The sequence below is a fragment of the Mesoplodon mirus genome, assembly GCF_964341445.2.
Source record: "Mesoplodon mirus genome assembly, chromosome: X".
NCBI lineage: Eukaryota > Metazoa > Chordata > Mammalia > Artiodactyla > Ziphiidae > Mesoplodon > Mesoplodon mirus.
The window spans coordinates 54,197,375-54,265,779 of NC_138981.1; the positions used below are offsets into that span (position 1 = coordinate 54,197,375).

Genomic DNA, 68,405 nt, shown 5'->3' on the forward strand with positions numbered 1-68,405 from the left:
AGAAGAGATATAATTCCTGCCCTCATGAAAATTATGATCAGTTAAATGGGTAGATAGATATTAATTAAACTATTAATTAAATATTTACAAATAATTATAAGTGCTATAAGAGAAAAGTACCTTGACTAAAAGGACTGAGGAATCCAGGCTGGTGGGCCATTAGGTAGGTTGCAATAGAGAAAGGATGAGTAGCAATGCTCCCATTCAAAGAGCCAGAACCAATAGGAAAGGGTCTCTCATCTCCTGAAGACAATCACCCTCTAAGGCTGTTTCTCATTAGCTCTAGGATCACAACCTGCTTGAAAAGTATTGCTTTATGAAATAAATTTAGCTATAAAGGCACTGGGTGAATAGATAATCAAGCACTTCAATATTAATCTTTGGCCAAATATGAGGAAGAGACTATCCTCTGTATCCCCAGGACAAGTCCACTGCCGGAATCCTTCTAGGAAAGCCAGGAGAAATATGTGATGGGTAAACCAAATGTTTTCTGCAGAAACTAGGGAAACTGTGACTTGTGGAAATCCAGTAGGACTGTGTACTCCATTATAGCATTATCAACACCAGCAAGAGCAATGATATTAGCAACATCAAAACTCAGAGCAATAGCAAGAATATCAAGATGCTTAAAAACAGGAGCAACAATATCAACACGAGCAAGAACATCAATCACAACAACAGGCAGTATAAGGACAGAGGATGATAAGAGCACCTCAGACTTTTTTGTACTTACTCTTTCAAGAAGACAGTAACAGCATGTTCAAGGATGCTTGCCACTTCTGTCATGCTATGCAGTGGGAAACCACCTTCAACCTCAAGAAACATGGGATGGAAGATAAAGTGTGGCCCCAGAGTGTGATCCATCAAACTCCTATGATCCACTGGAGAGACACCATCCACTGTGAGGAAAACCACAATCCTGAGCAAGAGTTGCTCCTAAGAGTTGTATGAGGAAGTCCAAAAAATTTGGAGAAGTAGTCCATTTCATCTGGTCTCTACTCCCACATTTCCAGCCTTTCCATGCTTGACTGAGAAACCCATCTAGGCTTGGGACCTAAGAAAGTCTTCCTAACACAGAAAACAGTTTGGGTTGTGGTAGGCAGCATTGGCCTAAATAGTTTCTATTTATGATGCTTTATAACAAAATAGAATGGTCTTTACTTTAATTGACAAAACTTAAGAAGCAGAAAGATATAAGACTTCAAATTCTCCAGGACTCCTGGCTCTCTGGCTGATGAAAGCTTCACGATATGGCTTGAGGCTAGGCTGTGATAAGGGCTGGGCTGTAGTGAGCTTGGAAGTTAGGGCTGCTCCAGGGGGAGGTTTGAACCCATAGCCACTCTAGGGAAATGTGGGGCCTTGGCTGTCCCAGTTTGTCAATGTTCCTCTCAGAGTGTGGTGACCATAAGGGAAAACATTCTGTAGTCTGAATTTTGGCGATCACATTTCACAATTGATGCATACTGAGCTCACTGTCCACCGAAATCCCAAAGCGGTATTACACATGCTTCCTCTAAGCCACATCTCATCAGTGGCCCTTCTCCTTGGATAGTGTCAGCAGTGCATCAACACATCCTTTTGTTTTTTTCTCCTCTTTCTCTAGCCTCCAAGGAGACTATCCCCCTCAGCCTCCTGTCTGTTGTGACAACACAACAGTAACTTCAGCCAAATTACAACATAATTGAATAGGTTACTGTTTTCTATATACTAAATTCCATTCCTGCTATGTCTTCCTAAACACTGGTCTTGGGACACAACCTGGTCCTTTTGTCGAGACTTGGGACACATTCGAGTTCTATCACACCAGTAATACGTGTCCAAATCCCTTTTTCAGGCTCAACTCTTTCTGCAAAAGCTCATATGTTTCTTGTTGATTATGTGTGATTCATTTTCCAAACAATCAAATTTGGTCTAATTTGACCTCTACAGGAGCAAGTAGAAGAGATGGGATTGGTTTGAGGATGTGATCCTTTTAGGATTTGGCACACCTTCACAATAACTATCCAAAGTTCAACTCCTCCAGAATTTATAATAATCAGTTCTTACAGATCATTTCTTTTTCTTTTTAAAGTCTAAACAAGTCTGGTTTTATTATAAAGAGGCTTTACTATTTATTTATTTATTTATTTATGGTTGTGTTGTGTCTTTGTTGCTGTGCACAGGCTTTCTCTAGTTGTGGCCAGCGGGGACTACTCTTCGTTGCAGTTTTCAGGCTTCTCATTGTGGTAGCTTCTCTTGTTGTGGAGCACGGGTTCTAGGTGCATGGGCTTCAGTAGTTGTGGCACATGGGCACAGTAGTTGTGGTTTCATGGGCTTTAGAGTGCAGGCTCAGTAGTTGTGGTGCACAGGCTTAGTTGCTCAGGCGGATTCTTAACCACTGCACCACCAGGGAAGTCCCTGCATATCATTTCATTTAGTCTCCTTAAGAGTCCAGTGAGATACACATTGTCACCTCTTTATTGATGAGGAAGCCAAGGTTTAGAGAGACTAAGGGTTGTGTTTAAGAGTTACACAACTAGGGCTTCCCTGGTGGCGCAGTGGTTGAGTGTCCCCCTGCCGATGCAGGGGACAAGGGTTCGTGCCCCGGTCCAGGAAGATCCCACATGCTGCGGAGTGGCTGGGCCCGTGAGCCATGGCCGCTGAGCCTGAGCCTGCGCGTCCGGAGCCTGTGCTCCGCAACGGGAGAGGCCACAGCAGTGAGAGGCCCGCGTACCGCAAAAAAAAAAAAAAAAAAAAAAGAGTTACACAACTAGTTATGAGCAGAGCTGAACACAGAAACTCTCTTGAATAATAATGCAGGGCTTTTCTGCCTTTCCATTTGGCTTTACCTAAAAGTTGGTGGGACCTCCCACCTATGCTACTCCTGCCATGGCTATCCTTTTTCTGACTGTTTCTGGAGACCTCACAGTGGGACAAAATATGCCTGTGACAAAATCATGTGATGCCTTGTCCAGACCTGAAGTAGAAGAGAAAGGAAACTGGCTTCATTGCTTAGGTGCTGCTGCCAATGAGGTGGCCTGGTCATAGTGCTTAAAGAGGAGGAGAGAGATTTTACCAGACTACTAAGAATGTCTCCCTTTGCCAGGGACTCATAATGCCCTGAGAGAGACATCAGTGGACAGTGGACTAAAAAAAATTTGTCTCTGCCTGTATTAGTTTTTCAGGGTTGCCATAATAAACAATTCAGGCTGGGTGGCTTAAAAAACAAACAAAAAATATTTCCTTACAATTCTGGAGGTTAGAACTTTAAGGTGTCAGTAGGTTTGGCTTCTCCTGAGGCCTCTCTCTTGTCTTGGAGGTGGCCACCTTCTCACTGTGTCCTCACATGGTCTTTCCTCCATGTGGACACATTCTTGGTGTCTCATTTTGTGTCCAAATTTCCTCTTCTTATAAGGATACCAGGTAGATTGGATTAGGGCCCATCCCAATGGCCACATTTTAACTTAATTACCTCATTAAAAGCCCTATATCCAAATACAATCAAATTCTGAGGTACTGGGCGTTCAACATATGAATTTTAGAGGACACAACTCAGCCCATAATAGTGCTCCTCAGAGCTTGGACTGAATCTAGTCTTCCTTTTAGTTTTAAGTACATAAGGAATAGCTGCATAAAGAGACACATAAAAAGATAGTTTTGAGAAGAAGGATGTATGGTGAGAGGGGTCAAGATATTGATTACCATCTAGACCCCCAGGTTCCAATTCCTTCACCCCTAGGACTAGAATTTCAGGGTTTCTTGGTAACCCCTTATTGTCTTCTTGCTACCAGAATCTTATATTTTTGCTGAACTGTCTCTTTTCTCCTTTTTGTCTAATATTTGATCCTTTGAGAAAGTTTGGCTTTCTGGAAACAAGTATACAAAATAAAATTTTGATCTATATTTATAGATCTTTGATCCAAAAATGGACATTCTATCTTTAGGCAGTGATAATCATAAATATGGTAGACATAGATTTAAGATTTCCCAGCATAACTTCAGGTCTAAAAGTTTGGTCTTATTGCTCCCATAATTACATGCACATTTGTTAGACTGTTTGTTCGCATCTGGGTTCAGAAAATATACTTCAGGGAGTTACTAAAGAAATTTTAGTATTCCCTTCAATAACTTTCCATTGTTTGGGGGACAAATTCTAAACTCAGCATGACATTCTATGTTCTCAGTGATTTGGACCTGCACATCTATCCAGTTTCATCTCTTGCCACTCCTCAACATAAATTTTGTGATCAAACCACACAGAATTTTAGTCACCCAAAATTACCTGCTTCATCTACATTTCTGCACATGTGTTTTAGGATACTCTTCTAGAATGCCTATGATATTCTTCTTCCCACCCTTACACGTAAACTGCCTGCTATCATCTTATTTATCCTTCAAGTCTCATTTAAAATCTTCTCTGTGAAACTGCTCCTGCCCTCCCCTGGAAGTTAATCACTCCTGTTTTGCCACTGTAGTTTATACATACTATATTACTTATTATATATACTATAATATAGCTTATACATATTGTATTACATATTATACTTGAATATATCATAGTGATAAGCACTTTGTCCTAATTGAACCATTCTGTTTATTTGCCTATCTTCCCCACTAAACAGGGACCTGACTCAGAGTAAGTACTCATATGTTTGTAAATTAATGAATAAAAAAATATGAAGAGGACATTGCCAAGGATGTGTGTCTTCCCCTTCCTACCCTCCAACATGATCAACATAATTTCTGTGATTAATGAAATGGGAGTGAGGTAGAGCTAAGAATAGCTAAACCTAGGCTTCTAACCTGTTTACCAGTTATGGGATCTGATCTGATCTAAGCTGAATTACCAATGCTGGGCCCTAAGAAGACCAATCCAAGTTGTCAAATTAACCTAAACTCCAAAAGGTATAAGTAGTGCAGGGGCAGGCAGGATGGCCTGATAGACATGTTCCCAGACAGGCCAAGTGTCATGTTGAGGGGTTCAGAAAACCTGGTTTCTCCCACCTCCATCACCTGAGGTCCCCATCCCAGGGTCCCTGAGACTCTGAGAGACCAGAATATTACCACAGAAGTGGGGAAATACCAGCTTGGAAATTGCCACACATAGGCTTTGGGGAGGTAGTATGGGGGTAGGATGGAGGAAGAATGGTACAGAGGGACTGATGCAAAAGCCAACTGTCGTTCTTGAGCAACTGAGGAGGTATGGGCTAGAAGTCCAGACTGTTGTTGCTGGGACTTCCCTTTCACAATGACTCTGCAGTGAGTAACCGCTGGGGAGGCGGTTACAGAGGCCACCTCAGGCCAAGCATGGGCTAGGGGTGGTGGCAGATAAGCCACCCACTCATGAGTTCCCACCCCATCCTACTTTCCTTCTTCACATCTGTTATTACATCAGATCTGACAACAGCCCTGTAGTGTAGGCAGGGCAAAGATTATGACCTTTGTTTTACATTTGAGGATGTTGAGGCCCAGAGCAGTGGTCCGTAAGGCAGCCTCTTTCCCTACTAAACTGCTCAACTGTACTCAACTAATAGTTCCTCCATGTCCAGGGCTTGAGCTCTGCTCTTGCTGGAGCCTCATGTCCATCCAACTTAATAGCTGTTTGGCCTTTCCACGACTTCAACTTCTCCATTTCAGCCTAAGCATAACACTGACCCCAGTAATGTCAACTTCTCTCATCCTGACTTATGTTGGGTCAGAGGCAGCAGTCATTTACTCACTAAATATTATTTAATGTCTCCTACTATGTGCCAGATAACTAAGCACTAGCTAATATATCAGTGAATAAAACACAGTTTCTGTTTTTCTCACAGAGTTCACAGTCACAAAATGCAGTGTCCAGAACCAGGGAGGTGACCAGCAATAAACATGTAAATTGACCCAAAATTAAATTATTCCAAATGGTAGGAAACATTATACTGTGAAGAAAATCAGTAGGGTTTTTACTGTGTGAGAGAAAAGGGATAAGGAGAGCTACTCTTGGGTTGGAAGGTGGGCCATCCCATGAAAAGGATATTTTAAGACCTGAAGGATGAGAAGGATTCAGCCATGGGTTGAAGAGAATTTCAAAGGTCAGGAGGTATAAAAGAGCCAGAGATGTACATAGTCCACCTGACTAGGGTTAATGGCCATCTGGAGGAAGTGTAGTATGCAGGAACAGCACTGGATGCAACCTGAGGAATCCCTTTGCTGTTAGAGCCATTCCTGCTAAAAGTTCTTTAAATGGTGCAGAAAGGAACTGGCATTTACTAAGTGTCTACTATGTGCCAGGCATAAATTAATCCCTTTCCCACATGGATTTTTAAGTTTTGTTCAGTCTCAGTATTCTCATCTATATAACAAGAAAGTGGGGATATTTGTTCCCTAAGGGCTCTTATAGCTTGGAGACATTAACTAGTCCATGACCACATCTTTGTGTTAGAAAGTTGAAGCCTGAAGAGATGAAGCACTTTTGCCTCAGGTTGTCTGATGGATAAGTACATCACTCTTCAACTCTAGGCCTGATCAACTAGGGTAGGACTGAGATAGTCTCATCTGAACTAAAAACTAAATGGGCACACCAGACTCTTGGCACTGCTCAGGAAGAAGTGTACAGGGGGAATCCATCTTAGATGCAGAGGGAGGAAGTCATCTGTGAGCCCATTGACAGTATGGTTTTGCCTTTGGATGTCAGCAAAGCTTTTCTTAGCAGCAGATATATCCAGGAAGAGCAGAAACTGCAACACAGTGTTTTGGGTAGATAAGCTTTATCCTGGTTGGGGAAGAGGCCTTGGAAGAGGGTTAGATATAAAGTCCAAAATCTTTGTGCTTTCATGGGAGGAGATCTGATGAAAGTTTCAAATCAATTTTCATTTGTTTTCTATAGCCCTCTTTTCTTCTACTTCTCCTCTGCCTCCTTCTCCTCCTCCCCTCCCCCTCCCCCTATTCTCTCTGCAACTCAAAGTGCTACAGCCAGTTATAACCTCAGGCTCAGGTTTACCTTAGCACTGGTCCTAATATCTATCCCAGCTCCCAGCTTGAGCGAGAGAATAGAAGAATATAAAGGAGAGAAGGAGAGGAAAATGGGAGAAAGAAGAAGGAAGAGAAGATGAGAGAGGAATGAGTAGAAATAAAAAGGAAAGTAGAGGAGAGGAGTGCAGGGGAAAGAAGGAGAGGATAACTTCTCTTTGAATAGCATTCTCACCAATCCTGCCTCACCATGAAAGCAACTTCAACGAGGCCTAAGGCTTTTCCCATGAATAGTATTTCACCTTGATAATAATGCAACACTTTGGTTACCAAACTTCTCATATCAATAACCTCAACAGAAATAAAATGCATCTGTAAATCCCCTGAATCTTCCAGAGTCCCTTGAGCTCACTTCAATTTCTATCAGGGAAGAGAGGAGAGCTCTTTGTGCATAGGAGTAGGGGCAAAGTGAGACCCTCTTCCTCCTTTCCCTCTACCCAAAGCAAAAGTTCCTCTGAGATTTTGCTCAGTAAAATCAGCATGTACTAGATTAGCCATGTGGAGAAGTCCTTAAGGGGTTAGAAGCTCTCACTAATCAAAGTAGGAAATAACAGAGCCTCACAGAAATCAAAAATCTAATTAAGGTGGAATCTCAAGAGATCTGATAGGGTATTAAAGAAGTTCTAGGAGGCTCATCAACAAGATTAGCTCATCTGCAGAAATAACACAGAAGGGTGGGTGGGGATTCTGTATGAACACTGGAAAAAAAACAGGACCTAGAGCTGAAAGTGCTCATTGTATCCATGGTAGTGTCTCAGGGACAGAGAAAATAAATAGGTTACCCTGACCCTCCTTTTCACCCCATTTTAGTTGAGGAGGTTTGGGGAAAGGAAGAATTCATTAAGTTCATCTAATGTCCTTTGTCCTGTCTGTGTTTTCATCAAGCAATTTTGTGATTAATTTGGCTTCCAGAATGATTTTTTTCTGAGCAAGAGAGAAATTGTTGTTCAGCTAACAATTCCCCAGCTGTTTGGGGATTATATTTGTTCTGGAATTAAAAATACAAAAAACAAACAAAAAACCCTTTGTTATTACATCCATTTCCTGTGATTTTGTCTTGTATGAGTCAGTTCATTGACTATGGTCAGGTCAACTCTAGGTATCTTCTCAGAAATGGAGTTTGGAGGTCATGTAAAACTGAACCCTGTGCCTCAAGATGAGACATCTCTGAGAAGTGTATGGTCAGACCACTCAAGATGGCTGTTCTCTTGCTTTCTGTACATCCCCGACTCGACCAGTGCCTGTTTTACCTACACCCTACTAACATGACTGACTTTCCTACATACTTGCTCCAGGCCCCAGCTAGTGACTGTTCTTATCAAAGGGGCTGTGTGGGGCGTTCCCCTCTGCTAGTTTCCCTGGTAACTGGTGAGTCAACCTGACGTCAATTCCCACTATAACTGGCAATCTCCCTTTACCCCTGGGAGCGAGGCCTGCTGCCACATCCTACCCACCTTCTGCCCCACACGGTGTGGTGCTGCTCCAGCACCTTGCTTCAGACATGTAAGATCCCCCATCCATTAAACCACTGATGTCTCTGTCACTGACTGTGGGCCCTTTCTTCGGTCTTGAAGCTGGGCAAGCACAGGGGCTTGTAGGCCCATGGAGTGCAGTCCAAGAAGTAAGCCCATATCCTTAGAAGGCACTTCTATTTCATTCTGTAATGTAAAGGAGCCAATTTATTTATTTTTCAGATGGGGACAGTGAAGTGAAAGAGGGTAAGAAACTTGCCCAAGTGGGTGAATGGCAAAGCCAGGATCTAGGCCTAGGTCATAACCTTGTTCTACCTAGGCTCTTGTCCTATACCATTCTATGTCTGCATTTTGTAAACTCTCTTAGCCTCTAAATAAGGATCAGGAGTTCTGTGAACTCTCAGAAAAGTAATCAGTAAATCAATTGAACCTAGTTACTTTTCTAGTAACTGCCCAAAGGACAGAAGTCTATTTATAACTTTGCTCCATTTGACTTTAGATGAAAGATTTCCTCCCACTACTCCCCCCCACCCCCCATGCCTGGGTTTTCCCTTTTCCCTCAGATTTTAATTTCCTTCTCTTCCTTACTTAAGGTGACAGGAATATAAACCTGATTGAAACTGTGTTCATTCCTTTTCAAATTTTCTATCAGTATGTCCATGGGAAGAAAGTAGAAGTTTAGAAGAAAACCCAGTTGCTGTGCCATCCTATTTTCACCTCCAGCCAGAATCTGATTCTAGGTCTTTCACTAAGAGCCTACTCTGTGCTAAGTATGGAGCCTAAGAAAAGAGATAACCCTGTCATCTGAAGAGATTTGGACTGGGACAAGACTGGATTTGGAGACTGAACATTTATGGAAAGGATCTTTCAATAAGCATTTTAATCAGATTTAGCAAGAGTTTACAGAAAGTCTGCTTCATGCTGGAACTTACTCTAAAGGCTCTGGGAATCCCAAAACAAGTTAAGTTAAGGTCCCTGCCTGATAGATCTCTCCTTCTAGCGATGTAAACAGATAACCCAAATGCAATGTTTTCAGGCCATAATTGAGGTATATACATAGTACAGGAGACTTCGTCTAGGGGAGCCAAGAGTGGTTTCCCAGAGATGATAATTGAGCTGGGCCTGAAGAACAAACACAAGGTCACCTGTCAGGATAGATGTGAGGGGGCCAGGAAACCTTCCAGATCCACAGAGAGGCATATGGAAAGGTCAGAGCTATACTACTAGCGTATAAGGGGTGTTGTAGTTGGAACATAGGATGTGTGGATAAGGGTGAAGACATAGGTTGTAGACAGGTTGTGAAGGGTCCTGACTAATTGTCTGAGGAATTTTCAACTTTTAGCTTCAGGCAATGGGGAACAACTGATCCTTTTTAAGCAGTGAAGTAACACCATTAGAACAGTGTTGCTGAAAGACCATCCTGGCAATAAATACCAAACTTTAAGAGAAAGAAATCATCAACTGAAAATAAGCATCATATTCATATATATATATAGATGAATTATATATATTCATCATTTCATCTTAATCATTAAGAATAAGATTATCCTCCCCCTTAATACAGGCGCTCTGGGGGTTGACCTCATTACCATTCATTCATTCAGCTATCATTTCTTAAATGCTTAGATTGTGCCCCAAACTGAGGATACAGAAATTAACCAAGAGACCCTTGTCCTTGAGGGAACTCCAGGCTATAATGAGAGGAAGGCAGGGGCATAAAATATCATGATACAAGGAAGTGTTATAATCAGAGTATTAATAAAAATATATAATGGTGGTCAAAGATAACTGATCTCTCTATCTTGGATTCCCTTCATGGAGATATAGATTCCCTTCAGGATGATAAGAAGGTTTGAGGTATAGGGTCAGGGAAATGAGGACTTAGACATTCAGGGGGATATGCTCAATATTCAGTTGAATCTAATAATGTAGAGGTGAGGGAGATAGAGGGTGAGCAAGCTGCAGACACATGCACATACACACAGAGAAAGATACAGAACTCAGGGAAACACTAATGTGATAAGGAGCAGGAAAAGAAAGAGAAATTCATGAAGAAAACAAAGGAAAGTGGTCAGGAAGATAAGCAAATCAGAGGAATGTAAGCAAGCAAATTCAACTATTCTTACTGAACACTACTCTAGATCAGGTGCTGTGTTAGGCACTAGGAAAACAAATGAAGAAGACAGTCCCTGCCATAAGCTATGATCTTCTGGCAGAAAGTTGATCTTTACATCTCATCTGAACCATGCTTGTGTGACACTGATGACAAAATTCATTCTGAAGAGAGAGGATAACTTCTAAACCACAGGGCTTCGAAAAAGAAGGAATGGCTGACAGAGTCATCTGTTGCAGAGACATTGAGGGAGATGAGAGCTAGTAAAGAGGCTTTTGGCTTTGTTGAGAAGGAGTTCATGGTAATTTTGTGACACCAGGTAACAGGGTCAGTGCAGAAAGGGGGATAGAAAACAAATAGAAAGCTAAGTTATGGTGAATTAAGAGGATAAACAACGAGTCAACATTTAGAAACTACTTTTTTTTTTTTTTTTTGTGGTATGTGGGCCTCTCACTGTTGTGGCCTCTCCCATTGCGGAGCACAGGCTCCGGACGCGCAGGCTCAGCAGCCATGGTTCACGGGCCTAGCTGCTCCGCAGCATGTGGGATCCTCCCGGACCAGGGCACGAACCCGTGTCCCCTGCATCGGCAGGCGGACTCTCACCCACTGCGCCACCAGGGAAGCCCCTAGAAACTAATTTTGTAAGAATTTTGAGTGAACTGAAGAATGATGGAGTGGACATTGGAAAGAGATTTTTTTTTTTTAAGTTGGTTGTGATCAACATATGAAGGACCAAACAGGATGACATCTGAGAAAAGGCCATTGGGTTGGATGAAGTTTCTGTGAGCAGAGCCAGTGGAGTAATGGAAGCAGGTGAAGTGAGAGTGGCCTTAATCTGAGTTCTGAAACACCTTTGTTTGGCTTAGGAGTAAAAGAGGAGGTTCAAAAGGGGCACAAGAGGCTGGAGACTTGCAACTCAGGGATGAATGTTTGGAGGAGAAGTAGGATAAGGGGAGAGGAAGTTGGCTTAAACCACAACAGGCATGGTTCAGATGAGATGAGAGGATCAACTTCCTGCCAGAGGAAAATAGCTCATGGCAAGAGAAGTGAGAGAAACTCTATGTTTGCAATCTCCCCAAATTTACAAACAATTCTCCCCCCTCTTTGCAATAAAAATTGGTACTGTCCACCCTGGAGGTAGTGGAAGTTACTAAAATGACACTTCCAAGTGGCATGTGGTATAGAAGAAAGTGGGAAAGTTGGTTTGAACTTCAAGCACTCAGCTGCTAACTGAGTGACTTGAAATGAATCATTTGAGCACTCTGAACTTCATTTTTATCATTTGTGGAAAGGGAAGCACAACTGCTACCTCCTGGAATAGTTGTGAAGGTTACATGAGAGGATGTGCATAAAGCATCCAGCACAGTGTCTGGGACATAGTAGCCATTAGCCAACTGTTGGCACCCTTTCCCTACTTCCTGTATCCCTAGTCCTATCAACACAGTGTACTGGGGTCTCCAGATGCCAACCTCCTTTCTTCTCCCTGTTTACACTTAATAGATAATGAGAATATGGGAAAACCTGTGGATGCTGGGAATCCATGCCACAATGTCCAAGAGCTGACCATCTCCTGGATAGGGTCAAGTTGTCCAGAGGGGCCCACAAAGTACCCCTCATCCTACCTCCTTTATCAAGCATTGAGACAAGCCAAGCTGCTTTCCAGGATGTCTGATAGCATCAGTGAGTCAGAGAAGTGGGCCTAATATGTAGTTAGGGATACTCTCAGGCTCCAAAACAGGTCTTTGTTTGTCAGAGACAGATGGCATTTTCTTCACACTACTAAAGGAGCAGCAGATCCCCCTATGAGTCTCAGGTTCAGGCTCAGGTTCAGCCTCAAAGGGTCCTGGAGTAAAAGCCATGCATGAAGTTCCAAACAGCTCCAGAGAAATCCCCAGCCACATGAAAAAAGTCATCCCTCACATTCATATTATCATTTTATAATTTAGAAAACTTTTCTCACACATGTTAGGTTAGGATTTATATGTATATGTTTGTGTTTAACATAATATAAATATAGTTTATAATAAAATTATAAATACTATATATAATAATAAAGAATATATAATATATAAACATGATATAATTAATATTAATATTATATATATATTAAAGAACCAAGGCCCAGAGAACTTTGCTTAGTCTGGATCATCATTCAGATGTCAGTTTTAGGCCGTTTGGAAGAAAGACTTACCTAAACTCTTATACAAGATTAGATTTACTATTATTTTCTCTCATAACACCCTATATTTATCTTACATAACCTTGTATTTTTACTGTGAGATTGTTTGGTGAGTGCCTTTTTCTCATTAGAGCATGAGTTCTGGGAGGGTAGGGCTCTGGTCAGTTACATTATCTTTGGTATCTCTATCACCCAGACCATTTGAAAAATTCTTAAATGGGAGAAGGGGGTTCATAAAGACCATATAGTCCACCACATTTATAAAGAAGAGCAAAGAAGGAAATTTCCCAAGTTCATACTACAAGCCATGGCATAGCTGGGCCTGGAACTCAGTCTCCTGCCACTGTGTCTAGGGCTTTCTTTAATGAATCTCCAATCTCGATTAATTCTGGGTCCTAGGTCATTAGGCACCAGGGTCAAGGGATGGTCAAAGCTTTCAATATTTACATGTCACCTCATTTTCAGGTCTGTACAACAGGAATAATTATTTTTCATTAACAAATATTTATTGAACACCTACTATAAGCAAGGCATTAGGAATATAGTTGTGAATAAGATAAAATCACTGCCCTCATGGAGCTTGGTAGAAGACACAGACAATAAACAAAAATATAAAATGCTAGAAGCAAAGTCAAAAGACAAATGATAAACTAGTGAAAATATTTGCAATTCTTATTACATACAAAGGGAGAAATCTCTCTAATATATAAAGAAGTCCCAAACACAAGGAAAATAAATTAACAGCTTTATAGAAAACTGGATATAACAAACATGGTTCTTGACCTCATGGAACTTGTAATCTAGCGGGAGAACCCCCTTTTCTCCAAGGCTAGGGAGTGGCTGGACTGCATGGTTTTAGGACACCAAAGGAGATGGTGAGTCCTTGAGTAGCCCCTCTCATTTCTTAGGTACACAGCTAATAAAAGTCCAAATCTCAGCTCTGTCACTTACTAAATATGTAACTTTGAGGGAAATTGCCTTCTTTTTTGAGCTTCAGTGTCCTTATTTTGTGAACTGGGAATAATTCTAATCCTACAGGTTTGTTGAGAGGACTAAGTGATATAATAATGTGAGAGTATGTGGTACATAATAAACACTCAACAAAACTTTTTTCCTTCCATTTCCCACATCTCATTCTGCCTGGAACTGAGAATAGAAGAGAGTTCCTCTTCTTCTGTGAATATTTAGCTTTTTTTTTTTTTTTTTTTTTTTGCTTCCTACCATGTAATGTCTGGGGTTGAGAGGAGTTCTCAGTTATACCACTTTCCTGAAATCCCATGAGGTACCTATTTATTAGCTCAATTTTGAGATGGATAAATGGATAGTCAGAAATATTAGTAATTTACCCAAGGCCCCACAGCTGGAAAGTGGCAAACTGAAATTCAAGTCCAGGTCTTTGAACTTCAAGCTCAATGCTCTTGTCACTATAGCACAAGGCCTTGGGTGGCAATCTGCAATGCCTGCCACCAGTCAAGTGCCCACTTTTAACATCTTTGATATTTTTATTTCCCACTTAATCAAACTGTAACACTTTTTATGAGTAAGAGACATTAGACCATCTACATCATAGCATCTGCTTTGGGGTTAGAAAAGTTCAGGTTATACATTGGAGATTCTGAACTAAATATTGCCATACACATTGTGATGGTTGATACTCTTTAGATGAGCCTGTGGAAGCTAACATATGAAAATAAGAGACAGGAGCATTAAGGAAAATTGTCTGTGGTGATGAACCCTAGAGAGAAGTATGTAAAAATTGACTACCTCCTAAATCAGTGCTAAACTAAGTTCTAGCACCCTTGTTCTAGAAGACGTTTAGCTGTGGTGTAAGCACAAAGGCTTGGCCTAAATTCTCTTTTTGTCCCCACAAATGCTCCATTCTTGCCCTTTGTTTAGTCAGAGGAAACTTTAAGTAAATGAAAATGGTCTGTGTGTCAAGTCAGTGAAACCAGGGGCACCATCCCAGTCTGAATTAGAGGCTATATATTTTAAAGAAATGCAATTTTGTTCCTTCCAAATATATGCAATGGGCTATCACAAGTTTTTCCTCCTTCCTTCCTTCCCTGTCCACAGTTGTTGCCTAGGGGTTTTTACCTTTAGGTGGACCATTGTGGAAAATAGATGAGTGGTTGGCTAGTTATTTCTTCCATTATTTCTGTCATAGATGGAAGCTTCTGAAGGACTCTGATTGGGACTAAGGTATAAGAAGTGAGGAGCACAACCAGTTTACTTTTCTAAGTCTTTAAACAACTCTCTGGAACTCCTATCTTATCTTATCTACCTTTTTTTTTTTTTGGTCACACCGAATGCCTTGCAGGATCTTAGTTCCCTGACCAAGGATCGAACCTGCGCCCTCAGCAGTGAAAGCGCAGAGTCCTAACCACTGGACCACCAGGGAATTCCTATTAATTCATTTATTTTTTTCTTTCCAAGAAGCTAAGCAAGGGTCAGCTCAGCTCAGCCCCTCTAATAGTCATAAATTGGAAATTAATTGAGTTTTTTTCTGAATAAGACTGCCCTTGTAGACTGAGATGATAACTGACTTGAATTTACTATTTCTTAACCAGAGCCATATTATGTATTTTTGTAGATTGCTTCAAAATTCCTACCTTTCATAAATTGTTGCATAGCATTTGGGCAAGTGACATGACCTCCCTGAACCTCAGCTCCTCTTATGTCAAATGGGGATAATTTTAGTATCTCCCTTGTAAGGTTGTTATGAGGATATTACTAAACTAATACATGCAAAGGGCTTGAGACAGTGCCTGGCACTTAGTAAATTCTCTTGGTAGGTCCAAGGTCTTTGCCTGGTTTCTCCCAGAACACATTTGGTGAGTTGGATAGGCTTTGGGGTGGCTATTGTTCTAGTGCATCTATAGGTATTCAAAATATACTTAAGCTTATATTTACCCTGTTACATCAGTGGTCCCTCCATTCACACAAGTTCACCATGTTCTTTCCTACCTCTGCACTTTTACTTGTGTTCTTCTTTCTGTCTGGAATGCTCTTCTCTGACTATTGATCTTATTATCTTTCAAGGCTCTTTTGAAATGCTGCCTCTTCTGTGAAGTCTCTAGTCCATCCAGTTGGAATTAACTTTTTTTCCCATGGCCTAAACTCCAGAACTCCTTGTCTTGAAGATGGAAGAGTATTGCACCACCTGTACATTCTCTGGTTTCTCATGTCTCATTGGATAAGTTTCAAACCCTCAACATGGTATACAAGGGCTTCCTCAATTTGGCCTCCTGTTACCTCTCCCACTTTGCTTTGAACTATTATTTCCTTTGCTAACTCTATTCCAGACCACATCAGCCTCCTTATCTTCTTGGAATATGCCACATATTTTCCCACCTCAGAGCTTTTACACATGCTGTTTCTTCTGCTTGGAATGGGTTTTCAACAATTATTCACTTGGCTCACCTGTTCATTTGTTCTTATTCTTCAGTCGCACTTCAAAGGTCACTTCCTTTGAGAGGTTTTCTTGACCTATCCAAGCCTTGTGGATTAGGTTCCCTGTGTTCTCCTAGCTTTCTGTGATTCCTCCTTTCTTTTTGTATTTACCTGTACTTATTTGTTCAATAGCTATTTTCCACCACACTGCAAGTGCCAAGAAGGTAGGCATCTTATGTGCCTTGTTCTCCTCTGTATCCCAAGTGCCTCACGCCATGCTTGATACTTAGAAAACACTCAATATATATTTGTTGAGTGAATGAATCTAGTCCAGCCTCATTGTACATATGGCCCATAGAGGGAGAGGGTTTTACTCAAGGTCACACAGATAATCAGTGGCAGAGAATAGACTGTAGTCTGGGTCTCCTGACTTCAGGTGCACTGCTCTTTTCCATACATTCACCTCCACTATAGTATTTGTTTTTTGTACATGCTTATGTATTAATCTGGATCCTGGACTAGGCTGTAAATTCCTTGAGGGCAGGGACTACATTTTACACTTTTGTTGTCCCACATGGTAACTACTAGCTATGTGTGGTGATTGAACACTGGAAACATAGGTAGTCCATATTGTGGTGTACTGTAAATTTAAAATACACACCACATTTTAAAGAGTGTAAAATACCTCATTAAAACATTTTTACATTGTTTACTGGTTAAGATAACATTTTGGATGCATTGGGTTAAATAAAATATACTATCAAATTACTTTCACCTATTTATATTTCAAAATTTTAATGTCGCTATTAGAAAATTTGTGACTCACATTGTATTTCTATTAGATGTATAATACTGCTCTGCTGTGTATTTATTTTTCCCCTTGGTGCCAACCATAGAGCTTTGCAGCCAGTAAGTGCTCAACACACCCTTGTTGAACAAAGTTGAGCTATAGTTGGTAGGTTAATTGCTGCCACATTTCTTGTCATTGTCACTGGGTTTGTGGGGAACCTCACAGTGAAACCTCTATCCCCAAGCCCATGAGTACATGAAGTTCTTCAGTCTTGGCCTGGGGGTGCCCTGTACATTGCATCAGCCTTCGGATTTCCTTTCAGAGCAAGCCCCAGTGCAATCATACACATAGCAATCACCAGGGATGAGGTGGAGTGTGTGGACACTGGCTTCTTGCACAGGAAGTGGCCTCAGCTTTGCAGTTGTCCCTGGGGCATTTTCTTGACAGGCTTCCTATAGGAAGTGGGGGTAGGTGAGCAGGAAGCTGAACTCAATGTTGAGAGGGGCTTCTCAGTTCCTTCATGAAGGTGAGGTAAGCTAAGGAATGTGGGGATCTTGGGCTCTTTCATTTGCTTATGCACTGATGCATTCACTTATTCACCTCACAGTTCTGGGGCAACTATTTCATCCTTGGCCCTGTGAAGAAAGGTATGGATCAGACACAGTCCTATTTTGGGCAGTTCTTAGCCTTTTGGGAGAGACAGACACATAAATGCAGTGTGGAGAGGTTTTTGAGATTAGAGGCAGGCAAAGCCAGGAGCCATTAATTTTGTCAGGAAAGGGGTGGTCAGAGAAAGCTTTCTAGAGACAGTGAGCATCATTAATTTATCTCCCCATCTTTTAAAATCTAGCTAAAATCCTACTTTTCTAAGAACCTTTCTAATCACCACCACTTCCTCACCCTCTGCCCTGGAAGTATCATGTCTTTCTTACCCACTCTTCTGATAGCACTTTATACTTTCATTAAATCACTTGTCTCACACTGTAGAGATATATATTTCCTTGGGTGCATGCCTGAATCCCTCTCCCCTCTAGCCTGACAATCCCTCAGTATGATGTGGTGACTGATGCTCAGACAGGCTGTGCATGATTTTTCAGGGGCGTATAGTTAATGTTACAGAGGTTGGTCTATAACCCAGGGACTATAACACAGGATCCAAGACACAGGGACTCTGACTCAAAATTCAGTGTTTTTTTTCATTCCAGCACTGAGTGAATAAGTGCATGTATCTACAGTGTGGGACCCCCACACTGTCTGCCTGCTCCCCCTATCCAACTCTCTTCTCCCTCATCCCGCCTCTTAAGCATGGTCAAGCCAAAGAGCATCCAAAATGGAAGAACTCTATGTCTTTTGGTTGGACAACAGACCTAAAGGAAAAGTCCCATTTGTGCTGTTGCTGCAAATTGGCCCTTCCAAACATGCTTTGTGTTTGTGAGGTAAAGAGGAGCTCTGAGGAGCCCCATGCCATTTTCTTTAATTCAGATCTTTTGCATAGTAGGCTTGATTTGTAGATCCTCCTGGCTCCTAATGATTTTTTTTTTAATTTGGGTATAGTTGTTTTACAGTGTTGTGTTAGTTTCTACTGTACAGCGAAGCGAAGTAGAGTTCCCTGTGCTATTCAGCAGGTTCTTATTAGTTATCTATTTTATACATATTACTGTATATATGTCAATCCCACCCTAATGTTTTTTTTTTATGGATCTACTATGAAGCTCAAGTTGGCCAGCATTAATTACTACTTTAATTGAAGACATTGGTTCCAGAGGGCCCCTGTTAAAAAGCTAGGAGAGTACCTTAACTGATAAGTGAGAAAAAAAACTGAGTGGGTAGCTGAACTTAATCTCTAGGATATGAGTAGGGAGGAAGGGTCCCTCCCTAGAAAAGTGCCCACAGGACAACCCTGACTCCACCACAAGCTTTAGTCAGAAACCAAAATAAAAGGAATTGAATCTTTCTAGAAGCCAGATCTGGGGAAACTGGTTTCAAGGACTAAGCCAATAAATTATTCTGGTAGAAGGACATTTTCTGCAGAGTAGTGTGAGTGTAAGTGAATCCCTATCCCAGGCTGTCCCCTAGAGCCTCTAGGTTCTGCATACACAGGAAAGACTATGGTCTTTCCTGTGTATGAGAGGGGCAAGGGTGAGAGAGGGGCAAGTATGGAAGTGGTTATAAAGGAACCAGGGAATGTTTGAGTTGGAGAGGCCACCAAGATCAGCTAGTTCAACCTCTGTTGGTTAAATGGGAAACTAAGACTAAGGGAGGGAACAGAGCTGACAGATCTGGGAGTAGGACACCAAACTCCTGGCTCCCAGGATGTGGTTTTTTCTCTGGAACCTGAATTTATATGACTGTATGTAGCTTGGATAGATTGTTCACTGAGGCTTGAGTACTGCCAAGGGTTCTATTTCTTCTATGTAGACTAAGGACTGAGACTTGGGCACTGCAATCATTGAAGGTGATCCTGTAAGTATACCCTGAAAGCATTGCAAGAATTGTCTCTCCCACCTACCATATCATCAGGATTCATGATGTAGAACACTGCATAATGGGAATCCAAAGTCTTCCTGGCTGTGAATGGGGACTGCCCAAGGATTGCAAACATAAGGCTCTAGGAAGTCATTCACTTTCTTCTCATAATTGTCATGTCCCTCATGAAGCCTAAAGGTCACAGTTGAACTTAAGTGTCTGACACTATCTTTTCCTTCTCAAGGTCAACCACTTTCTTCATAACCAACGTAGGAGAGTAGAAAAAGCCTAACATTTTGAGTCAGAAAGACCTGAGTACAAATTCTGCCTTCTCCATTATTTCCTAGTTTTGTGTCCTTAGGCAAGCCACTTTACTTCTATGTGTCTCAGTTTCCTCTCCTATAAATAGGAATAATGATAATACCATACTAGATGGTTGTTGATTAAATGAGATAACACATGTAAAACACATAATAAATACTTTCATAGGTGTGAATTTTCTTTTTTCTTTCTGTCTGTAAGCTCCTTGGATGCCAGAATGTGACCTGTGGGCAGAGCTGTGCTAGCAGGCTCAGCTTCATAAGCATGTGACCTGTAAATTTTCACAAGGGCCTCATGCTTAGAAAGACCCCAAACTTAGCTTAATGTTCTGTTGTTGCCATCTTGAATTTTTAATTTCTTTTTTACAAAGGGCCCTTCCTTTTCATTTTTCACTGGGCCCTGCTAATTATGTTTGTGTGCCAGGGGAGATAAAATGGGTGTTTCAGGACCAGGAGGCATTCTGACAGGATGAGAGAACACATGATTTGGAGTTGACAGAAATGAATTCAAATTCTAGGTATACCACTAATTTGCTTTTTGATATCAGGCATTTCCTTTTATCCCTCAGGGGGTCAGTTTCTCAATTTTGACAATGGGGATTTTTATTTGATAATGTCTCAGCTTTGACATTCCAGGACTCCTTCAGTAAATCTGGGGAAACCTCCCTGGCCATAGGTCGAGCCTAGAGCAGCCAGGGCTTTCTGCTCAGACTCTCTGCAGCTTGGGGAGTTAGTATCTGTTGGAGTTCAGCTGGAAGTGGGTGAGGACATGGCAGTGAGGACTGTTGCTGCAGTAGGAGACCCTTTCACAACGGCACTCTTTTGTCATTTTGCACCCAGATTTCCGTTGGCTAACCTCAGCCTTATCTTCCTCATTTCTGTTTCCTCTTGAAGACACCAAGGGCCCTTCAAAACATAGGACCTTCCTGCTCACAGCATAAAGCCCAGTTCCCTCTGGCCTCTGCAGGTTGACTCATCACCAGGGAACCTATGCCTCCTACAAGATGAAGGCACCACTCCAGTAACAGGTATAGTATCAACTTGTCCTCTCTGCTTGGATTCCCAAACTGGGGCAGTGTCCATGGCTACCAAATATGGCCCAAGCCATATCTGCTCATCCCATTCTCCTTGGACCCTTTTCAGGAATTCTGGAGCAAGGGTGGGGGAGAAGAAGTATCCCATTGGTACCCTTCTGTCCTGGAGTTTATAATGATGAGAAAGGAAGATGACATTTCCTCTCCAAACAGGCTGTTTAGGGGACAACCAAATGGAAGTGAGATGTTCTCTGGAACCAGGATGAGGATATTTGAATAGTGGTCCTGGTTTTGCCATTTACTCATTGTGTATCTTTGAACAAGTCCTTTCTCCATTCTAGGACTCATATTTTTGACCTCTTCTGCAAAGAAGAAGAGGGGAATGATTAGATGGACAGTGTCTAGAGACTCTTTTAGTTTTTATATCCCTTATTTTGATAGTTTTTAGCCCTCTGTTGAGAAAGGACATGAGAGTGATGCTGAGTAAATATCTCTGGGTGGGGCTGAGCAGGAGGTTGAACTATGCCTGAAAAAAGTCCATACTGCTTCCAGTATGAGGGACCCAACTGGGTCAGTTGCAGGGCAGGTCTTACTGCTTGGCGTGTTAGCCCTCCCAGGGTAGACAGGGAGCAAATGATATTTTATGTAGTATAACAGACCAAGAGAAAACTTTCAGAGACCCTCAGTATCACTCCATGTAGATATCCATCTTTTCTTCCTATGGGTCTGGCCAGCCTTTCTCAGCTGAACCTGCTTTCCTTATATACACTCTGTTGGAGAGGCATGGACTAAAACATCAAATGTGGAAATAAAACCAATATAGTTTCAGCTCAGCCACTGCCTCTTTCCATTAATACTGGGGCAAAATTGTCTATAAGGCTCTTAAACTTCATGTACTAAGAAATAATCTTTAACCTTCTCATACCTGTCTTCCTTTTTGATGAAGTCAGAAAGGGCATTCAGGAGGCTGTGGACATTTTCAGTTTATCCAGGTCTTCTCACAGAAGCTGGTAGCCAGTAAGGATGATGATAGAAGAAAGGCATCAGTCCAGTTCTCTCTCTCCTACTACCCTGAACTCAAACTCTATTAATCAGCTTCCTTGATTGGCTTCCACTCACAGCTCCAGGGACTGAGCCAAGGTGCCTGTGAGCTCCTATATGAGAGTCTCTGGAAAGCTCACCAAACACTTTCCTGACAACTTTGCCAGGTAAGTCTTCTTGTCCCCATTTCAAGAGAAGACAACTGAAGCTCAAAGGACAACTGAAGACTAAAAGAAAACTTTCCCAAAGCCATGATTGGCTAATTAGTGCCCAAAGCAGCATTAGAATCTAAGTTTGTCTGATTCTTTCCACCATTCTATATCTGGTGACCAAGATTGTTGCTTTGGCTGAAAAAGGCACACTTCTGGGTGGCTTGGAATGGCTTGGGTAAGTAGAGAGGGAAATGAGGGGATGGGAAATATCATTTAGAGCTTTAGGTTTGAAGTCACTCTCAGATATCAAATTGGAGGAGCATGTCACCTGCTTACCAACATACATTTACCTGAAAGAGTTAAGTGTTTTTCTTTTTTAATGCACTATGATTTTTTGCTAAAAGACAAGTCCCTCTGCCTTGTCTTAGCTGGGATAAGGCTTTCTGGCCTCAATGGGGCAGTTTTATGTTCCTTGGAATGTTTGCCTCTTTTCATGCCAGTATATAATATAAGCCAGCTACTTTCTCACAGATCAACTACCACATCTGGGAAAGGGAGGAATTTAACACGGACTACCTGGAATTTTTAGCAACAGTATCTGGGTATTGCCAAGTGAATTCTCTCAGAAGTTCCAGGCCTGATCATGCTCCTGGCAGCTTCTTTATTTCTCTGATGGCTGTGGGATGAATGATCCCAGTACCTCACTGCCAAGTCCACTGCCTATATTTTGCCTTCCTTTTTGATGTGTCTCCCTTTTCCCAGAGAGATATACAGAGCATGGAGGTAAAAGGACCAGTGAGGAAAACTGGAGGGCACAATGGGGTGACATAGGGCACAGCCCCAAACTGTGTACAACTTGTATGATCTTTAGCAACTCTCATCCTCAGTGTGAGCCTTCATTTCCTCATTTATAACATGAGTAGGTGAAACTAGATGAAGGTCCTTTTATAACTGCCATTCTTGAGTCCTGATTGGTTAAGTGCATCATGTTAGGCAAGGCTGAGACCATAAGAAATTCCTGTTTCATTGTCCTGACCCTGTTAAGTCAGTGGTCAATGGCCCTTGCTTTCCTTGTGGTAGTTCAACCACCTTTTTTTAATTTTCTTTGGAGTATTTGTTATGTATCAAATACTGACCTAAGGGCTTTACATACATTATTTCATGTCATTCTCACAATAACTTATTAGGTAAGTACTGTACTTACACCCATTTTGTGGATGTGGAAAACTAGAACTCAAAGAGATAAAATGATTTATCCAAGATTTCTCAGCTACTCAGTGGAAGAGCCAGAATTCATGCCCGTGCTTAACCTCAAATCCTATGCCCATAGTCATAACACTGTGAGAACATAGACTGAGAGAGTTGGGAAGGTGGGACATGGGCATTGACTCTGGGACCTTGTCCTTTCCTGAGGTCAGGGAGGCAGGACAATGACCAAATTGTACATTCTCTGCTGGATAGAGAATCTCACTGAAGCTCCAGACCCCTAGAAATGTCATAGCTATAGGACTCAGGCCTGAGGACCCCTCCAGCTGAGCACTGGGGCTTCACCTGCAGTATCAAGTGGGCCTTTCTTATATACCCTAAGGATGCCTCTTCTGGTTAGAAGCCTTATTACCTATTTTGTTCACTTCCTTATTCTGGTGCTTCAGCTAGTCCCTATAGCCTCTGCAGTTTCCCTGGTGCTCAGGGTGTGACTCCTTTCTCTTTCTTTCCCTCCAGGGCCATATCTCCCAGGAAGATCTTGCCTCCCCACTGAAGCCCCTGGCCCAGCCTCCTGCAGTGCCACGCTCCGTGTATTTGACAAGCTGAGTTAGACACTCCGTGTAGTAGAGTGTCAGTTTGTCAAATACCCCAAGTGCGGCATATGCCTAGCAGCTCCAGGCCAGGACAGTTGAAATACAGCAGATAGACTGACAGCTGGATGCAAGAACACACACCAAATACCAACTAAGCTCTCAGAAGTTATTTTTGGTGACTTTGAGGGAATTAAAGCATTGTACCTGAGGGGGTCGTGGGGAAAATGAAGCAGCTCTGCTATACACAGTGGGAGCCCTAGGGGGATACAATAGTCTTGAAAAGGCATATGGGCCCCAGGGATGGCAGTACTCCTTTATTCATTCCTTTCTTCCTTCACATTCCCCTCCCAGAGTCCCCTAGCAAGGACATCTGAATTCTCACACAAGCATCATCACAGGGCTTAGACACCTAGTTTCTGGACACTTAACCTGGGCTTCTAAACACACTTTGACCTTACCTATCTCTCTCATTTTCTTCATGATTTTTCTCCTCCTGGGAACACCTTCTTCATTTCTCTCTTGTTATCCAATTCTTTCCCATACTTCTTGGCCCAGCCAAAGTCCAGTCTCTCCAAGGCTTTTTGAAAATCAACCTATACTCTTTCCTTCTTCATTCTCAAAGCACTCCTTGCCTGGGTGCTTGTATGTACCCTTTTATCCCCTACTGCCAAATGGTACATATTGAATTGTTAGTGGACTTTTACAGGGGATATTTTTGAATTCCCCACTAGATTGTGAGCTCGTAGAGAACAATACTCTTTCCTTAATTGTTGTCTCCCCATTCCATCCCTACTCCAGCCCCAGAACAGTACTCAGGTAACAGAAAATACTTAATAACTGTTTATTGGTTGATAGACTTTCCACTAGTCTATTAGTTTTGGGCCTCTGGGCCAAATGCTACCAAGGAATTTTGTAAGAAAGCAATTAAACTTTGGTCACTGAAGTGCTATAGGGTGTGTGAGGTAATTGCCAACATGGAGGGTTTTTCTTCCTGAGAAATAGGGTCAAGAGTCAGAGGAGGAGGACAAAAATGTAGACTCAGAGGGCAAGTAAGTTTTGGAATTACTTGGTAACAAAAAAGTTATACAGATGCTTTATTGCAGGATTTTTCAGAGACTTTAATATTGTAATGTTCCATTGGAAATCTCCAAGAGAGGGCCATAGAATGAAGCATTTCCCATGCTTATCTGATCATGGAAACTTTTTTTCTATGAGCCATTTCCTGGGTCGAGTGTTCCATGGAACAAAATTTGAGAAATTGCCTTAGAGGAACTTCATGTCTTTCCTCTCTTCTGGAGATCCTGTCTTTTTACTCCTCTACTTTTCTCCACCCAGCTACCTGCCTAAGACAGGTCCTGTGTTATTATACCATTTTTGTTTAGCCTATCCTGCATATTTGGGCTAGCCTTATACTTAGGACTTTCTCACTGGCTTGTCTTGTATGAAAAAGATTATCAGGTTTTAGGCAGAGATGATCTCTAGAAGTTTCCTACTGCAATAAATATATGCTCCTAGGTCTGTAATTTTATCTTGTTTTATCTTGTTATCTTGTGGCATTTAATAAACTTGCAGTATCAGTGTTAACCTGCATCATAGAAAGAGTTTAGAAGTTTACCTTCATTTTTTTTCTACTCTGGAACAATTTATGTAGCCAAAACAAAAGGCATATGGGTCCCAGGGATGGATGTGCTCCTTGATTCATTACTTTCGTTCCTTCCTGTAAAGCGAAGGACTCTTTGTTCACTTTTATGTAGACTCTTTGTTCACTTTTATGTATGATTTTGACTTCTGTAATCAATTCATAGGGGAGCAGCTGCTGGTTAAACCTGAGCTGACCTTGGAATTGCATTGTAACCAAAAGTGGCACATGTCAGCTTCCATAAAGGGTGAAGAAGTTGATTTGACGTGCATTACCTGAGGGAAAGGAAACAGTGTTGAACTGACCCAGAGCAATTCCTCTCTGAGGAGACTTATTTAAAGGTGTATTGTGTGTGCACATATACAGACAAATAAACACACACACACACATGCACACACACACACACACTCACACTCCTATTGCCTATTCCTGTTTGAGAAGAGAGACTTCCCTGCTCTGACCTCTACCCCACATTGTAAGAAGGGGCCAAGAGGTAAAGACGATGTATGAATAATACAACTACTCCAAAGATTTTAGGATTCTAGGAGGTGGAGATCCTTGAGGGTGATGCATTCATACTTTGGAAAAAGGGAGAGCTCTTTATCTCTGCACCCACAGTCCGCTGAGACAGAAGAAAGACTTCTTCTTTTTTAGGTTTCCAATTGACCTGAGAAGGGTCACCCAGGTAGAGCTGGCAGGATGATTCAAAAGGGAATAGAAAGCAGTTGAGTACTGTTTTACCAAATATTCATTGTGTTCCAGTGAGCTCATTGCTGAAATGAGGTAAGGGTAGCATGGGTGGGAAGGAGGAAAAAACAAAAAAACAAAGGTGCTATCCATACTCCCAGGGCCCCAACCATCTCAACTAGTCTCACTTTAATCACTCTTGGTAGGTCCTTGAGAGAGGACCAATATGACCAAAGTTGCTGTTATGTTTAGATATTTATTGAGCATCAGAAGAATACCAAAGCACTAGACTCACAGTACAGGAGCAGAACTAAACCCTGGTCTGTTACATGACAATCTCAATTAAAAGCTATCTGGCACTATAGAAGGGGAAGTGATCCTAAACCTAACTGGTTCCCTGAGCTGCCAGAGCTGAGCCTCCCTCTGGTCATTCAGTGGTAAGAGGCCAAAGTTGAGTGGTGTCTGGAAGCATGATGACCAAGTCTTAGTGCTATAGGCACTTCCCTCTGGTGTTTGGAACAAAGCAATGGAAGCTCCAGGCAGGGATACTAGAAGGGCCTAAGGCATGACCCAGCAGCAGGCTTGCTTGAGGTGCATATGGTAACTTCTTAGGCAAAGCCATTCACTCTTAGCAACCCCAACGTTGGCAAGGAAGACACTTTGGACTATCTAGGAATAAAGATAGCAGGGAAAGGGGCCATGTGGAATGCTAGGGATGAATAGGCAATTATGTCAACAGACCTTGGCCCAGTAGGACATTTTTAGCAGCTGCTCTTGCCCTTGGTGACCAGAAGCTCATAATCTGGGGGAACCGTGTGCAGCAGGCGAGAGTAGTCACCGTTGATCTGGGCGATGATCTGGTACTCCTGGCCCAGGCAAGGCTCATCAGAGTAGTCGTTGTCCAGTGTCTGGGAAGCTGGCTCTTCACTGGAACAGCCACTTGTGAAGATGGTCACCCTCATGGTTTCACCAGAGTCACTGGCCTCCCCGGCATGCACCCTGTGGTCCAAGAGCCCACCACCCATGAGAAGAAACTTGAATCTGGTACCCTGGTTTCCTACTTTTCTGCCACAATTCTTGCCAACTGACCCTCAGGCACTTGCCACCCAGGGATTCTGGGAATGGAGGGCTAGAGGACCTGAATTATTTTGTGTGTTCACTGGGCCAGGACAGTACCACAGAAGATGCTTCAGAGAGGGAAGAAAGTTGTGCCCTGACCCTGAAGGCCTCTGAGCTTAAGATTGGGTCTGTGCCAAACCCCCTTTCCTCTATGCCAGTGGCGAACAAAACTGAGGGCAAAGAATGGGTCAGAAGATAGAAGAGGAGAGGTTATCTTACCTGACCACTTCATAGACATGCTCTAGAAAAAAAGGAAGAATCAGGTCAGAAGTCTCCATGGGGAGTAAGGGCCAAGCATGGGTACTTGTCAAAAGGGAAGGGAAGGGGACAGAAAGGGGGATCTCAATATGTCTCAGCCTTCCAACAAATAGGATCTGTTGGGAAGGTGAGTTGAAATACAGGGATGCAGATTTATCAGGGAAATGAAAAGGAAGCACACTTTATCACTGTCATCTTTGACATACTCTGACTCTGGACATTGGGATGGAGCAGTTGCTTGGTATGGTGGGGGGAGGGACACTGGAACTGGATCCACTCTCCACCCAGGAATCTTGCCAAAGATCCCCAGGGAGTCCTTGTGAGAAACTTGACAGCCATCCAGAGCCCAGGTAAAAAGGTCTAAATTAGTCTGATGTCCGGGACTTTGGCTTGAGCCATTCCCAAATTCACTTATCCCCACCCTGCACCCAGGAAAGATCCTGGAATAACTCACCATTGCCCCCTAGTGTCAGTGGAGGAGAAGTATCTACATTCCATGCAGGCTTAAAGGCTCTAGCCTAGTACTAAAATGGATATCTCTTGGTACTGCCCTCTAGGAGCTTGTAATATTTCAGAGATGCAACAGGGAATGCATACATTAAACTACAACAAAGCAAACACGGCATGCTGCAGCAATTTTGCTTTGTGATAGAACCCTGTATTTCCATGTCTTACCTCCCCAGTTGGCCTGGCAGCTCCTATACTGTAGGGTCTTTTTCATTTTTATATGCCTAATGCATGGTACATAGTGGGCACTAAATAACTACATGTTAAATTGGATTGATGCCCTAAGGCTGTCTCCCTTATAGAGAGGTAGAAAGCAGGAATTCTGGGAAGGCAATCCAGGAAGGGAAAATTATAAAGGCATGAGGTGTGTGGCCTATTTGCCTGCTTGACTCCAGTGTCTGGAAATGAAAATGAGTATAAAGGCATGGTGGGGATTGACAAGATAGGCAAGAGACACATTACCGAGGGCTTTGAATAGAATGCTACATTTTGACCTCTACCCCCTGAGTTATGAGGAGCCCTGGACTTTTTTTTTTTTTTTTTCGGTATGCGGGCCTCTCACTGCCATGGCCTCTCCCCTTGCAGAGCACAGGCTCCGGACGCACAGGCTCAGCGGCCATGGCTCACGGGCTGAGCTGCTTTGCGGCATGTGGGATCCTCCTGGACCGGGGCACGAACCCGGGTCCCCTGCATCGGCAGGCGGACTCTCAACCACTGCGCCGCCAGGGAAGCCCGGCCTCAATATTTTTTAGCGATTTTTAATGCAAGGCTTAGAGAAGAAAGTCCAAATTCCTTAACCTGTCATTCAAGACCTTCTATAATCAGGAATAAGCTTTCCTTTTTCCTTGTATTCCTCTATTGTTTGGCTACATGAATTTTCTTTATTGATGACTCCACTCACATTCATATTTCACCATTTTACCCGTTTACTCTTGTAGTTTCTCCTTCCTAGACTGTTGCTGCCTTTCAAATGATTTTCATCCTCCAAGGAATGGTCTAAGCCCCACCTCCTTCTGAAATCCCTTGCTAATTACTCTAGCCCTAACTGACTCTCCTGTCCTCTGGATCCTTTTAGCATTGATTGTCTTCTCCAGGTTTTGAGTCCATAGCCTTTATAGCTATGTATTGTTATTGATAAACTCCACGGTTCTACCTTGATTCCATTAATCAAATTGTAAGCAACTTGAGGTCAAGGACTGTGACTTCTCCTTCTCTTGCATCCTCATTAGAAAACCCATTACATAGATGCTGTACTCGGTTGGGTACCAAAGACTTGTGAATTAACTTTCATAAGTTGTATTCTCATTGTTGCCTTGCATGTCTGTCTCCATGGATCCCCTACCCTCACTTTCAAACTAGGCTAGGAGCCCTTTGAAGTGCCTAACATAGTGCTTGATACTGAGTTTATGCTCAACTATACTGTTAAATGAATGAATGAATGAATGAACGAGCAAGAGCCACCCAATCATACTTATCACTCACTCTGTTGGGATGTCTTCCGGCAGACCATGATGTAAGTCATGGTGGTGACCACAATACAGCAGAAGGAGATGATGAGAATTATGGCAAAGATAGGCAAGCCATTTCCTAGGAGGTAAAACAAGACCAAGTGGTATCTGGTTGAAAACGAGTCTAGCAACTCCAAGGATCAGTCCAGACCAGCTCACACTTCTTTCTTTTCCATCTTCTCCTAAATTTCTTAGCTAGCCAGAGAGACAAACAAAACCCTAGGCCCATGAGAAAGACTTGAGAGAAGCTAGAGACTCCACGTATAAACAAGTTATTTCAAACCCACTGGTTGATGGCTGATTGGCCTGGGCATTTGAATGACATAGAACATTGTATATAGTGGAAAGTTTCAGTTACAAAGTTCACAGCCAAAAGGGAAGGCTAGTAGACTTAACATTGCCCTTACCTGGCCCAGCACTTGTCTTTCCAATGTAGCCATCCACTTCAGTGGTCCAGCCCTGGGATGAGTTCACTGTGGATGTTGCTATGACAACAAGTGTGTTAGGGTTAGAGACCTCTCTTCCAGAAAGGAACTGTGAGGTGGAAGGTGGCTGCAAAGTCTGAAGTCCTTCTGTGGGTATCTGTGCTAAGCTTTCTGCAATTCCTGGCCATGTCATTGACCACTATTACCATAAAGTGAGGTATCTTAGTTTTTCACTGTTTATCATGGGAAGAAGGCCAACAGAGGGGGGACAATATACCTAAAGTCCTATAGCAAGTCAGACTAGGAGCAAAGCAGAAGTCACAGTTTTCTCTTTTCTCACTTTTCCCATGGGATTATTCAAATTCTCTCCTTCCTTTTGCCTCAGACATTTTCCCAAAGAAGAATATATATATATATATATATATATATATATATATATATATATATATATATATATATTCATGATTCCACTTCATCATGACCTTTAAGTCTTTCTTATTTCCATTTCTTTAGTACTAACTTCCTTCTGGAGAACACAATGACCTCTTATTACCCATCTAATGGCATTGGGCCTCCTCCCTTGTCTTCTATGAAGCCATTTCAGACCTTTCCTACTCCCACAGAACCCTAGTAAAACTCACCTTCGAAGGGGGATTGCATGGTTGGAGATGCCTTAGTCTTGGTCTCGAGTGGCTTTGAGGAATCTGCAAGGAAAAGGGAGTCCATTCAAGGGCCCTGGCACCTTTGAGTGAACAGTTGAATGCCTTAGGGAAAATGGGAAGTAAGTAAGGGCCAGTCAGGTCCTTAATTAATCTGGATGGGAAAAACATTTTGTTTTAACTAACTTCTGATTGAAATTTAGCTATTCATTCTCTTGAGAGGGTCTTAGAAGGATTACAAAGAAGGTAGCTGTGGTGATGTCAGTAAAAATGGTAGAGTAATGACCTCCAAATATTCACTTCTTCACAAAAGCAATGAAATAACTGACAAAAAAAGTTCATAACTTTTTTCTTTCAGATTTGGGGAAATTAGCCAAAGGTTTGCATCAACCCAAGTAGCATTTATGGAAGAAAAACACCCCAGTCATGTTAAGAACAGCGAGCTCTGTGGCATTTTAACTTACAACAGCCGTATCACCCTGCCCCAGGCCAGTAGTAGCCTTGAAAATAAACCCCATTCTAGGTGCTGTAGTGGACAGAGCAGATTTAATTTCCAAACAATTGTCATTATTTGACCTGTGTGGTGGTTCCCTGAAAGACCTGACTCAAAAGGCTTATATTTATTGGTCACCCAGTGCTAAAACCCTCCCCAGGGAAGGGATGTATTTGTCACACAGCTGCCTGAGGCAAGAGATAATAGTTGAGGTAAACAAGAAACTAACCAAAAAACTTAAAAGAAAAAAACATAATTAGATGTTCATAGAGACACTGAAAATCTCTGACACATTTTTGGTAATCTAGAAGACCACAGCCATGCCTACGGTTTTGTGCATGCTCAGGAAAGACATGAGAACATCATAAGTTCTTTCCTCTGGCTAGCCTTGAGGCTCTGCATTAGCAGGAAGTGAAGGCTGCCGCACAGTTATAAACTTCCTGGGTAAGTGTCGAAGACATAGTTCAAAAGGCAACAGAGCCCTGGGAGTTTCAGTGGTTCTAAGTATTTAAGGAGATATCTATCCAATCAGTAGCTGACCACTAAGCTACCAAGCAGAGACTTCAGTGGCAATCCCTGACAAAGAATACAAGAGACTACTGTAAATTATCTCAGAAAAGTTACTGAACAAACAAACAGCAACTAATACAATAAGCAGTGCCGAAAATAAGCCCTGGAGAGAGAAAGGGAGAGACAGATTTCTAGATTTGCCACATTATATTATTTAAAAAGTCAAATGTTCAACAAAAATACAAGATATGCAAAGAAACTAGAAAGTAAAGCTCATAAACATATAAAAAAACAATGAATACAAACCATCCCTGAGGAAGCAGAGATACTGGACTTACTAGACAAAGGCTTTAAATCAACTAAATTTGTTTAAAAATAAATAAACCAAAGGAAAGACTGTGCAAAAATCTAAAAGAATGAGGACAATTCAAGCCAAATAACGAATATCAATAAAGAGACAGAATTTATAAAACAGGAACCAACTAGAAATACTGGAGTTGAAAAGTACAATAACTGAAAGGATAAAAATCACTGAAAAGAAGAAAAATTCACTAAAGCAGATTTAAGCAGGCAGAAGAATAATCAGTAAAGTTGATAACAATTGAAATTAGCCAGTTAGAGAAACAGAAAGGAAAGTGAATGAAGAAAAATGAGTAGCACCTCAGAGGTCTGTGGGACACCTTCAAGTGTACCAACATACACATTATGGGAGTTGTAGAAGCAGAGGATAGAAAAGGGTAGACAAAATATTTTAAGATATAATGTCAAAAAACTTTCCAATTTGATGGAAAGCAGTCTGCAAATACAAGAAGCTCAATGAACTCCAAGTAGGGAAATATTTTTTAAATTCACACCTAGATACATACTCAAAAGCCAAAGCCAAAGAGAAAATTTTGAAAGCAGCAAGAGAGAAGCAACTCATCATGTACAAGAGATTCTCAATAAGACTAATGGCTGAGATCATTAAATTCCTAGAAGAAAACAAGCAGGACACTCTTTGACATAAACCATGGCAGTATTATTTTAGATCTGTCTCCCAAAGCAAAGAAAGCAAAAATAAACAAAAGGGAACTAATTAAACTTAAAGGCTTTTGCACAGCTAAGGAATCCATCAACAAAACAAAAAGACTGCCTACTGAATGGGAGAAAATATATGCATAATATGAATGATAAAGGGTTAATACCAAAAATATATAAATATCTCATATAACTCCATATCAAAAGAATAAATAAAAACAAATAACCCATTTGTTTATTTTTGTTTTTATTTCCCTTTCTCTAGGAGGTGGGTCAAAAAGGATCTTGTTGTGATTTATGTCATAGAGTGTTCTGCCTATGTTTTCCTCTAAGAGTTTGATGGTGTCTGTCCTTACATTTAGGTCTTTAATCCATTTTGAGTTTATTTTTGTGTATGGTGTTAGGGAGTGTTCTAATTTCATTCTTTTACATGTAGCGGTCCAGTTTTACCAGCACCACTTATTGAAGAGGCTATCTTTTCTCCACTGCATATTCTTGCTTCCTTTATCAAAGATAAGGTGACCATATGTGCGTGGGTTTATCTCTGGGTTTTCTATCCTGTTCCACTGATCTATATTTCTGTTTCTGAGCCAGTGCCATACAGTCTTGATTACTGTAGCTTTGTAGTATAGTCTGAAGTCCGGGAGCTTGATTCCTCCAGATCCGTTTCTCTTTCCCAAGATTGCTTTGGCTCTTCAGGGTCTTCTGTGTTTCCATACAAATTGTGAAATTTTTTGTTCTAGTTCTGTGAAAAATGCCATTGGTAGATTGACAGGGATTGCACTGAATCTGTAGATTGCTTTGCGTAGTAGAGTCATTTTCACAATGTTGATTCTTCCAATCCAAGAACATGGTATATCTCTCCATCTCTTTGTATCATCTTTAATTTCTTTCATCAGTGTCTTATAATTTTCTGCACACAGTTTTTTTGTCTCCTTTGGTAGGTTTATTCCTAGATATTTTATTCTTTTTGTTGCAATGGAAATAAAAACAAAAATAGAGAAATGGGACCTAATGAAACTTAAAAGCTTTTGCACAGCATAGGAAACTGTAAACAAGAGGAAATGACAACCCTCAGAATGGGAGAAAATATTTGCAAATGAAGCAACTGACAAAGGATTAGTCTCCAAAATTTACAAGCAGCTCATGCAGCTCAATAACAAAAAAACAAACAAACAAATCCAAAAATGGGCAGAAGACCTAAATAGACATATCTCCAAAGAAGATATACAGATTGCCAACAGACACATGAAAGAATGCTCAACATCATTAATCATGAGAGAAATGCAAATCAAAGCTACAATGAGATATCACCTCACAGCAGTCATAATGGCTATCATCAAAAAATCTACAAACAATAAATGCTGGAGAGGGTGTGGAGAAAAGTGAACCCTCTTGCACTGTTGGTGGGAATGTAAATTGATACAGCCACTATGGAGAACATTATGGAGGTTCCTGAAAAACTAAAAATAGAACTGCCATACGACCCAGCAATTCCACTCCTGGGCATGTACCCTGAGAAAACCATAATTCAAAAACAGTCATGTACCAAAATGTTCATTGCAGCTCTATTTACAATAACTAGGACATGGAAGAAACCTAAGTGTCCATCAACAGATGAATGGATAAAGAAAATGTGGCCCATATATACAATGGAATATTACTCATCCATAAAATGAACAAAACTGAGTTATTTGTAGTGAGGTGGATGGAGGTAGAGACTGTCATACAGGGTGAAGTAAGTCAGAAAGAGAAAAACAAATACCGTATGCTAACACATATATATGGAATCCAAAAAAAAATGGTCATGAAGAACCTAGGGGCATGACTGGAATAAAGATGCAGACCTACTAGAGAATGGACTTGAGGACATGGTGAGGGGGAAGGGTAAGCTGGGACAAAGTGATAGAGTGGCATGGACATATAAACACTACCAAACGTAAAGTAGATAGCTAGTGAGAAGCAGCTGCATAGCACAGGGAGATCAGCTCGGTGCTTTGTGACCACCTAGAGGGGTGGGATAGGGAGGGTGATAGGGAGGGAAATGCAAGAGGGGAGAGATATATGGACATATGTATATGTGTAACTGATTCACTTTGTTATAAAGCAGAAGCTAACACACCATTGTAAAGCAATTATACTCCAATAAAGATGTTTAAAAAAAGATACATGCACCCCAATGTTTATTGCAGCATCATTTACAATTGCCAAGACATGGAAAGAACCTAAGTGTCCATCAACACATAAATGGATTAAATAAGATGTGAGAAGAATGGAATGATATAGAAACAAAGTTTTTATATGCTGTTGAAATTAAGTTGGCATGAATTCAACCTAGATTGTAGTAAATTAAGAATTAATGGTGGGCTTCCCTGGTGGCACAGTGGTTGAGAGTCTGCCTGCTAATGCAGGGGACACGGGTTCGAGACCTGGTCTGGGAGGATCCCACATGCCACGGAGCAACTAGGCCCGTGAGCCACAGCTGCTGAGCCTGTGCATCTGGAGCCTGTGATCCACAAGAGAGGCCGCGACAGTGAGAGGCCCATGCACCGCGATGAAGAGTGGCCCCCGCTTGCCACAACTAGAGAAAGCCCTCGCACAGAAACGAAGACCCAACACAGCAAAAATAAAAATAAATTAATTTTAAAAAATAGGTGGGTGAAAAAATAAACAGGTGGGGTGGATCGGAAGATTCTCATCCCTCCCATCACCCTTCTTTAAAAAAACGGAGCTTTAGTGGAATAATTGGGAAGAAGGAAATCTTTAAAAAAAAAAGAATTAATGGTAATCCCCATAATAACCACCAAGAAAATAAACAAAAATATATGTGGAAGAAATAACAAAGGGACTACATAGTACATTATATTATATTTATTTACTACCAAAGACAGAAGTAATGAAGGAATAAAGGAATGAGAAAAGACAAGATATATAGCAAGCTGGCAGAGATAAACCCTACCGTACCAGCATTTACATTAAATATAAATAGCTTAAATTCTCAAATTTAGATACTGTCAGAATGGATAAGAAAACACAATTCAGCTACAAGCTATGTATATTTAGGATTCAAAAGACACAAATGGTTTGTAAGTAAAAGAATGGAAAAAATATGTCATGCAAATAATAACCAAAATAGAGCTGGGGTAGCTATACTAATATCAAACAAAATAGACTTAAAACGAAAAAGTGTTATTAGAGCAGGAGAATCACATTTTATAATTATAAAATGATCCATCGATCAAGAAGAACTACAATTATAAATATATATGCTCTTAACAACAGAGCCCCAAACACATGAATCAAACAGTGACTGAATTTTTAGGATAAATAGACAATTAAACAATAATAGCTTGAGATTTGAATACTACACTTTCAATTATGGAGAGAACAATTAGACAAAAGATGAATAAGAACATCAAAGAACTGAACAATACTGTTAACCAATGGCCCTAACAGACAGATACAGAACACTCTACAAAGCAATGGAATACACTTACTTTTCAAGTACGTATGGAACATTATCCAGAATAGACCATAAAATTAGTCTCAATAAACTTGAAACAATTTTAATAATGCATCACAATAAAATAAAATTAGAAACAAATAACAGAAGGAAATTAGGGAGATTCAAAAATATGTGGAGGAATAGCACTTCAAGATGGCAGAAGAGTAAGACGCGGAGATCACCTTCCTCCCCACGGATACACCAGAAATACAGCTACACGTGGAACAACTCCTACAGAACACCTACTGAATGCTGGCAGAAGACCCCAGACCTCCCAAAAGGCAAGAAACTCCCCACATACCTGGGTAGGGCAAAGCGGAGAGATCCCTACACAGAGGATCGGTGCCGAGCGGCACTCACCAGCCCGAGAGGCTTGTCTGCTCGCCCGCCGGGGCAGTCGGCACTGGGAGCTGAGGCGCGGGCTTCGGTCAGAGCGCAGGGAGAGGACTGGGGCAGGCGGCGAGAACTCAGCCTGAAGGGGGCTAATGTGCCACAGCTAGCCGGGAGGGAGTCCGGGAAAACTCTGGAGCTGCCGAAGAGGCAAGAGACTTTTTCTTCCCTCTTGGTTTCCTGGTGCGCGAGGAGAGGGGATTAAGAGCGCTGCTTAAAGGGGCTCCACGGACGGGCGCGAGTCGCGACTGAAAGCGCGGAGCCCAGTGACAGGCGTGGGACGCTGGGGCTGCTGCTGCCGCCGCCAAGAAGCCTGTGTGTGAGCGCAGGTCACTGCCCACACCGCCCTTCCGGGAGCCTGTGCAGCCCGCCACTGCCGGGGTCCCGGGATCCAGGGGCGGCTTCCCTGGGAGAACGCACGGCGCGCCTCGGGCTGGTGCAACGTCACGCCGACCTCTGCCGCTGCAGGCTCGCCCCGCACCCCGTGCCCCTCCCTCCCTCCCGGCCTGAGTGAGCCAGAGTCCCCGAAGAGGCTGCTCCTTTAACCCTGTCCTGTCTGAGTGAAGAACAGACGCCCTCCGGCGACCTACATGCAGAGGCGGGGCCAAATCCAAAGCTGAGACCCAGGAGCTGTGAGAACAAAGAAGAGAAAGGGAAACCTCTCCCAGCAGCCTCAGAAGCAGCGGATTAAAGCTCCACAATCAACTTGATGTACCCTGCATCTGTGGAATACATGAATAGACAACACATCATCCCAAATTGAGGAGCCCGGAGTCAGTGCTGTGCCTCTGAGGTGGGAGAGCCAACTTCAGGACACTGGTCCACAAGAGACCTCCCAGCTCCACATAATATCAAACGGCGAAAATCTTCCAGAGATCTCCATCTCAACACCAGCACCCAGCTTCACTCAACGACCAGCAAGCTACAGTGCTGGACACCCTAAGCCAAACAACTAGCAAGATAGGAACACAACGCCACCCATTAGCAGAGAGGTGGCCTAAAATCATAAAAAGTCCACAGACACCCCAAAACACACCACCAGACGTGGACCTGCCCACCAGAAAGACAAGATCCAGCCTCATCCACCAGAACACAGGCACTAGTCCCCTCTACCAGGAAGCCTACACATCCCACTAAACCAACCTTAGCCACTGGGGACAGACACCAAAAACAACAGGAACTACGAACCTGCAGCCTGCAAAAAGGAGACCCCAAACACAGTAACATAAGCAAAATGAGAAGACAGAAAAACACACAGCAGGAGAAGGAGCAAGATAAAAACCCACCAGACCTAACAAATGAAGAGGTAATAGGCACTCTACCTGAAAAAGAATTCAGAATAATGATGGTAAAGATGATCCAAGATTCTATTTCCCAGATCCAAAATCTTGGAAATAGAATAGACAAAATGCAAGAAACAGTTAACAAGGACCTAGAAGAACTAAAGATGAATCAAGCATCGATTAAAAACACAATAAATGAAATAAAAAATACTCTAGACGGGATCAATAGCAGAATAACTGAGGCAGAAGAACGGATAAGTGAGGTGGAAGATAAAATAGTGGAAATAACTGCTGCAGAGCAAAATAAAGAAAAAAGAATGAAAAGAACAGAGGACAGTCTCAGAGACCTCTGGGACAACATTAAACGCACCAACATTCGAATTATAGGGGTTCCAGAAGAAGAAGAAGAAAAGAAAGGGACTGAGAAAATATTTGAAGAGATTATAGTTGAAAACTTCCCTAATATGGGAAAGGAAATAGTTAATCAAGTCCAGGAGGCACAGAGAGTCCCATACAGAATAAATCCAAGGAGAAATACGCCAAGACACATATTAATCAAACTGTCAAAAATTAAACACAAAGAAATCATATTAAAAGCAGCAAGGCAAAAACAACAAATAACACACAAGGGAATCCCCATCAGGATAACAGCTGATCTCTCAGCAGAAACTCTACAAGCCAGAAGGGAGTGGCAGGACATAATTAAAGTGATGAAGGAGAAAAACCTGCAACCAAGATTACTCTACCCACCAAGGATCTCATTCAGATTTGATGGAGAAATTAAAACCTTTACAGACAAGCAAAAGCTGAGAGAGTTCAGCACCACCAAACCAGCTTTACAACAAATGCTAAAGGAACTTCTTTAGGCAAGAAACACAACAGAAGTAAAAGACCTACGATAACGAACCCAAAACAATTAAGAAAATGGGAACAGGAACATACATATCAATAATTACCTTAAATGTAAATGGACTAAATGCTCCCACCAAAAGACACAGATTGGCTGAATGGATACAAAAACAAGACCCATATATATGCTGTCTACAAGAGACCCACTTCAGACCTAGAGACACATACAGACTGAAAGTAAGGGGATGGAAAAAGATATTCCATGCAAATGGAAACCAAAAGAAAGCTGGAGTAGCAATTCTCATATCAGACAAAATAGACTTTAAAGTAAAGACTACTAGAAGAGACAAAGAAGGACACTACATAATGATCAAAGGATCGATCCAAGAAGAAGATATAACTATTGTAAATATTTATGCACCCAACATAGGAGCACCTCAATACATAAGGCAAATACTAACAGCCATAAAAGGAGAAATCGACAGTAACACACTCATAGTAGGGGACTTTAACACCCCACTTTCACCAATGGACAGATCATCCAAAATGAAAATAAATAAGGAAACACAAGCTTTAAATGGTACATTAAACCAGATGGACTTAATTGATATTTATAGGACATTCCATCCAAAAACAACAGAATACACATTTTTCTCAAGTGCTCATGGAACATTCTCCAGGATAGATCATATCTTGGGTCACAAATCAAGCCTTGGTAAATTTAAGAAAATTGAAATTGTATCAAGTATCTTTTCTGACCACAATGCTATGAGACTAGATATCAATTACAGGAAAAGAGCTGTAAAAAATACAAACACATGGAGGCTAAACAATACACTACTTAATAACGAAGTGATCACTGAAGAAATCAAAGAGGAAATTAAAAAATACCTAGAAACAAATGACAATGGAGACACGACGACCCAAAACCTATGGGATGCAGCAAAAGCAGTTCTAAGAGGGAAGTTTATAGCAATACAATCCCACCTTAAGAAACAGGAAACATCTCGAATAAACAACCTAACCTTGCACCTAAAGCAATTAGAGAAAGAAGAACAAAAACATCCCAAAGTTAGCAGAAGGAAAGAAATCATAAAAATCAGATCAGAAATAAATGAAAAAGAAATGAAGGAAATGATAGCAAAGATCAATAAAACTAAAAGCTGGTTCTTTGAGAACATAAACAAAATTGATAAACCATTAGCCAGACTCATCAAGAAAAAAAGGGAGAAGACTCAAATCAATAGAATTAGAAATGAAAAAGGAGAAGTAACAACTGACACTGCAGAAATACAAAAGATCATAAGAGATTACTATAAGCAACTGTATGCCAATAAAATGGACAACCTGGAAGAAATGGACAAATTCTTAGAAATGCACAACCTGCCAAGACTGAATCAGGAAGAAATAGAAAATATGAACAGACCAATCACAAGCACTGAAATTGAAACTGTGATAAAAAATCTTCCAACAAACAAAAGCCCAGGACCAGATGGCTTCACAGGCGAATTCTATCAAGCATTTAGAGAAGAGCTAACACCCATCCTTCTGAAACTCTTCCAAAGTATAGCAGAGGGAGGAACACTCCCAAATTCATTCTACAAGGCCACCATCACCTTGATACCAAAACCAGACAAGGATGTCACAAAGAAAGAAAACTACAGGCCAATATCACTGATGAACATAGATGCTAAAATCCTCAACAAAATACTAGCAAACAGAATCCAACAGCACATTAAAAGGATCATACACCATGATCAAGTGGGGTTTATTCCAGGAATGCAAGGATTCTTCAATATACGCAAATCAATCAACGTGATACACCATATTAACAAATTGAAGGAGAAAAACCATATGATCATCTCAATAGATGCAGAGAAAGCTTTCGACAAAATTCAACACCCATTTATGATAAAAACCCTGCAGAAAGTAGGCATAGAGGGAACTTTCCTCAACATAATAAAGGCCATATATGACAAACCCACAGCCAGCATCGTCCTCAATGGTGAAAAACTGAAACCATTTCCACTAAGATCAGGAACAAGACAAGGTTGCCCACTCTCACCACTCTTATTCAACATAGTTTTGGAAGTTTTAGCCACAGCAATCAGAGAAGAAAAGGAAATAAAAGGAATCCAAATCAGAAAAGAAGAAGTAAAGCTGTCACTATTTGCAGATGACATGATACTATACATAGAGAATCCTAAAGATGCTACCAGAAAACTACTAGAGTTAATCAATGAATTTGGTAAAGTTGCAGGATACAAAATTAATGCACAGAAATCTCTGGCATTCCTATATACTGATGATGAAAAATCTGAAAGTGAAATCAAGGAAACACTCCCATTTACCATTGCAACAAAAAGAATAAAATATCTAGGAATAAACCTACCTAAGGAGACAAAAGACCTGTATGCAGAAAATTATAAGACACTGATGAAAGAAATTAAAGATGATACAAATAGATGGAGAGATGTACCATGTTCTTGGATTGGAAGAATCAACATTGTGAAAATGACTCTTCTACCCAAAGCAATCTACAGGTTCAATGCAATCCCTATCAAACTACCACTGGCATTTTTCACAGAACTAGAACAAAAACTTTCACAATTTGTATGGAAACACAAAAGACCCCGAATAGCCAAAGCAATCTTGAGAACGAAAAATGGAGCTGGAGGAATCAGGCTCCCTGACTTCAGACTATACTACAAACTACAGTAATCAAGACAGTATGGTACTGGCACAAAAACAGAAAGATAGATCAATGGAACAGGATAGAAAGCCCAGAGTTAAACCCACGGACATATGGTCACCTTATCTTTGATAAAGGAGGCAGGAATGTACATTGGAGAAAGGACAGTCTCTTCAATAAGTGGTGCTGGGAAAACTGGATAGGGACATGTAAAAGTATGAGATTAGATCACTCCCTAACACCATACACAAAAATAAGCTCAAAATGGATTAAAGACCTAAATGTAAGGCCAGACACTATCAAACTCTTAGAGGAAAACATAGGCAGAACACTCTATGACATAAATCACAGCAAGATCCTTTTTGACCCACCTCCTAGAGAAATGGAAATAAAGACAAAAATAAACACATGGGACCTAATGAAACTTCAAAGCTTTTGCACAGCAAAGGAAACCATAAACAAGACCAAAAGACAACCCTCAGAATGGGAGAAAATATTTGCAAATGAAGCAACTGACAAAGGATTAATCTCCAAAATTTATAAGCAGCTCATGCAGCTCAATAACAAAAAAACAAACAACCCAATCCAAAAATGGGCAGAAGACCTAAATAGACATTTCTCCACAGAAGATATACAGACTGCCAACAAACACATGAAAGGATGCTCAACATCTTTACTCATTAGAGAAATGCAAATCAAAACTACCATGAGATATCATCTCACACCAGTCAGAATGGCCATCATCAAAAAATCTAGAAACAATAAATGCTGGAGAGGGTGTGGAAAAAAGGGAGCACTCTTGCACTGCTGGTGGGAATGTGAATTGGTACAGCCGCTATGGAGAACGATATGGAGGTTCCTTAAAAAACTACAAATAGAACTACCATATGACCCAGCAATCCCTCTACTGGGCATATACCCTGAGAAAACCATAATTCAAAAAGAGACATGTACCAAAATGTTCATAGCAGCCCTATTTACAATAGCCCGGAGATGGAAACAACCTAAGTGTCCATCATCGGATGAATGGATAAAGAAGATGTGGCACATATATACAATGGAATATTACTCAGCCATAAAAAGAAATGAAATTGAGCTATTTGTAATGAGGTGGATAGACCTAGAGTCTGTCATACAGAGTGAAGTAAGTCAGAAAGAGAAAGACAAATACTGTATGTTAACACATATATATGGAATTTAAGAAAAAAAAATGTCATGAAGAACATAGGGGTAAGACAGGAATAAAGACACAGACCTACTAGAGAATGGACTTGAGGATATGGGGAGGGGGAAGGGTAAGCTGTGACAAAGTGAAAGAGCGGCATGGACATATATACACTACCAAATGTGAGGTAGATAGCTAGTGGGAAGCAGCCGCATAGCACAGGGAGATCAGCTCGATACTTTGTGACTGCCTGGAGGGGTGGGATAGGGAGGGTGGGAGGGAGACGCAAAAGGGAGGGGATATGGAAACATATGTATATGTATAACTGATTAAATTTGTTATAAAGCAAAAAAATAAAATAAAAAAATATGTGGAGATTAAATAACACACTTCTAAATAACCAGTGGGTTAAATAAGAAGTCATTAGGAAATTAGAAAATACTTTCAGATGATTGAAGATAAAAACACAGCATACTAAAACTTATTGGATGCAGTGAAAACAGTACTCAGGGTTCAGATGTAAATACCTACATCAGAGAATAAGAAAGGTTTCTGATTAATAATTTAATCTTCCACCTTAAAAAGAAAATTAAAAATAGAAGAGAAAACTAAACAGAAAACAAAGCAGATGGAAGGAAATAAATATTTAGCAGAGGTAAATGAAATAGAAAATAGAAATCAATAGAGAAAATCAACAAAACCAAAATTTGGTTGTTGAAAAAGATCAATGTAATTGGCAAGCCTTTAGCAAAACCAACCTACAAAAGAGAGAGAGAGAGAGAGAAAGAAGAAAAAAAAGCAGGCTCAAATTATTAAAATCTTTGATGAAAATGGGGACATATCTACTAACTTTGTAGAAGTAAACAGAATGACAAGGGAATACTATGAACAACCGTATGACAGTGGATTAACTAAGATATAAACAACAAATTCCTAGAAATGCACAATCTACTGAAAGTGACTAAAGAAGAAATAGAAAATCGGAATAGGCAGAACTTTAACAAGTAAAAAGTTTGGATTGCTAATCAAACAACTTCACATAAAGCAAAGGCTAGGCCCAGGGGGCTTCTCTGGTGAATTCTATAAACGTGTTTTTTTTTTTTTATGCCAACTTTTCACTAATTCTTTCAAAAAGTAGGTGTGGTAACACCTTCCAACTCAGTATATGAGACCAGTATTATCATGATACAAAAGCATAAAATGACATCGTAACAAAAGAAAACTAAGAACCAATATCCCTTATGGATATAGATGCAAAACTCCATAACAAAATACTAGCAAACCAAATCCAGCAGCATATTAAAAGGATTGTGCACCATGATTAATTTATCCCAGGAATGCAAGATTGGCTCAACATTTGAAAATGAGTCAAGGTAATGCAGTCTCTTAATAGAATAAGAACTAAAAGAAACACAAAATCATCTCAATAGACACAGAAAATGAACTGACACAATCCAATTACCTTTTCATTATAAAAACACTCAACAAGCTAGGAATAAAGGAAGTGGTCTCAAACCAATAAAGGGCATCTACCAAAATAAAGGCATCTATCATCATAATGGTGAAAGAAATAATATTTTCCTGAAAGATCAGAAACAAGTCAATTATTTCCATTCTTTCCATGCTTATTCACCATTGTACTGTAGGTACTAGTCAGGGAAATTATGCCTGAATAAGAAATAAAAGGCATCCAAATTGGAGAAACAGGAATAAAATTATTCCTATTTTCAGATGACAAAATCATATACAGAAAAGCCTCAAGAATCCACAAAATAATGATTAGAGCTAATAAATGAGTTTAGCAAGATTGCAGGATATAAGATCAATATACAAATATCTGTTGTATTTCTGTACACTAGCAATGAGCAATCCAAAATTAAAATTAAGAAAATAATTTTAGAATAAAAGTCACCCAAATTGGAAAGGAAGAAGTAAAATTTTCACTATTTGAAGATAGACGTGATACTATATAAAGACAAACCTAAAGACCACCAAAAATCTTTTAAAACTAATAAATGAGTTCAGTAAAATAACAGGACACAAAATCAATATACAGAAATTTGTGGCATTTCTACATACTAATAATGAACTATAAGAAAGATAAATGAAGAAAATAATCCAATTTATAGTTGTATCAAAAATATAAAGTACTTAGGAATAAACTTAACCAAGATGGTGAAAGACCTGTACAGTGAAAACTGTAAGACACTGATGAAAGAAATTGAAGACATAAATAAATGGGGAGATATCCCATTTTTCTGGATTGGAAGAAGTAATATTGTTAAAATGTCTATACTATCCAAAACAATCTACAAATTTGGTGCAATCCTTTTCCCAATTCCAATGGCATATTTCACAGAACTAAAACAAATAATTCTAAAATTTGTGTGGAACCACAAAAAATGCAGAATAACCTAAAACAATCTTGAGAAAGAGCAAAGCTGAAGGCATCACAGTCCCTGATTTCAAACTATACTACAAAGCTGTAGTAATCAAAAGAGTATGTTACTGGCACAAAAACAGACACACAGATCAATGGAACAAAATTGAGAGCCCAGAAATAAACTCATACTTTTATGGACAATTAATTTATGACAAAGGAGCAAAGATATGAATAAAGTTAGGTTGGGTTTTGGAGATTTGGAAGTGATGACTCCAGTTTACAAAGTTATGTTGTGCTAAATAGGGAGAGACAGCCAGTGAAAACTACCTTTTTTAGTAGGTTGGTAATGGCCATAGGAGAGAGGTGGTATGGCAGATGAAGAAAACATTTTTTTTAATTTTTTTATTATTATTATAGTTTAAAAAATTTTTTTTGTGGTACGTGGGTATGTCACTGTTGTGGCCTCTCCCGTTGCGGAGCACAAGCTCCGGACACACAGGCTTAGCGGCCATGGCTCACGGGCCCAGCCGCTCCGTGGCATGTGGGATCTTCCCGGACCGGGGCACGAACCCGTGTCCCCTGCATCGGCAGGCAGACTCTCAACCACTGCGCCACCAGGGAAGCCCGAAAACATTTTTTAAAATAACATACATATGTATGTTATTTACATATATATGTATATTAGGCTTATATAATACATATATTATACATACGTACATACATACATTTTAGGCTTATGTAGAGGATAATGGGTGAAACAGGGAGTTGGAGTAGTTGAGGTAAAGAGCTGAGGTAGAAGGTTTTCTGTGGAGAAGAAAGACACATCTTACTCTGAGCCAAGAGAGAATGGGCAGGGAAATGTCAAGGTAGAGAGGGTGGTTGATAGAATTCACATCTGAGGGCGGGGGTCTGGGTCTTCTCAAAGAAGGAGAAGGTGACCTCATCTTCTGAGAGGTCTGGGGACATGAAATAAGGCAGAAAGTATTCTGCATAGCTGTTATAAGGAATGGAACATAGATGAGCAAACTGATTGGCAAACAGCATGGGGACAGGCAGTGGATGTCACAGAGCATGAAACTAAAGTGGGACCAATGCATCTCTGTGCTTTTTCCAGAATTAAGGAATAGCACAGACAGTGAGGGAATGGATGAGGAGCTGAGAGCTATGTAGGACAGAAATGAACCAAGTGACCAGACTCATGGGACCAGGTTGAGGTGCAAAAGAGGCAGGTAGAGGAAGCCAAGAGAAAGTAGCTTGGCTTAGAGAACAGGTAAGGATGTAACTTCTTTGATCCTCAATTTCCTTATCTGTCAGAGAGCTCAATTGTGAGCACTGCCTAACAGCTCTGTGGCCTGTGAACATGGACTAGATAAGGAATAGACAGGCTGATTGGTTGTGAGCAAGATCCTCCCCAGGTAGACTAGAAACAAACTCAGAAAGGTGAGAATGTACAACTTGTCCCTTTATGAAGTACACATTCTTGGACTTTCCGGCCATGTCTTGCTCTCTCTGCTTGACCAGATTATCGACTCTCAGAGAACTGGGCCAGTGTCCATATAATTCTCTCATAATGAGACTGCCCTTATTCCCACCTAAACTAACAGACCAAAACCTACAGCACACATATCCTCATTACAATTCAACTTTGGGAAACAAATCCTTGCAGGCAAAACAGGAGTCTCAAACCAACATCAGTCTCCTAAACCCAAGTGGAAGGAGACAGTTTGTTCACTTTTGTTATACAGAGTTGGCCTCAGAGGATAATAATTTTCAGGTGGCTCTGAGGATAATTTCCTAAAGGCAGTTAGTACTCAACATGTTTTGGGCAACAGAAAACTTATTGAAATAAGTAGCTTCCATTCCAAGGAGATTTCTTGAAAGCTAACAAGACTCATTTGGACATATCACTGCTGGGCTGATCATTTAAATCCCAGCCTACAATCTTTATGTAAACAGTTTGTAGTATTCCCAAATAATTCTTTAATAAATAATCTGACCTTGATTAAGCATAGTCAATCTTCATCGAGACTTCAACCAGAACTTGCATTTGGCTTTAGGAAAAAAGAGCAGGGGGGATTTAAAGAAACTATGCATAGATCTGGGCTTTATTTCATAAAGCAAAACCAAAGATAATCAACCAACAAAATAACAACAAAAAACACACCAAACAAAGCACAACAAAAACAAACAAACAAAAAGTATCCCAGAGGGTGCCCAGGAGCTGATATAGGTTCCACCATGAGAGGCAATCAGACATAGTGGAAAGAGCATGAAATCTGAGTACAAATACAGCCTTGAACTTCCAAGCTCTGAGCCCTTGGACAAGTAGGTTTCCCTTCCTGACTCTTAGTTTCCTCTTCTGTAAAATAAGGGTATCTCATGAGATATTTGTGGGATTCAATGAGAAAACATGTGCCAACTTCTTGTGCATTGTATCTGGCAAATAAATGTACCTAGTAAATGACACTTTTCCCTTTACCATTTTCATCTGCTTAACCTACAACATGACAGGCATTGTCTCCACCCCTATTGTCCCCAGTCCAGAATTTTTTCTTTGTGATTGAACAACCCAGGACCCCCTTCCCATCCTGCCCCAACCTCTCTTCTCTGGAATAAAGGCATATGCTGACATATCTCTGGAACAAGGTAGTCCATTGAAATGCTCACCAGGAAAGAGAATTGCTCACCTTTGACCACAAACTTCACAGTGTCACTGCGCTGCTCAGAGCCTAACCGGCCCTTGGCAGTACAGAAATAGGAGCCTGAGTCTGTCACCACTGCAGGCTTGAAGAGTAAGGTACTCAAGACTCCTACTTTGATGGGTTCTTGGTTGTTAATCTGTTCCTTGTACCAAACATAACTGATGGGAGGAGAACCCCGAGCCTGGCATTGAAAGCTAATCCTCATTCCCTGGGGTACCATGAAGCCATAGCCACTGCCAGTCGTCACTGTGGGCTTGGAAACAGAAACTGCAAAGGGAAGACAAGAGAGGAGGCTTTGAGAAGTTACAAGGGTATGGGAACACAAGGCTGAGTCATCCCTGCTGAGTCTAGGGGTATGAATATATCTGCAAAGGGAACTAAAAGGGACTCCTGACATGGGGAGGAAAAAGGGAATAGGACAACTTAAATAAAAAGAGCTTCCTTTTGGAAGATTAGGTACCATTTTGTATTATCTGGGGATTTGGGTTATCTAAAGTTAAAACAATCAACTGACTAAAAATAACAACAACAACAACAAACAGGCTTTGTTGTTGTTTTGCTCAAGTAGAGTTTTGGGATTATCTGCAGTTTGGGATCACCAGGGGTCAGATCTCTGTAAAATTGTCAAGCCAGTTAAGCTTATCTTGACTAATCCATGCATCCCTTTTCCCAGAGATTCTCTGCCAGCATCTATCCACTCTCCAATATCCTGATCAGATATACTCATTTTTATGGATTTTAAGACTCAGAGTCCAAGGAAGCCATCAGGCTATCGATGCAGGAATTTCTGGGACACTTGAAGGGGTAGAGATTTGAAGGCCAGAAAGCCTTCCCAACATTTATTAAATTCTGCCATGAGAGTGATAACACTGAGGATACTCTGCCTGTCCACTCCCTCTGATTAGCACATATAACTGAAGAGAGACTATGTAAATGTAAACAAAGGTCTCTGGGTTTCTCAGGGTTTTCTAGGATTACAGTCCTCTATCAGGTTTTTCCTTACCAGTACTTTCCTATCACCCACAATGACTCACGTTTCTGGACACGGAGTTCAATGATCTTATCTCTCACGACTTGGTTGCCATCAGGGGTCTGCCAAGTGACTTCACACGTGTAGTGGCTCCGGTCATCCATCCCCAGGGTATTCAGTTGCAGGGACACATCTCCTGGAACATTGTGGTTTACATGCAGGCGGCCCCGGTACTTTGCTTGCTGGATATGGTCTCCAGAAGAGTCACGTAAAAAGATGGTGACTGGGCCTGAGCCACGTTCTACCAGCCACTTTACCAAGACTTGTGTATAGCCTTGCAGAGGACCATAGGTGCAGGGAATATTTACATCCCCTTTCCAAGGCCCTGTCACACTCTCAGGCACTTTCAGGATGGGATGGCCTGAAGAGGGGGAACAGAAGAAGGAATCAGACACAGATGGCACACCCATCTGGGTGCTAAGATGTCAGTGGCAGAGAGGCTTTTGAGAAACACAGCCTTAACTCATACTTTCAGATTCCCCATGCCCTTTTGTTCTCTGCCAGCCCTCCCATCAATCAGAACCAGTCATTAGAAGGAAAGCCCTTAAGGTTGTTTAGCTCTTGTGAGTTTCAAGTCCTTTTCCTGTCACTGCCTTGCTGTGAGGTGACCCTGGGTAAGTCACATTTCACCATAGAGGACCCATTTTCTTTGTATATGATGTAGAGAATCTGAATGGAATGATCTCTAACGATTCTACAAACTCTAACATTCTGTAAATCCATGAAAGGAACGTCTTTCAACATTTTTCAGGAGAAGTGTGGGAGCAAATGCTGAGCAGTTGGGTCTGGGCTATTTTACTGTATGTAATTATGTACCTGGAGAAATGTGGTGGCTTCAAGGCTCAGAAAGAAAGGGCTATCTGCCCTACTAATTCCCCATTGCTCCCTCAGAAAGGCTTAGATTTGGTGCTTAGACTAAAGCTCTTTTCTGGAAGGGAGGAAAGAGGCAGACAAAGGACAATTTTGAGGGTGGAAACTTGTGTGAGATGTATTCCTGTTTAACAATATCTTTAGTTATTTTTAAGTGTTAAACCTGTAATTTGTAAGCTTGACTTTTTTCTTCTGATTTCTATCCTTTCTTTGTTTATTTCCCTATTGGTTTCTCTGAGTTCTCAGCAAAGGTACATTGGAAAATTTCATCCTGAGGAGGAATGGAGATGAAAAGGTCTGGAGGGAAAAAAGTTCTGAGTATAATCCTAGAGCTGGCTGTGGTAGGAATGATGGTAGGACCAAAGGGTGATTAACTCTTGGCTTTCTGGGAAAGGAAACTAACAGGGGAAATTTGTGGGTGTTGAGAGAGCCACCACCTTCCATCAGCAATTTCCATCCATAAGCTAATATCTTGAGGATTTTGTGTTTTATTTAACTGGGGTCAGGAGTAAGAGATTGTATTTAGATATGTCTTTATATCTCTCTCAGGAGAGGTTGTTTCAAAGTGCAAGCTATTACTGAATAAAAGCTTTTTTTATAGCCTAGGATTCCCAGGCTTCAGTCAAGCAGATGGAAGTTGGGGTGGTGGCTAGCTCCCAGAATGTATTGCCAAGTACCAGGGCTTCTATCAATGGGGTTACTAAAGTTTAGCCTTTGGCCTGTGCCCTCACCTGGGACTCTAGTACATAACCAGCATACTTTGGCCAAGATAAAAACCGTGAATAAAAAATAATAAATAAACATGTGTCCATGTTGCTAGGTCCACCACATTCTCTCTGGAGAGTTTCAAACTGGGCAAAGAGAAAAACTCAGATCCACAAATGGGAGCACAATACAGGCAGATTTTGGTTTTCCCTAAAAATGAAATTTGTAATTAATCAGAGCTGTCCATGATGGACTAAGCTGTCTAGGGCAAGTTCTGAGCTTTGTTTAGGTCTTGAACGGCATTATTATTTAAGGTCTCTTCCAATCTTAGATGGTTCAGTGCTAATAGACTTAATGAAAGCAGAAATTAAATAATTACATGTTCTAGCTGGTGGTGAGCTTTCACCAGGTAGTGGGTTTCACAGTGCTATTGACAGTTCCTGCCTCCATATGCATGCAGATACAGCTTATCATCGTCATGAGCACACATGCCCATATATTTTTTGCTCACCTGTAAGCACAAGCATACCAGCATTAAGCCCCTTGAAAACCATTCGATCCGTTCAGTTTAATCTTTCTCCAGCCCTCCCAAATATCCTTCTCCAACTCTGAAAAGTATTCTCATACTTCCCTTCCTTCCAGGGCAACAAAACAGCATTCTGCTGTGAGGACAGCTGGAGCAGCCAAAAATGCCTGTCTGTGAATATATATGTTTTCCCTTTGACATAGGGGGAGCTACGAGGCCTGTCTTGCATTACTCTCTCTGGCAATTTGCTGGAGAGTCTCACATAGCTCACTCTGGTCTGTCAAAAACATGGGCAGTCAGTCCCAATTTCCCAGTCTCACTTCTAGAAGTAGGTCAGGCTTCACTTCTCCATCCCAGAATAGGAGAGTGGGGCATAGTTAGTAACAAGACATCCAAGGATGGCATATTTTCCCCCTTTTACTCTTTTTCTTCCCTTCTCCTTTATTCCTTTCACCCATTATTCCATCTTGCTCCTTTTACTCCTCATTTTTCTCCTTGTTCTTCTCTCCTCTTACACTTCCTGTTTCATCAGTAGCATGAAGAGACGGTGTATGGTAGGCACAGGGTATCACAAGAAAGAGGACAATGTACCATTCCTCATGTACCCTGACCTCCAAAATGAAGGTAACTTCAATAACGTAGGTTTATACCTTCCAACTATCCCTCTGGTGCACAAAGAGCCTAGAGAAACACTGAGTAGAAGCACTGCACCTAGTGAGATCAGGAGGACAGTGAAGGACTGCATGATGTAATAAGAAGAGTAACACCAATCTAAGTTTAAGGTCTGCCTTACCATATATCTCTCTGTGTGACCTTGGGTAAATTTCTAAGCCTGACTGAGTTTTAGGTCATTATCAGCAAAATAGAGGTAATAGTAAACCTTCCATGGAGTGTTATTATGATGATAAAATGAGCTCATAAGTGTGAAAGCACCTAGCATACTGGCTGGCATTCAGTAGGTGTGGGATAAATGCTAGTCCTGTCCCATGCCTCAAGAGAAATTTCACATATTTGTATTGATTCTTCTTATCCTAGAAATCCTCAATATGTCTTCCCCAGGGTGGACAGATTCATTAGATTGGATCATTGTCTGCTTTAATAATGACCTGAAGGAGAAGTTAATACATGAGAAAGTAAGGAGTTTGCCTTTCCATTCTGCTGGGACCTACCAAGTTATGGGCAGGTAATAGGTCATCCCTGGGTTATAAGGAAACCAGAGAGGACACTTTAGCGACAAGACTGGCTTGGCAGCCAATGTGAAATGTTGGTCAAGTTAAACAATACTCCTGACTTTCCTGGAAGATTGGGTAGGGGAAAATCTATTTCAGGAAAGTCCCAACTCTTAGGGGGATGCTCTGCCCATTATGGATCTATGCAGACCACCAAATGGTGAAGTACTTGGTACAACAGGGTTTGAAGTATCAGGCAGGAGAGAATTTGGAGACCTCCAGTATGGCATAGCTCAAAGGGCTTTTAGAAACCACTTAGTCACATTCCCTCATGGTACATGTGAACAAGCTGAGGCCCAGAGAGAGAAAGATGCTTACTCAAAGTCACACAGAGAGCAGGGTCAGAGCTGGACCTGGAGGCCTAGAATGAAGTCTTTCAGCTCCTACACTGCCTTTTTACTTTTTTAACTGATTAATCCACCAACCACAACAGAAACCAGCAACCCCTTATCTGGGCCTATTTGACATGGTTTAATGGGTGTTATCCTAAGGCTGGATAATATCCTCCTGACTGCCTGAAAAATAATTCCCCCATCTGCCAGCTGCTTTCTGAGAAACCTTTCCCAGAACTTCAGAGCTTAGCTCTCCTCCCTCATGGAAGGATTGAACTTCCTGCAAATATTGCATCCCTTCAGAAGAAAGAAAAGGGCTGAGCATTGACTCAAAGGGCTTTGCTGAAAAAAGTTTTGACTTGAGAAAGGAGGAATATTACTGAGGCCCACTCGGGTCTTGGGACCTGGACTTTGAAAAGCAAAGGTCTGTGGTCTGTGTGAGGATACTAAATCAAGGTAAGGCCTAGTTTTGGGGGTGTGGACCCTTTTATGAGATCCATTATGGGTCCCATCTTGAATTTTCCTTCTCCCATCATCAAACAAAGATGGTGAGATCTTCCAATGACCCCGCACCTCTGTGTTTGGCCTCTCTCCCCATCTTGGGATGCTTTCTCAAAAGAGGATTAGCTTAGATAATAGGTATTTATAAAATGTTTATAGTTTTTATAAAATGCAAATATTAGGACTTATTTTTATTGTGATTATTTCAACATATGTCTTAGATCTAGAGGCTTTTTAGAAGTGAAGCCACAGTCCTACAGAGCTGTCCAGCTGACAGGATCTTCTGAGGCCAGCCAAGCTGATCTAACTATATAGATGGGTTGGGGACACTGAGATGAAGGGAGACGGAAAGTGTTATTGGCCGTTCAGTTTGTCCAGAGTGTCAGGTCTGTGGTGTAAGACCCTCCATGGAAATGGAAGACCTGCTTCCAGGTCTAAAAGATCCTCACAGGCTGTGGAGGGAACAATACACATGCACTCACACACACACACACACACGATTTAAATTTAACATTTACAAAATGTTCCTCTGAGCTCCAGTCCTGCCTCTTTAATTCCCAGTTCAAATCAACAGATTTGGAGAAGGTAGAGTGGTGCACTCTAAAACATGTTAGATAGTGAAAATATTGTAGTTGTAGAAAGAACGGTAATTTTCAGGAGCATTAACTCTGCTGCTATTGCTCTGTGCCCTGGAGCAAATTATTTTCCTTCTTGGGTGACTTAATTCAGTGTCTATTCTAACTTTGAGGTTCTAGAATTTAATGGGTCACAGAGCCCCAGGACAAGATGGTTTAATCTGAGTCAGTTATGGAAAGCTGGGTTCTTTCTAGCTACACAAAGGGCACCAAGTTAACACTCATCTAGTCTCTCCCTCTAAGGATATGGAATAAACAGGGGTGCATCAAAGAATCTTTTACCCTATCCTGGATTTCACTTAGCTATTATCAGGCTCAGTTTCCTAAAAAGGCTATTTCAATTTTCAGGGGTATAAATGAGGATGGAGTAAGACCCCACAAAATAATGCTACTATGGGATAGTCAATCCTCTTTTGGCATATGTGTCCAGCATTAAGCTCCCACAAATAGCCCAGACAAACTGGGCTATGTCCACAGGGAAGTGAGATACCCAAGGAAGTGGTAAGAAACCAAATTCTGTGAAGAACAGTTGAAGGAGCTAAGGCTGTTTAGCTTGGAGAAGAGATGAATCAAAGGGACATGGTTTCTGTCCTCAGGACTCTAAAGATCTGTCACAGCATAGAGGGAGAAGATATATTATCTGCGTCTCCAAGAAACAGGGCTGGGTTTTTTGGATGGAAGCCACAGGGAAGTTGATTTAGTTCAACACAAGGAAGAACTTTCTAACAGTTGAAGCTGACTTTTTAGATGGTCTGGACAAGTAGTGAATTCTCAGTCACTGCAAGAATGTGAACAAATATTCTGAACACCTGTTCTCAACAGTGAAAGGTGGATCTAGGTTACTTCTAAGGTCCCATCTAGCTCCTGACAACATTACTTCTTTTGGGGGCTGTATACCTTAACAAGGATCAAAACCTGGGAGCATAGGGGTAAGGGTATAGTGGTAGAATTTCAGGTGAAGGGCAACAGATGGGGGAGGGATTTGGGCGGCATTGAGCACATTTTAATGCCCCTGAGATATGACAGGTACTAGAAAATTATGTGGATGTTTTCCAAGAGAGGATCCTTTCCAATTTCTACCCAAAATTATCTCCTGGCTTCTTCAATAGACTTCAACCTCCTCCCTCCCTTCTGCCCAAAGCTGAGAGAGCCTGGAGCATTGGCTGAGAACACTCACCTAGTCAGCAGGAGTAGGCTTTCCTCAGTAGACGTTCAATCCCGCCTCTCCCCAACCCCCAGCTTTTCGCCTGTGCCAGCAGTGGCAGCCAGGCCCCCTTTTGCTACCTTACCATAGGTGACCACCAGTAGGTGGCTCAGGAGCAGTAGGCCCAGTAAGAGCTCCATCACAGCCAGATCCACTTCTGTCCTTTCTTCCAGCCTCCTTCTGTCAAAAAGACTTGAACTCCTAATGGCTGCCAGTGTCTGTGCCTGCTCACTTCCTTTTCTTCCCTATATCACTCACTCAGACTCTCAGTCCCATCTCACATTTCCCTTCCTTCCCTATTTCAGCACAAGTCACATAAGCACACCCTTCCCTCTCCTGCCTGGGGTTGGAGGTTTAAGTGTGAGTGAAGCAATTCCTCCCTCTGCTAGACTATTGACTTGACTTTCCCTGGAGCCAATAGGGGTTTCTGGTCTTTGATCTCCCAAGCTGTGTTTACTTGTGTTTCCTCAACAAGATGAGGTTGAGGAATGACTATTGGGATGAGTCTGCTCCCTCCAATATGGGAGTGTTTTCCTTTCTGTTGGGCCCAAGTAGAAAAGATCAACTTTGCTGGCCTATGCAATTTTCAGCAGTCATACAGTTAACCCCATCTGTTCAGCCTATGCAAATAAAGAGTGATGGAGGTGGGTGCCTATGGGCCTCAGAATACAGAGATTAAGTTTATGAAAGACATTTTTATACACCAATGCTTAAATAATTGGTAAGCCCATGAGTAGGACGGTTATGAGGGAATATACCCCCATATCTCATATAGGGAAAACTCTTTGAATTACTTTCTCCCATAGCTCTGCCTCTTTGGTGGTAAGGGTACACATTAGTTCCCAGTACTGCTCACAAGGCATCTATTATTTATTTATTTTGTGGGAAAGTTAAGTCTAGCATCCAATGTACTTGCCAATTGACCTGAGAGTGGTATGCTCTATTAGCTTGATGTTTTCAGTCGCTTTCAATTGGTACATACCCCTGATCTGTGAGAGAGTGATATTAAGCCTTATGGGAAGCTTAATTACTTCTTTTCACAGGTCCAAGAGTGACTGTAAGTCCACCAGAAGTCTACCTCCAGGTTTGGCACTGCCAACAATCCACTAATATTTGAAAATATAAACACTTCCAAAAGAAAAATGCATCCAACAAATTCATACAGAAGTGTGGGTAACATCTGAATTTAGCTTTCTTTTGATTAGAGGGATAGAGAGGCCTTGGTTCAGGAGGAATGAGCTTTAAAGAGAGGGGGAGTGGGACTCCAAATAGAGACATTAACTCCTCCACATGCTTGTCAAAGCATGTTTACATACAGATGATTTGGGGTTGTGCAAGGGCTAAGAGGAGACTTCAGAATTTCAGGCCCTGTCAGTATCACAAGGAATTCTGTCAAGACCCTCTGCCTCCCAGATTCAATCCCACTTGTCTGGTTGTCCCTTGATTTTTGGTTACTTCATTCAGTCTACCTCACTGGAACTTCTAGTCATTCGTTCCCATAGGGTCCTCACTCAGGGAACTCTGAACTTTGGAGAACCCTCCTTTTGTATTTTCCAACCAACACACTATCACACTACCACTATTCACATACAAACACACACCCACACCCCCCCCACCCCCCCCCACACACACACCTCTTCACCTATACAGTCTTTCCTGATGAGGAGCTGGAAGCCCGTGCCCCCTTGGACTGGTGTCAATTTCTCTCTGGCCTGGTGATTGTATTTTTGAACTGCCTCTTGCCTCTTGTAAGGATCTCCTGGATCTGAAGATAAAGAAATATCCTCGCGAGCATGCACAGCATTTCTCTGGGGAAGACTTCCAGTCCTGCAGTGGGCTCAGTAACTGTTGAGCAAGAAGAACATTGAAGGTGAAGTTAGGAAGCCCAGAGACAGGCCGGGCTCTGCATCTACTTCATTCTGAGACTTTAAACAAGTTAAATCTCTCTGCGCTTCAGCTTCCCCAATTGTAACATGAGCACTGTTAGCCTTGATATTTGTATCTTTCCTGATCTTAAAAAATCAAGCTATAATATACATACAATAATGAGTATAACAATGACAGCTACTATTTCTTAATCATTTGCTCTTCCAGGCACTGTAGTAAGCACTTAGTGCATAATATTTCATTTGGCATTTACAGTCACTCAGGTAGGTATTGATATCGTTGTACTTACTCTTGTGTCTCTTTTGTCACTCTATTCCCTCTTATGCTGTTATTCTTTTTCTTTGTAGAACTCACTTGGCATGTTGTATTTTTACTGGTTTATTTGATTGTTGTCTGTCTTCCACTCTAGAATGTAAACACTATGAAGGCATGTTCACTGCTATATACCCAGTGCCTAGAACAGTGACTAACGTATAATAGATATTCAGTAAATATTTTTTGATGAAGGAATTGCATAAATCACCATTTTACAAATGAGACTGAGGCCCAGAATAGTGAAATCACTTACCTGTATAGAGTTACCTAGACAAGATCCAAATTGTTAAGTACAGTGTGCATGTATACCTTGGGTTTGGCTGAGTTGGAAGGAGGCAGTGGTGCAAAAAGGAAATCCACACAAATCCTGCTCAAGAACACGCATACACACAAACCCATAAACCCAAAAATATCATATATAAACATAGATGCATAGATACATATGGACACATAGTTATACATATGTGTATATAATGACCATAGGCATAAAATATTAGCACATTGACACACAACACATGAAATGTACATGCAGAGATACACAGACACACAAAACAGTCTACAGACATGCAAATATACACAGACATGCACATGGACACAAAAACAAGGATTGAAACACAGATCCATTTATCCAAGCAGAACACAAGCAGACAGTACATGCATATAAGAATGTAAATACACAGATACATACATATAAACATTAACCCAAAAAACATTTTAAAAGAGGGAGATGCATTTAAAAGTAAACTAACAATAACAGTCCTCACATACTAAGGGATAAGGGAATGACAGAAACTTATTTGTACAATGGGAATACAGAGGTGGTAACAAATCCCATGAACTTCATTGTTCTAAGAAAACTTCTGAGAGGAGCTGGAATGTGGGCTGGGACCTGAGATTTGGTTAACACTGTCTACGCAAAGAGAATGGGGAAGGAATTCCAGATAAGATGGGTAATGAACAAATGCATATTATTTACCTTCAATGTTCCTGACACTGTTCTAGGTACTGGGGATATAGTACTGAACTAAACAGACATGGAGCTTATTTTTCTAGTGGAAAGTATCTATTAAACAAACAACCAAACAAATAAATATGGAAATGAAATGTTATATATTATATGACTCAGCCACGAAGTCTCAGCATCATAAACACTGAATCTTACTCTTACCAATAAAATTATCTTTGAATGTATTGAGATAATGGGAAGACAGGAAATATGCATGAGTTTATGTATACAGGACTGGGGTGAATGGATACAGGGGAACAAATGAGAGCTAGATTCTCATCTTCCATAGAAGATAGAAGAAGGAGTAGCAATATAAGCATGCTATTTAGAGTTATGGAGTCAAAGCTCCCTAAAATCTGTTAAAAGCATTGATAATATTTGTCTCTGAGGAGGGAAAAATATTTTAACAAGCATCATAGAACTATTTGATTATTTTGATTACATGCATGTTTAACTAGAACATACGTGTGTTGTATATATGGCATCAGGCAGTGATGAGTACCATGAAGTTAAAATGAAGCAGTGGTGTGGGACAGTGAGTATGGTAGGAAGAATACTGGACCCCGCAAAATGTCTATATGCTAATTCCCAAATTTTGTAAATGTTAGTTTACATGGCAAAGGAGGATTGAATTTGAAGATGGAATTAAGGTTGCTAGTTAACTGACTTTAACAGAGAGATTATTTTGGATTAACCAGGTGATGTCAGTGTAATCACAAGTGTCCTTAAAAGTGGAAGAGAGGGAGGCAGAAGAGTCTGAGTTACAGGAAAATGTTACTATGAAAAAAAGGTGCAGATAGGTGCAACATTGTTGGCTTTGAAGATGGAGGAGGAGAGCCATGAGCCAATGAATGTGGGTGGCCTCTAGAAGCTGAGAAGGACAAATAAATGGATTATTCCCTTTCAAAGCCTCCAGAAAGGAATGCAGCTCTGCTCACATCTTGATTTTAGTTCAGGAATATTCCTGGCAGACTTCTGACTTCTAGAACTGTGAGATAGTAAATTTGTGGTGTTTTAAGCTACTAAAATCATGATAATTTGTTATGGCAATAATAGAAAATTAAACAGAGAGTAATAAGGTGGCATGTACTCTTGGAGGAAGTAACATTTGAATAGAGACTTGAATGAAGTGAAAGAGCAGGTTTGGCTGATATCTGGGAAAGATAATTCCAGGAAAGGAGGACTGCAAGTGGAAAGATCCTGAGGAGGGAGCATACCTGGCATTTTCAAGTATATGTGATTGGAGTACAGTGAGTGAAGGGGAGAATTGTTAGAGGATGTAATGGGAAAGGGGATGGTTGAGGTGGAGTATATCATGCAGGGTTTTGAGGGTCATATAAAGAATTTTAGCTTTTACTCTGAGATAAGGAATGATTGGTGGTATCTGAACATGGGAATGATGTGATCTGGATTGTGTTTTAAAATCATTTCCCTGACTTCTTTATTGTAGACCCTAGAGGGGCAAGAGTAAAAGCAGGGAGACCAATCTGAATGCTTTTGCTACAAATGAGTAAATGTACAATGGTGGCACATTAATCAGAGTAGAAAGAGTAGATGCCAGAGACTGAGGAAAGAAGAGTGGCTAGGACTTGACAGTGTGTCAGAGTGAATCATGGCTAAGTGTAAGGTGCAGATATTGCTCATGTGGTAGATCTGGATGGCCTGGGCAACAACAAGGTCACAAATAAAACTCAACAAATTCTGGATGGGGAGTGGTGGTTTTTAAGAGAAAACAGTTTGGAACCAGCTTTACGGGAATAGAAGTGATGGGACTTCTGCACTGAAATGTCCCCGTAGTAGAAGATGATAGGACTGGAAGTCAGAAGAGAGATCATGGCTAGAGGGAGATCTTTGAAATTCATTTAGAAAGAGATGATGGTGAAGCCACGGGAGTTTGCCATACCTCTGAGGAGAGTAGAGAAAAGGAGCAGAGAGTCAAGGATGGATAATGAAGAGTTCCTAGAGGACACCCAGCTCCCTCCTTTGCCACTAATTCCAGATCCATGCTTAGAATCATTAAAGGTCAGAGCCTAGAGAACCCTTTGAGGTCACCATGGATCTTACATTGCCTCAATTGTACAGGTGGGAAAAAACTGAAGCCTAGAGAGAGAATGGAATTTGTTCAAGTCTACACAGTGTAGGTCAGTGTTAGAGGAAGGACTGGAACTCAGACTACATTTATTCATTTATTTACTTATTTTTTTCACGTCTTTATTGGAGTATATTTGCTTAACAGTAGTGTCTTAGTTTCTGCTCTATAACAAAGTGAATCACTATACATATATATTTATCCCTATTTCTCCTCCCTCTTGCATCTCCCTCCCACCCTCCATATCCCACCCTTCTAGGTGGACACAAAGCCAGAGCTGATCTTCCTGTGCTATGCGGCTGCTTCCCACTAGCAATCTATTTTATGTCTGGTTATATATATATATATATATATATATATATATATATATATATGCCACTCTCTCACTTCTTCCCAGCTTACCCTTCTCCCTCCCCACATCCTCAAGTCATTCTCTACAACTGCGTCTTTATTCCTGTCCTGCCGCTAGGTTCTTCATGACTTTTTTCCCCTTAGATTCCATATATATGTGTTAGCATACGGTATTTGTTTTTCTCTTTCTGACTTACTTCACTCTGTATGACAGTATCTAGGTCCATCCACCTCACTACAAATAATTCAATTTCGTTTCTTTTTATGGCTGAATAATATTCCATTGTATATATGTGCCACATCTTTAGTTCTGTGAAAAATGCCATTGGTAGTTTGATAGGGATTGCATTAAATCTGTAGATTGTTTTGGGTAGTAGAGTCATTTTCACAATGTTGATTCTCCCAATCCAGGAACATAGTATTTCTCTCCATCTGTTTGTATCATCTTTCATTACTTTCATCAGTGTCTTATAGTTTTCTGCATACAGGTCTTTTGTCTCCTTTGGTAGGTTAATTCCTAGGTATTTTATTATTTTTGTTGCAGTGGTAAATGGGAGTGTTTCCTTAATTTCTCTTTCAGATTTTTCATCATTAGTGTATAGGAATGCAAGAGATTTCTGTGCATTAATTTTGTATCCTGCTACTTTACCAAATTCATTGATTAGCTCTAGTAGTTTTCTGGTAACATCCTTAGGATTCTCTATGTATAGTATCGTGTCATCTGCAAGCAGTGACAGTTTTAATTCTTCTTTTCCGATTTGAATCCATTTATTTCTTTTTCTTCTCTGACTGCTGTAGCTATGACTTCCAAAACTATGTTGAATAATAGTGTTGAGATTGGGCAGCCTTGTCTTATTCCTGATCTTAGTGGAAATGCTTTCAGTTTTTCACCTTTGAGAACAATCCTGCTGTGAGTTTGTCATATATGGCCTTTATTATGTTGAGGTAAGTTCCCTGTATGCCTACTTTCGGGAGGGTTTTTATCATAAATGGGTGTTGATTTTTGTCAAAAGCTTTTTCTGCATCTATTGAGATGATCATGTATATATATTTTTGACAATACAAGAATTTAGGAGCTTTATTGGGAATATGTGTGATATACAGTGGGAGCACAGGAGACCAAGACAAAACCTGTAAGTCAGGAAGATGAAACCCAATTTTATCTAAGAGAACTTGTCCTAAGCTTTTAAGTTAGTAAATTTCCAGGCCCACAAGGCTCTTCAATTTCTTCCAGATCCCCCATCCCAGTCTTGACTGGCAGGTCTCTTCTACCCCCTAGAATAGGCACTGTGTGCCATAGCTTGGCAGGTTTTGCAGTGTTTCTCATCTGGGGGCAATTTGCACCCCAAGGACATTTGACAGTGTCTGGAGCATTTGTGATTGTCACAATGTGGGAGGTGGGTAATGGGGAGAGGACACTGGCATCTAATGGGTAGAAGCCAGGGTTGCTGTTAAACATCCTATAATGCACAGGAGAGCACCCACAACAAAAAAAAAATTATCTGGTCCAACATGTCAACAATGTCAAGGTTAAGGAACCCTGGACAACGGTGATATCTTCATATTTTATTCTGAGTGAGATGCAAACACAAGCACCTTCACCATTTCTGCCTTAATTCAGAACCATCTTCCTTCATCCATCCATCATATCTAATTACAACATGCGACCAACCCTTCCAAAGGATAATCTTGCTGCCTATTCTACCATTTACATTGTCACCTTGGCCTTTGGGGCTTGATGTTGGGTACCATTTTCTAATACAGGACCCTGGCTATTTCCAGTTCAACCCCCAAATCCTCTAAACTTGGAACTGCACTCCTGAAACATGTTCCCACTGGGCTCATCCCATTTCCAAAAATATGCCTCCCGACAGCCTCTGCTCCCAAACTTGGTCTCCTGCCTCCACCCTATATTCAGCTAGAAGTGTGGACACATCACTAAAACTACCACTCTCCAAGTCTCTCACCAGAATCCCTCCCTCCCAAAGGTCACATCCTTCAACACTACATCCCACTTGGGCGCAAACACAGGTAGTCCTAGCACACAGAAAAAGGTTGGGTGAATGGGTGTCCCCCACATTTGCCAGCACCTGGCTGGCTCAGGGTATTGACCCAAGGATATGCCTGCACCCAAAAGTTTTGAGTCATTTCCAGTGTCTTAATCTATTTTTATTTTTTCTGATTGTATAGCACAGGGAACTATATTCAATATCTTGTAATAAAGCATAATGGAAAAGAATATATATATATATATATATATATATATATATATATATATATATATATATATATATATATATATAACTGTATCATTTTGCTGTACACCAGAAACTAACACAATATTGTAAATCAACTATATTTCAATTAAAATATATATTATTTATATGCATATAGTTCACTGATTTTTGACAAAGGGGCAAAAGCAATACAATGGAGCAAAGATAGGTCCCTCAACAAATGCTGCTGAAACAACTAGACATCCACATTCAAAAACGTGAATCCAGATACAGACTTTACACCCATCACACAAAAAACACCTCAAAATGTATCACAGACCCAAATGTAAAACACAAAACTATAAAATTCCTAGAAGATAACATAGGAGAAAATCTAGATGACCATTGATTTGGCAATGACATTTTCTTTTTTGGGGGGGGGTCTAGGAGATTTTTTTTTTGTTTTTGAATTTTATTTTATTTATTTATTTTTTGTACAGAAGGTAATTAGTCATCAATTTTATACACAGCAGTGTATACATGTCAATACCAATCACCCAGCTCACCCCCCACCCCCCTGCCACTTTTCCCCCTTGGTGTCCAAACGTTTGTTCTCTACATCTGTGTCTCAATTTCTGCCCTGCAAACAGGTGCATCTGTACTATTTTCTACATTCCATGTATATGCGTTAATATACGATATTTGTTTTTCTCATTCTGACTTACTTCACTCTGTATGACAGTCTCTAGGTACATCCACGTTTCAAAAAATGACCCAATTTCCTTCCTTTTTATGGCTGAGTAATATTCCTTTGCATATATGTACCATATCTTCTTTACTCATTCGTCTGTCAATGGGCATTTAGGTTGCTTCCATGACATGCCTATCATAAATAGTGCTGCAATGAACATTGGGGGACAAGTGTCTTTTTGAATTATGATTTTCTCTAGGTATATGCCCAGCAGTGGGAGTGCTGGATTATATGGTAATTCCATTTATAGATTTTTAAGGAAGCTCCATACTGTTCTCCATAGTGACTGTATCAATTTACATTCCCACCAACAGTGCAAGAGGGTTACCGTTTCTCCACACCCTCTCCAGCATTTGTTATTTGTAGATTTTCGGATGATGCTCATTCTAACTGGTGTGAGGTGATACCTCATTGTAGTTTTGCTTTGCATTTCTCTAATAATTAGTGATGTTGAACAGGTTTTCATATGCTTCTTGGACATCTGTATGTCTCCTTTGGAGAAATGTCTATATAGGTCTTCTGTCCATTTTTGGATTGGGTTATTTGTTCTCTTTTTAATACTGGGCTGCATGAGATGTTTACAAATTTTGGAGATTAATCCTTTGTCAGTTGCTTCATTTGCAAATATTTTCTCCCATTCTGAGGGTTGTCTTTTGGTCTTGTTTATGGTTTCCTTTGCTGTGCAAAAGCTTTCAAGTTTCATTAGGTCCCATTTGTTTATCTTTGTTTTTATTTCCATTTCTCTAGGAGGTGGGTCCAAAAGGATCTTGCTGTGATTTATGTCATAGAGTGTTCTGCCTATGTTTTCCTCTAAGAGTTTGATAGTTTCTGGCCTTACATTTAGGTCTTTAATCCATTTTGAGTTTATTTTTGTGTATGGTGTTAGGGAATGATCTAATCTCATACTTTTACATGTCCCTGTCCAGTTTTCCCAGCACCACTTATTGAAGAGGCTGTCCTTTCTCCACTGTACATTCCTGCCTCCTTTATCAAAGATAAGTTGACCATATGTGCGTGGGTTTATCTCTGGGCTTTCTATCCTGTTCCATTGATCTATCTTTCTGTTTTTGTGCCAGTACCACACTGTCTTGATTACTGTAGCTTTGTAGTATAGTCTGAAGTCAGAGAGCCTGATTCCTCCAGCTCCATTTTTCGTTCTCAAGATTGCTTTGGCTATTCGGGGTCTTTTGTGTTTCCAAACAAATTTTGAAATTTTTTGTTCTAGTTCTGTGAAAAATGCCAGTGGTAGTTTGATAGAGATTGCATTGAATCTATAGATTGCTTTGGGTAGTAGAGTCATTTTCACAATATTGATTCTTCCAATCCAGGAGCATGGTATATCTTTCCATCTATTTGTATCATCTTTAATTTCTTTCATCAGTGTCTTATAATTTTCTGCATACAGGTCTTTTGTCTCCTTAGGTGGGTTTATTCCTAGATATTTTATTCTTTTTGTTGCAATGGTAAATGGGAGTGTTTTTTTGATTTCATTTTCAGATTTTTCATCATTAGTGTACAGGAATGCCAGAGATTTCTGTGCATTAATTTTGTATCCTGCTACTTTACCAAATTCATTGATTAGCTCTAGTAGTTTTCTGGTAGCATCTCTAGGATTCTGTATGTATAGTATCATGTCATCTGCAAACAGTGACAGCTTTACTTCTTCTTTTCCGATTTGGATTCCTTTTATTTCCTTTTCTTCTCTGATTGCTGTGGCTAAAACTTCCAAAACTAAGTTGAATAAGAGGGGTGAGAGTGGGCAGCCTTGTCTTGTTCCTGATCTTAGTGGAAATGGTTTCAGTTTTTCACCATTGAGGACAATGTTGGCTGTGGGTTTGTCATATATGGCCTTTATTATGTCGAGGAAAGTTCCCTCTATGCCTACTTTCTGCAGGGTTTTTATCATAAATGGGTGTAGAATTTTGTCGAAAGCTTTCTCTGCATCTATTGAGATGATCATATGGTTTTTCTTCTTCAGTTTGTTAATATGGTGTATCACATTGATTGATTTGCATATTTTGAAGAATCCTTGCATTCCTGGAATAAACCCCACTTGATCATGGTGTATGATCGTTTTAATGTGCTGTTGGATTCTGTTTGCTAGTATTTTGTTGAGGCTTTTTGCATCTATGTTCATCAGTGATATTGGCCTGTAGTTTTCTTTCTTTGTGACATCCTTGCCTGGTTTTGGTATCAAGGTGATGGTGGCCTCGTAGAATGAGTTGGGGAGTGTTCCTCCCTCTGCCATATTTTGGAAGAGTTGGAGAAAGATAGGTGTTAACTCTTCTCTAAATGTTTGATAGAATACGCCTGTGAAGCCATCTGGTCCTTGGCTTTTGTTTGTTGGAAGATGTTTAATCACAGTTTCAATTTCAGTGCTTGTGATTGGTCTATTCATATTTTCTATTTCTTCCTGATTCAGTCTTGGCAGGTTGTGCATTTCTAAGAATTTGTCCATTTCTTCCAGGTTGTCCATTTTATTGGCATAGAGTTGCTTGTAGTAATCTCTCATGATCTTTTGTATTTCTGCAGTGTCAGTTGTTACTTCTCCTTTTTCGTTTCTAATTCTATTGATTTGAGTCTTCTCCCTTTTTTTTCTTGATGAGTCTGGCTAATGGTTTGTCTATTTTGTTTATCTTCTCAAAGAACCAGCTTTTAGTTTGGTTGATCTTTGCTATCATTTCCTTCATTTCTTTTTCAGTTCTTTCTGATCTGATCTTTATGATTTCTTTCCTTCTGCTAGCTTTGGGTTTTTTTTTGTTCCTCTTTCTCTAATTGCTTTAGGTGCAGGGTCATGTTTTTTACTCCAGATGTTTCCTGTTTCTTAAGGTGGGATTGTATTGCTATAAACTTCCCCCTTAGAACTGCTTTTGCTGCATCCCATAGGTTTTGGGTCGTCGTGTCTCCACTGTCATTTGTTTCTAGGTATTTTTTAATTTCCTCTTTGATTTCTTCAGTGATCACTTCGTTATTGAGTAGTGTATTGTTTAGCCTCCATGTGTTTGTAGTTTTTACAGATCTTTTCCTGTAATTGATGTCTAGTCTCATAGCATTGTGGTCGGAAAAGATACTTGATACAATATCAATTTTCTTAAATTTACCAAGGCTTGATTTGTGACCCAAGATATGATCTATCCTGGAGAATGTTCCATGAGCACTTGAGAAAAATGTGTATTCTGTTGTTTGTGGGTGGAATGTCCTATAAATATCAATTAAGTCCATCTTGTTTAATGTACCATTTAAAGCTTGTGTTTCCTTATTTATTTTCATTTTGGATGATCTGTCCATTGGTGAAAGTGGGGTGTTAAAGTCCCCTACTATGAGTGTGTTACTGTCAATTTCCCCTTTTATGGCTGTTAGTATTTGCCTTATGTATTGAGGTGCTCCTATGTTGGGTGCATAAATATTTACAATTGTTATATCTTCTTCTTGGATCGATCCCTTGATCATTATGTAGTGTCCTTCTTTGTCTCTTCTAATAGTCTTTATTTTAAAGTCTATTTTCTCTGATATGAGAATTGCTACTCCAGCTTTCTTTTGATTTCCATTTGCATGGAATATCTTTTTCCATCCCCTTACTTTCAATCTGTATGTGTCTCTAGGTCTGAAGTGGGTCTCTTGTAGACAACATATGTATGGGTCTTGTTTTTGTATCCATTCAGCCAATCTGTGTCTTTTGGTGGGAGCATTTAGTCCATTTACATTTAAGGTAATTATTGAGATATATTTTCCTATTCCCATTTCCTTAATTGCTTTGCGTTCGTTATTGTAGGTATATTCCTTCTGTTGTGTTTCTTGCCTAGAGAAGTTGCTTTAGCATTTGTTGTAAAGCTGGTTTGGTGGTGCTGAACTCTCTCAGCTTTTGCTTGGCTGTAAAGGATTTCATTTCTCCATCAAATCTGAATGAGATCCTTGCTGGGTAGAGTAATCTTGGTTGCAGGTTTCTCTCCTTTATCACTTTATGTCCTGCGACTCCCTTCTGGCTTGCAGAGTTTCTGCTGAGAGATCAGCTGTTAACCTGATGGGGATTCCCTTGTGTGTTATTTGTTTGTTTTCCCTTGCTGCTTTTAATATGATTTCTTTGTGTTTAATTTTTGACAGTTTGATTAATAAGTGTCTTGAGGTATTTCTCCTTGGATTTATTCTGTATGGGACTCTCTTTGCCTCCTGGACTTGATTAACTATTTCCTTTCCCATATTAGGGAAGTGTTAAAGTATAATCTCTTCAAATATTTTCTCAGTCCTTTTCTTTTTCTCTTCTTCTTCTGCAAACCCTATAATTCGAATGTTGGTGCATTTAATGTTGTCCCAGAGGTCTCTGAGACTGTCCTCTCTTCTTTTCATTCCTTTTTCTTTATTTTTCTCTGCATCCGTTATTTCCACTATTTTATCTTCCACCTCACTTATCCGTTCTTCTGCCTCAGTTATTCTGCTATTGATCCCATCTAGAGTATTTTTCATTTCATTTATTGTGTTTTTAATTGATGCTTGATTCATCTTTAGTTCTTCTAGGTCCTTGTTAACTGTTTCTTGCATTTTGTCTATTCTAATTCCAAGATTTTGGATCTTGGAAATAGAATCTTGGATCAGCTTTACTATCATTATTCTGAATTCTTTTTCAGGTAGACTGCCTATTACCTCTTCATTTGTTAGGTCTGGTAGGTTTTTATCTTGCTCCTTTACCTGCTGTGTGTTTTTCTGTCTTCTCATTTTGCTTATGTTACTGTGTTTGGGGTCTCCTTTTTGCAGGCTGCAGATTCGTAGTTCCTGTTGTTTTTTGGTGTCTGTCCCCGGTGGCTAAGGTTGTTTCAGTAGGTTGTGTAGGCTTCCTGGTGGGGGAGACTAGAGCCTGTGTTCTGGTGGTTGAGGCTCGATCTTGTCTTTCTGGTGGACAGGTCCACGTCTGGTGGTGTGTTTTGGGGTGCCTGTGGCCTTATTATGTTTTTAGGCAGCCTCTCTGTTAATGGGTGGGGTTGTGTTCCTGGCTTCCTAGTTGCTTGGCATAGGGTGACCAGCACTGTAGTTTGCTGGTCGTTGACTGATGCTGGGTGCTGGTGTTGAGATGGAGATCTCTGGGAGATTTTCGCTGCTTGATATTATGTGGAGCTGGGAGGTCTCTTGTGGACCCGTGTCCTGAAGTTGACTCTCCCACTTCAGAGGCACAGCACTGACTCCTGGCTGCAGCACCAAGAGCCTTTCATCTACCCGGCTCAGAATAAAAGGG

The 68,405-nt window shown here is 40.8% G+C and overlaps 1 protein-coding gene and 1 long non-coding RNA gene across 3 annotated transcripts; one reads left to right on the forward strand and one right to left on the reverse strand.

Annotated features, from left to right (window-relative positions):
- The first annotated feature begins 20,686 nt into the window (after window positions 1-20,686).
- On the forward strand, window positions 20,687-25,291 carry LOC309797288. The gene is made up of 3 exons (XR_014292573.1): window positions 20,687-20,745; window positions 21,873-21,959; window positions 23,667-25,291. It is a non-coding gene; the product is annotated as an uncharacterized lncRNA (long non-coding RNA).
- Window positions 25,292-26,359: 1,068 nt separating this feature from the next.
- Window positions 26,360-54,751, reverse strand: VSIG4 (V-set and immunoglobulin domain containing 4). Of its 2 annotated transcripts, XM_082609390.1 has the most exons (8): window positions 54,652-54,751; window positions 48,569-48,925; window positions 47,520-47,801; window positions 30,528-30,590; window positions 29,869-29,946; window positions 29,436-29,540; window positions 27,408-27,429; window positions 26,360-27,068 (listed from the first exon to the last, which is right to left on the reverse strand). In XM_082609390.1, exons 1-8 carry the CDS (start codon window positions 54,704-54,706, stop codon window positions 26,831-26,833), a joined length of 1,200 nt encoding a protein of 399 aa, XP_082465516.1. In that variant the 5' UTR covers window positions 54,707-54,751; the 3' UTR covers window positions 26,360-26,830. The 2 variants fall into 2 exon arrangements, with proteins under 2 accessions (XP_082465516.1, XP_082465517.1); XM_082609391.1 differs by lacking the exon at window positions 27,408-27,429 and having other exon boundaries at window positions 26,360-27,110; window positions 29,432-29,540.
- Window positions 54,752-68,405: the final 13,654 nt, after the last annotated feature.

What these genes read in the sequence shown, in the direction of transcription:
- VSIG4 (XM_082609391.1), bottom strand. Translation starts at nt 54,706, where the DNA reads ATGGAGCTCTTACTGGGCCTACTGCTCCTGAGCCACCTACTGGTGGTC. An exon ending in CATGCAATCCCCCTTCGAAG is followed by an intron (nt 29,947 to 30,527) that starts GTGAGTTTTACT and finishes TTGTTGTCATAG; the next exon opens with CAACATCCACAGTGAACTCA. An exon ending in AAAGACAAGTGCTGGGCCAG is followed by an intron (nt 29,541 to 29,868) that starts GTAAGGGCAATG and finishes TTTACCTCCTAG; the next exon opens with GAAATGGCTTGCCTATCTTT.